The sequence below is a fragment of the Magnolia sinica genome, chromosome 5 (genome assembly GCF_029962835.1).
Source record: "Magnolia sinica isolate HGM2019 chromosome 5, MsV1, whole genome shotgun sequence".
Taxonomy (NCBI): domain Eukaryota; kingdom Viridiplantae; phylum Streptophyta; class Magnoliopsida; order Magnoliales; family Magnoliaceae; genus Magnolia; species Magnolia sinica.
In genome coordinates, this window is record NC_080577.1 from 44,144,024 (window position 1) to 44,216,112 (window position 72,089).

At 43.7% G+C, this 72,089-nt stretch overlaps 1 protein-coding gene across 1 annotated transcript; it reads left to right on the forward strand.

Moving 5' to 3' along the window:
• Positions 1-16,674: 16,674 nt before the first annotated feature.
• LOC131245989 (putative serine/threonine-protein kinase) lies at positions 16,675-26,162 on the forward strand. Its single transcript, XM_058245827.1, has 6 exons — positions 16,675-17,100; positions 20,664-20,779; positions 23,465-23,675; positions 24,024-24,261; positions 24,614-24,761; positions 25,572-26,162. The coding sequence occupies exons 1-6, from the start codon at positions 17,028-17,030 to the stop codon at positions 25,884-25,886; spliced, it is 1,101 nt and encodes a 366-aa protein (XP_058101810.1). The 5' UTR covers positions 16,675-17,027; the 3' UTR covers positions 25,887-26,162.
• Positions 26,163-72,089: the final 45,927 nt, after the last annotated feature.

Below are 72,089 nucleotides of genomic sequence, written 5' to 3' on the forward strand. Positions count from 1 at the left end.
TTGCCATCGTCTCCTAGGCATGGTTAGGTGACGTAATCACTTCCAAATCTTCACCAATCTTATCTGTTGATGATTAGATCCATGAGAGGTTCAGAGATCTGACAAATCTCTTCTTACCAACTGATTAGATAAGACTCGGATTCCAATTGTGTCCCTGAATCAATACAAGGTAACTTCCCAATTGCTACAAGTGGATCCTTGGCACCCTAGTTTCCTTCCTTTGAATTCTCTAAGTTTTAGATAAATATTTCATCATTATTCCCTCAATTATATTTGATTTAGATTTCATCTTAGCATAGTTCTAGTTCTATTTAGTTTCAAATTACGTACAGGTTCCAGTCCCTTGGGATTCGACCTTGGTCTCAACGAGTTTATTACTACATCACAACCCTATACTTGGGGTGTGAACAAGTTTTTGGCGCTGTTGCCGGGGACTAACGGGTACGTATTTTTGAAATTAATTTGTTTTAGAATTAGATTAAGATTAGGATTGTATTAACTTTAGTTTTAGATTTTTTTTCTATTTGATTTGTAGAACTTTCTTGTTTTGTAAGGTTGTTGATAGATCTTCTAAATTGGTAACTTCGTCCTAATTTCTTTACTTTCTCTATTTTTTATATTAAGTCCTACTTTCTAGAAACTAACTTCTTTTGTTTTCTTTTGCATGATCTTAACATAGGAACTTCTAATTTGGTAACATCTTTCTAACTTCTCTTCTCACTTTCTGTATTGTTGTGGGACTTTGCTTTTATTTTCTTTTAGGATTAGAATCAGAATTAGGGTTTATCCATGGAAGCTTGTGTACGTGTTTATGCTGAGATGGATAAGCAGTTTTGGGGAATGCATGAGGGTTTAGGAATTCAACGTATACCTCAAGATTTTTCTCCATCGAGAACCGACATTGAGAACCGACTAGAACATTATGCTCCATCGGTTAATAAGTCTGTACGCGATCATAATTATGGGAATGAGGATTATTATCAACCATCATATTCTCCCACATATGATCAGTATGACTATAACTAGTGGAAATATAAAAAATAGGAAGATGAACCAACAACATATTATAATGATTATTTTCTTGGATACCCTACCTTTGAGATCCAACCAGAAACGATCCAAGAGGATTCATTTTAGCATAACAGCGAGTGTCTTGCAGAAATTAGAAAAGAAATGGAAGCACTTAATTTATGCCACGATAAGATAGAGGAAGCTCGTTCATCCCAACCACAACCCAATCCAGAAATACAATGCAAGGAAAGTGATCCTCACTCGCTTTTGAAAAACTGTAGAATTTAAAATGAAGAGTTGAATTACGTTAATGAGTATATGGTTCAATTTCTCGAAGAGTCAATCTCGATGACAGTCTAAAGGAATGATTAAGAGACGTGGGTGTCTTTCAAATATAATGATGATGACACACTTCACTCATATGACACACTCGAGTTCAATGATGAGGAAGAGGTTAGTGTATGTGAACCTTAACCCAATCTGAGAATAGAATGTGAGGAAAACGATCCCATCTCAAGTGTGCACTGCACTGAACTAGACTATGATGAGTATTGGGATGACGATCATGAATGTGTAGCCCGAGTCCCCCTGGAATTTATCTCAAGTTTAGTCCAGGTCAATGATCAGGAAGTACACGAAGTGAGCGGTCATAATGAGCTACTCCACTCACCTGACATGTCTGATTTCAAAGTAGATGAGCTCCTTACAACTGACCTTTTTATTTTTTATGAGACATGTTTGGACCACTCCCTTAAATTGAATGATGATATGATTCGGGAGATGGACGAGTTGCTCAATATGACTCTGGAATTTGAAACCACCCAGTTGAGGCCACCATCTGAATTTAACGATTTAATGCCTCTTCTGAGTAGTATCAATGAACAGAGTCCTTACATCAATACTTCGTCCACTGACCTTCAATCTGTCTGTACAAGGCTGGAGTAAGAGAGCGTACATTCGTTTATTTTTAAAGACGATGGATTCCTTGGGCAACACATCACAAACTTTAATGTGAAGAATGAGTCACTCTTAGCTGAATTCCTCAACCCTTTAGATGATTGCTTAACACACTTCGCAGATTCAAACGATCCCATGATAAGAGACATAGTGAATGCTTTGCAAGACAACATCTCGGTAGTTGTCACGGACCGAGAGAACCCTTATTCTGAAACCCCTTCTTCCCCTGATCCTAAATGTCTACCATTAAAGGAGGAGCTGACAATGGAACCGAAGTCTGACACTTCAGAATGTGTTGAGACTGCATTACTTCTTGAGAAGTTTTCTGAATTTTATCTACTTGTAGTCTTGGATTCACCATAGGATACTAACATTGAAACTTCTTTTGTTACAGGTGAATCATATATACTTTGGATACCTCAAGCGATTCAACAAATTTTTTTTGATGAGGTACATAAATTTCTCTAGAATTTCATGCTCCAGGGCATCTAAGCCTATTGTAAAAAAGGCTTTTGGATGATCTTATTGAGAAACCTACTAAGAAATTTATTAAGATACTGGCCGGAAGAGGAACCTTGCAGTATGACTCAGTAGTTTTTCCCTGCTTTCATAGGATTAGGGTAGTGTGCTTTATGCTGTTCTATGATAGGCGGTTTTATACTATTAGGTTAGTTTGCTTCCTATATTGTTTTAAGATAGTTTGATTTTGTTAGTTTCACTCTTATGCTAAGCCGCTCTCATGCTAAGATCTCTATGGAAAAGTCTCTCTGGATTCGTTATCTAGGTACTATCTTCCCATCACTTCTCATTTGCTTTTGATATCCCATGTGCATTGCATGCTCATATCTTTTATATTGAGGACAATGTAGATTTTAGGTTGGGGGTGGGAGATTAAGTTACCTAATCAGTGTTTTCTTGGTCTTGAACAAAAATTGTGAAAAATTTTCTAAAATTTTCAAGAATTTCTTGTGAATTCGAAGTGATTTTGACAGTCATCTTTGATTTAGAATTACAAGATACGTGATGTTGGTAATTTATGACTAATGGATTCAGTTGTTTGTTGGATTTTACAGTTAAGTTTGAATTGTTAATCCATGATTAGAAGTTTTAAACATTGATTGAGTCATGATTTCACAAGACACATCTCGCTTGCACATTAAGGTTTCAGTTCGATATTGAATTGTAACTTAGTGATCATTAAGCATGGAAGGACTAACCTGGGGAATTTGTCCATCATGTTCAATAAGAAGAATATAGAAAAAGAAAAAGAAGTCTTTGAAAAAAGAAAAAAAAGAGAGAAAAAAGAAAGAACGAATGAAAAATAAATAGTTGTCATCAGAAAATGGTTGGGTGTACTCCCTATAGGTGCGGATTCGATTCCCCTCCCCCTCGATGGAAAAATCAAAAGCTGCAAGAATGAAAAAGAAAAAAGAGAAAAAAGAAGAAAGAAGAACTGTAAGGCAAGTTCTGGTTTAGGTTTTGATTGTCCTGAATGCTCTTTTGATCATCAATGTTATCAGGGAACTTGACGATTGAATCTCTTAATGATGATAAGTCGAGACTACACTATACACTCGTGGAACTCAATGTTTAGAATTTTTTCTAATTGATGGATTAATATTTTGAACTTGACTATGGAATTTACCGTGTGCTCGAGTTCAGGAGATAGTAATGCCCAATATTCATGAATCTTAGAATTCTATGATCTGGATTGTTTTTCATAAATCACTCGAGTTTATGGAAATCATCCTGTAAGTCTCAACTTATTTTTCGCATACTTTGCTCAGGACTAATAAGATGCTAGTTGGGGGTTGTGTTGAGAGTTAAATATTGCATATTGGACCTCAATTATTGCTTGAATTTACGAACATGGTACTGTTTAACGGCCCGATTTAATCGTGTTTGTGATGCATGATGTATTTACGAGCTTGGATTGAAATAGGATGCTTAAAACATAGATTTAATGCTCATTAGTTGCCAAAGTATGGGACGGACCCTAGGAGACCAAGATCGATGGATTTACATGCCAGAGATCCGAGAAAATCGAGAAACTAAAGCTCAAGTGGCCTGAAAGTCGGCCAAAATGAAAGATCATAGGGTTTCCACCATCTGTTCAGTTCAAAAATTCATACATGGCTTGAGGACTATAAATGAACCGTACATGTCAAATTTGAACCATCGGATCCCTGTAGAAGTGGCTCAATGGACAGATCAGCCCCTTAAATCCTTAAGTGGGGTACACTTGATCTCTGGATACGCTTCAATTTTGGAATCAACGCCTTAAATGAGGTGAAAAAATGGATGGACGACACAGATTTCTCACAAGCATCACAACGGACCCTGAATGAATAGTGCATGTACATGGTTTACACGCACCGGCTGTGCACCGGACGGTCAGCTCGGTCAAAGACGGGCTGACCCGTCTCTCCGGCATAAAACGTCCAGCGGATGAACTGACGTCCACCAGTTTTGAGTAATGGGGCCCACCCATCACTCCTATGCTAGATCTGAACCGTTAATTCACTCAAGAGGGTGTCCATAACCTCACCTAGGTGAACTTTTGACACTATACAAGTGATCGCATGATCCTATCCGTTAAATGCAGGATGAACGGAGAAATAAAAGATCGTGTGGGCCACACCGATTTCACTCCAAAAACATCCCTTCCAGAATTTTATTTTGAGTAAATTCCAATTTACGGAATGGATTTTCTTCTTGACATCAATCAGTGGGCCACCATCCATCACAGCGCTGACGTGGAAGCTCTGTTCGCAAACAGAGTTTGCGGTTGATCTCTGTGGGGCTCCATAGGACAGCAAAGTCTGATCTGGACTGTCCATCAGAAGCCCACGCTCCCTCTCACCCAAGCCTAGGTGACAGAATGGCAGAAGTTAATGAAGATCGGTTTTAAACCGTCCAAATAAGACAACCGACGATGAAGTAAAATCTCTATGGGCCACACCGAATGCAAGCCATTCCACATTATTTCTGACTGGTTTTTTGTTCTGCATCTAATGGACGGCTTGGATTCTTCCGTTGAAATCAATAATGGGCCCCTCTAAAAAATCAGCGTAAATCCCACCTGTACATACGCAGAAACGCATAATCCGCCTCTGTGACAGCAACTCCCAGCCACGCCTTAAGGTGTCTATATAAGAGAGAGAGAGAGAGAGAGAGAGAGAGAGAGAGAGAGAGAGAGAGAGGAGACGTGGAGGAATCATCCTGGATCCTGAGCAGCTGTGGAGGCAAGGACGTGGAGCGGGCTGGCAACGAGTTCTCCATCTTCCTTTTTTGGTTTTTCTTTTCCTTAGTTTATTTTATGCTTTTATTTAAGAGATTTTAGCATGTCTATGACAGGCTAAACCTCTTGGTTTTGATTCTTATTTTGTTGAACTCTTCTGGATTCTAGTTTAATTATAAGGAGTATTTTTAGTTTTTAATGGTTTGTTGTGACTCGAATTACAATGGATCTGTGATAGCTTGAGATATTCTCTTTTCATGTATTGAGATTGTGAACTAGGGAACCCTGTTGTTCACCATCATCTCATGGGCATGGTAGGGTGACGGAATCCTTCTTAACCTTCACAATTCTCTTATGATTAGCTATGAGATTGGTAAATTGCTGTTGTTTGCCATCATCTCCTGGGCATGGTTAGGTGACGGAATCACTTCCAAATCTTCACCAATCTTATCTGTTGATGATTAGATCCATGAGAAGTTCAAAGATCTGACAAATCTCTTCTTACCAGCTGGATAAGATAAGACTCTGATTCCAGTTGCGTCCTTGAATCAATACAAGGTAACTTCCCAATTGCTACAAGTGGATCCTTGGCACCCTAGTTTCCTTCCTCTAAATTCTCTAAGTTTTAAATAAATGTTTCATAATTATTCCTTCAATTACATTTGATTTAGATTTCATCTTAGTCTAGTTTTAGTTCTATTTAGTTTCAGATTACGTACAGGTTCTAGTCCCTTGGGATTCGACCTCAGTCTCATCGAGTTTATTACTACATCACAACCCTATACTTGGGGTGTGAACAATGTTGTCTTTATTACCAATGTATATTATTACATCACAAACATTGTCATTGACAGTAAACTACGTGTGGAATATATTGTGCCGCTGTGGGGTCACCTCCTTCCTTTGAGTGTACAATAATCGCCTCACGACCAAGGATTCGCCATGATCCTTGGACAAGCATTCTTTGTCACCAGCTCCTTCTTCAATGGCTTGTTCATCCTCATCAAATTCAGGGCCTTCTTTTGCTACCTAACCTTCAACACCCCCTTCATTAATGGCTAAATGAGTTGTGGGGTGTTAAGGGCAGGTTGTAAGACCCGTGTCCCAGTCCGTACCGTTCCGTTAGCTTCCCCGGTCCTTCCGGTCGAATTCCGGCAACCTTCGCATCGTATCCGATGATTGCGCGCGATCCTAAACCAGGTCCCGCATACCGAAGTCGGCTCGAACCGAAACTTGTATCATAGCGACCGCGTTGTCACCGCAGTTCCAATGCCATGACTTGCGCACCGAACCGATACCCAGGCTAGGAGATGTGGACCTGCATTCATTCCGAAGAAATGCCGCGCGTTGCGAATCTCAAGAGAATCTCTACGATATGTCCCATCAATCAATGTCAAGTACAAGCCTTACCTCAAGTATATCAACCCATCCCTACTTTTTTCAAAAGTCCACTCTCTTTCCACCTCACCATTCCTCTTTGTCCCATTTTCAACCACAACCATCTCTCTTTTCCACCAATTTCAAACTAAGTCATACCTCTCATCATCATTTTCTTACAACCACCACTCCATCCATCCCTTCATCCATTATTTCTATCTCTCTTTCTCATTCTCTAACAATTTTTCAAAATCTCATGAGAGCCTAATATCCAAGCTCTCTCCCAAATAACAAGTGTGGCCCACCCTCTCATCTTTCATCCACACCATCAATCTTCCATCAACCTCCATCAAAAGGCAAGGTAAGGAGCATTAAAGTCTAAGGGACCAAGAAGAAGGAAGATAAGGTGGGTGATCTACCGTTGCTTTCAATTTTAAGGGCCACTTGTAGGTGGAACCCATTTTGATGTATGTGATTTAATCAAGAGGGCCCATAGTGGCGGGGTCCCTCTATCTCACCGTATATCTCTCTCTCTCTCTCTCTCTCTCTCTCTCTCTCTCTCTTTGTGATGGTGTGGATCCCACCAATATGTGTTATATTTACCCGTCCATCTACATCAGACGGTGTGGCCCACCCTATTGCAAGTGATGATCCACACCATCCACTGTTTGGATGGACCCAATACATCCTCTTTTCTATATATTATATTTCATATAATATATATGTATTGTATATATATAATATAAAATATATATTATATGTATATATATATATATATGTATACATATAGGTGGGCCACGTCCAAGTGGGACCCACCACAATGCTTGTATTGTATGTGGACCGTCCAGCGTCCCTGGACGCTGGACGTGGAGGGGTAAACAGAGAGAAGTGTGAACTAACGCTGGTGCACAAGCCAACTTTCAAAAAAAAATAATAATAATAAAATAATATATTTTTGGGCACTCATGTAGGTCCCACTTGGATGTATGTATAAGATCCAAGCCATCCATCCTCTTCCTCAGATCATTTTAGGCGTTGAACCAAAAAAATGAGGTTGATCTGTTTTCCTGGCAGGCCATAGTATAGGAAACAGTGTTCCTACCTTTGATTTACTCCCTGATGCTCCTGTATATCAAAAACAACCCAATATTGGACTCTATGGGATTGTATCGAGCTACAGGGACCAATGGCTGGGATGGATTTGTCTGAGGTGGGCCCCACCTATCAAAAACCACAGATTTAAGGTTTTCAAAAGAAAAAAAAAGGAAGAAGCATGTAGCAACGCTGCCGCTGTCAGTATGCAACAGGCGTTGCCTGCAGCTGACGAGCGGGCGGACGGGCTGGGGCTCACGGCCCCAGCTGTGGGCCCCACGTGATGTGTTTTAAACATCAACACCGTGCGTTTGGTGGGCCATCCTCCTGGCTACGGTCCACCCAAAAATCAGCCGTAAACGGGACTCAGGCGGGCCATACCATCTAAAATCATGTGAAGCCATGCCTAAAACATATAAAATCATTTAGTGGGGCCTACCTGAGTTTTGAATGTGATTGAAACTTGGTTTGGACCTCTAATTTTGTGGGACACATATAATGGACGGAGTAGATCTGGTTAATGTGGGTCCCACCTAGGATAAAAATAAATAAATAAATATATAAATATACCTTGATGTCCAAAGGAGTCTGGACGTCCAACGTTAAATAGGGAGGGCCCCCTTGGCCCCAGTTGTGGACCCTACCATGATGCATGTTCTACATCCATGCCGTTCATTTAATAGGTCCCCTTTAATGATGCGTTGGTTCCAAAAATCAGCCATAAACAGTTCTCGAACGGCCCACACCATCACCATTCATGCGGTGGTATGCCAAACCACATGGAATCAAATGCTGGGGTCCACATGCAGCTTGGATCCACCTGAAACTCGGCTTGGACCCTTAAATTGGTGGGACACACACAATGAATGGGTTGGATTTGTGAACTACATCACGGTGGACCCCAGGACCACATAACCGTACCAAAAGTTTGGTTGTCAAATAAACATTGCAGTGGCTCTGTCCACGTGACCTTTCAACAGGGTGGATGGAAAATGAATGTTTCAGTGGGCCCTTGCTCACGCGACCCTATCAACAAGTTGGGTGGCAGATAAACATTACGGTGGGCCCCAGGTTGGATAGAAAATAAACACTTTAGTGGGCCCTAGGTCCTTGTGACCTCATCAGCAGGTTGGGTGGAAAATAAACATTATGGTGGGCCCTACTTATGTATTATGTCCACACCTTTCATCAGTGTGGACCTCCACCATGAAGTATGTGAATTATCTATGCCTCCCATCCCTATGGGACCTACCGTGATGCATGAGTTTCATCCAAACTGTCCAACCATTTTGGAGATTATTTTAAGGCCATTTGTTGAGGCCCATCTTAATGTATTTGTAGCCGCCCACTAAGGCCCACTTGAGATATATGAGCCCATGGTTTGAGGCCCATTTGGTGTATTTGGGCCCTTGGGTCGAGGCCCAACAAGATCTATATAAGGCCCATTACAATGTGATTCTACCATGGTTCATGTGTTGACTATTGTAGTGAGCTATGCCTTGGGAACAATGTTGGTTTGACGTCCACATTATAAGGATGATGTTGGTTAGATGTCCGCATTATCACTCCCCCTAAGGCCCATCAATAGGCCCATACCTGTAGCATATAGTCCGTCTAGGCCCATATTCGTTTTGATCAGAGCCCATCACTACATAACATGCTTAGTATAGATTCATGATTCATGATCATACGCATCATATATATGCCTAATGTAAGGATTGATTGATCATTGCACATGCCTTCGGGTAGATGGTTTATGGGCTCCCTGATAGGCGGAGTTGTCCCATATAAGTGCATGGTACACGCAGGACTGTTGCATGACTGGTAGTGTGACTCATGCACTTGCATTTGTGTGATTGTAATTACTGTATGCCCTAGCGACATCAGAGCTATAGCCTCCACAGACACATCGTGGATGGCAGGATTGGATACCGAAAATATTTGGTTCTAGCATACGGGCTCCATAGATGTCCCTGGGTGAAAATTTCTAAACTCGATGGTACCAGAGGATGACTCCAATGTCGAGACCGAGTGGATACACGACCGCGCGAGGGCCGTATACCAATAGGCCGTGTGTCTCACTATGTCATGGTCAGTTGGAAAGGAGTGTGACCTTACCCGCCTGAGTGAGGAGGCAATTTCTAGGTTGAGTTTGACCAGCTTGAGGAATCGGTCCGCTATCGAGGAGCCGGGCCCGATATTGGCAGGCGGATAGTGAGGTCTCTTCCACCCTCCCAGTTGTACGTCCGGATAGGGGCGGCAAGCTGGCGTAGAGTGTACTTGACCCCGGTGATTATCCATACTGAGAACCGCACTGATTTGATGCTCTAGTAAGGAGCTGCATTGATATATGGATGAGGATTGACATGCTTGACTTGCATTCTGCATCGCATGTACGGCTGAATGTATTCATGTACTCATCACCATGATTCTGCATTATTCTGACCTTGTATTTTGAGCACGCCTATATTGCGCACACACTTACACCACCCTCTAAGCTTTCTATAAGCTTATGCATGATTGATGCGTGCAGGTGATCCCAGGACGCAATCGTAGCCTCGTTAGAGTTGGAGCGTGCAGTCGAGCTTTTGGAGTTCCTATTATTATCATTACCTTGTATTTTCCTCTTACTTGCATTGTACTCAAAAGTTTTTTATCATAGTGGATTTTGTGATGGTGTTCTTATGTTTATTGTTTGTGGGTTATGCTTTTGTTATGCTCATTACAATTGAACTGATGGTTTGAAATCCTCGTAGCATCCCAGGATCGGAACCTGGAGTATAGGTGCCGGGAGCCGAGAATGGGGTACTATGGAGACTGTCGGTGCCAGATTCGGCGATCAAAAATTTTGTGAGCCCGGTTTCCGAGTTTGGGGCATAACACAGGTGTTCAATACGTGGTCCGATTGGCTACAACGATAACAATGGTCTGACTTTGGCCAACCATAAGGATTTGGAATCCCGTTCGGACCCACTGTTATGGGAGCTGCACATTGATGCCTAGCTGGACAGCTCCCTGTATCATGGTTTACAGTTGTGGGAGGTTGATGATGCCCTCCTACTGGTTCCTTTCCTTTAACTAGCACCGAATCCTGCGTGGAACCTATCATGAGGGCTGGATTCAAAGGATAAGAACAAATAGGGACCCTTACAAGCTACATTTCTGCCCTACCTGCCAACTAAACTGCTTCGTCCACGATCCCAATTGGGTGCATCTGAACTCGGTCTTTAATTGTAGGTCGTAATCTGCCTATGAATCGTACTACCTTATGTGATTTGGTCTGCGACAAATCATTCCTTGTTGCCAATTGCTGGAATTCTTCAATGTAATCTGTGACAATTTGATTCCTCTGCCGGTAATTTGGGTATTGTTGGAGCAACACTTACTTGTAATCACTGGGGAGGAATCATGATTGAATAATGCGTCTCATCCGTGTCTATGATCAGATGGGCGCCTTGTTCTGTATGGCACATGAGAGCTGTAATTGCTCCCACCATGGGGAAGCATCGGATTTCAATTTAAAAGCAACCAATTTCACTTTCTTTTCTTCCGGCACGTCCATGTAATCAAAATATGGGTCTACTTTAGCTAACCAAATGAGGAAGTCTTTTATACGCAATAAGCCATTAAAACTAGGAAGTTTAGCCTTATCTCGATGGTCTCTTTCAGCACGATCTAGTCGATTGTCTCCATGTACCGACCGTTAAACAACAATGCCATCCCATGTCCTCGTCGCTAGAGCTTGACTCATCTGGGATAACCTTACGATTTTCTCTGGATGTGTTCTACGAAAAACGTGGTTGTACCGTTCAGTGATCATGGGCGACTGAGTGTCGCCTTGGGCTCGGAGTGGAATTAGCATATCCACAATATGGTCGAGGGTTATCTGCAGGCTTTACATGATCTACTGACTCTTTCGGTGGAAATCTTTAATTATTTCCAATAGATAACAAATCCTTGGATCATCATCCATAGGATTTTGGTCCATTCCGTTGTTAGTTATCATTAGCTCAAAAGGAGCCCTCGCTCTGATACCACTTGGCGCAGGGAGGGACGTGATGAGGTCAATCATTGTCTCCCTTAAGGAATAACTACTTCAAATCCACAGAGCTCTCTAGACTCCTTAGAGAGCTTCCTCGAATCCACAATGGATAAAAACAGGAATAATTCCTAATAAATTGAAAATAATTTGATTGATGATAAAAAATGAAATTACAAATCTTTAAATAAGGAACTCAAACTTAGGATGGAGTTTCAGACTTAGATTCCAACTCAAACACCCTTAAAACGTAACTTATTATAAATAGTAAACTTACTATTTATAAACAAGCTCTATTCCTACTAGACTACATAATTTTTGACCAAAAATAATAAGCGTCCAATTTGGCCCAACCATGTTATTCTCATAACTTTTCTAAGCCCTTTTCCTTTTCATGTTGGCCACGGCTTCTGTAACTCAAAGGATCAAAAGTTATACTCGAACTAAAATTTATTATTTATAGTAAAAACAAAAGTAAATAGGACTTTTGTTCGTCAATTTGATAGGATATTGCAAATTTGGTGTGGGGAACCTGTGTGGCAGTGTTGGTTGGGTTAAGTTGGTTCTCGTACCCAAGATCATATGATATATTGAAAAACTCATCCGGACTTACAAAAATACGACTGATTTAAGCTCCTGACAGTCTTTTATTGAATCCGCCTGATCAGAGGCCTTCTCTGGTCCATATTTGCCATGAAAGTCTGCGACCTGCTCTGCATAAAAAAACCGTTTAAACTGTGGGCCGCACCTTGGATGGAGGCTAGGTAAAAACTAGACAACCCGTTGATAATTGGACTCCTTTTTTAATATGATAGTTTTCTAACCTTTTCGGTGATCAGAGAGTATCTATATTGAAAAGGACCCAATCTGATCGGATGCATTACAGCAGACCTCATATGAACAAAGAAAGTCAATGATAGGGCTGGACTCCTTACGCTGGTTTTGCATCATTTGAAAATTGATATAATGGCTTTTCAAATGTATAATTTACATAGTTGTACAGTAATCCAGACCGTCTGAATCAATGACCCTGGTGTCAACGAAGCATAACCAAAAAATTGCACTAATTAAGAAGTTGACCATCCATCTGATTTTTCTCTTGGAATTTGAACCACTAACTGTTTTATCTTTCAACCATCTATTTGATAGCCATTATTTGGACGTTTAGGATTTCCTCATCAGTATTATTTTAGAGATATGGTCTATTCAAAATAGGGCCCGAATTTTGAACGGTCTGGATAGCTGTACATCAGTGCAAATGTGAGGAGATGAGTCATCACTATCTTTTAAATTGTGTAAAATTAACATATATGGCAACATACCATGATCATCTGGTGTCACTTGTACTAAACCAGACTTTATACATGCGATTGGGTAATTTGCATGGATTTTATTGGGCTGTGTGCCACAGTTAGATATAAGGCTGTACACGAGTCGAGCTAGCTCGTCAAACACGCTCGACTCAGCTCGGATTGACTCGGCTTGAATGACCAATTTAGGCCGAGTTAAGCTATTTTTGTGAAGCTCGAGTTGAGCTCAAGCCGAGTTCGAGCATTGGTCATTTCAACTCGACTCAATTCAAAGCTCAAACTCGAGCTTGACTCGACTCGATTAATAAATATAAAATTTTTAATATTATATATATATATATAATATTTAATTAAATATATTCAATATATATACTTAACTTAAGTTTAAGTTTTTTTTATTTTTATTTTTTTAAAAAAAATAAACAAACAAACAAAAAAACCGCCGCCCACCTAGCCAGCATCCACCAGACCTCCAGGGCTTCCTGCACGCTGCCCACATGTCCGCACAGACTTGCCTCCTCCGAACCTCTCTCTCTCACTCTCCCGACTCCCGGTCTCTCCGAACAAACCTGCGTCCAATCAACTAATCCCAATCGAAGGTGGAAGATAGTATACTGAAAATAGAGGTTTTGGCGGGCCATCAAAGTAGGCCAACAACATCGGACAATTTCGATCAAAGGTGAAAAATAGCATACACTTGTAACACTTCTAGAATAGCCAGGTAGGTCACCATGCATCTTCCTCATTTTTATTTTTCCTTCATTCTTCATTTTTGTTTGTTGGGATGGCCCACTCGAGACATGTTGCTGGCCACTCATATATTAGTGGATTAATACTTCTTGGATCGGTTCATTGATGTATGAGACGATCTGGCCGTCCATCCACTTTGTGGATCACCATTGGATTGGGCCACTTCATGTATGTACTGTATGATTGTATCCTTGATGATATGAACAAGCTTGAGCTCGACTCGACTCGAACCACTAGCTCGACTCAAGAGCTTTAGCAAACAAGCCAAGCTTCGATGTTGAGCTCAAGGCTGAGTTCGAGCTCGAACTCGAGTACAACATGGACGAGTCAAGCCAAGCTTGGCCCACCTTGACTCGACTCGACAGTCGTACTTAGATATGAGAACTAGCCCAGTGGTTGGTGGTCGGTGCTATGTGAGCTCCACCATGATGTATGTGTTTCATCCATTCCGTTCATCCATTTTTATAGATCATTTTATGGCTTGATACCAAAAATAAGAGGAATATAAATCTCAGGTGGACCACACCACAGGAAAACAATAGTGATTGAATATCCACCATTAAAATCCTCGTAAGGCCCAATGTACTATTTATTTGACATCCAATCTGTTGATTAGGTCATACAGACCTAGATGAAGGGGAAAAAACAAAGATTATAGCTTGAACCAAAAACTTTACTTGCCCTCAAAAAGTCTTTAACGGTCAATGTTCATTCAACACTATTTCCTGTAATATGGTCCACTTGAGATTGTGATATACCTCATTTTTGGTCTTATACCATAAAATGATCTAGAAAATTAGATGGACAGCATGAATGAAGCACATATATCATGGCAGGGCCTACAGAACACCAAGCACCAGCCCTAGTGGCGGGGGAGTAGCCAATCCGTTTCCGTTAGAGATGTCCCCAATCTCTATCAACTTTCAAACAAATCTGATTGAATTAGACCCTTATATGTATAAAAGTTACAGGATTTAATTAGATGACAAACCGCTTGTTAGAAATGAAGAATACGTGAAAACATGTTTGAAAGTTGAGACTAAGCATTCAAAAGCTTGTTTGAAAGTTGTTTAGTCTTATTAGATCTCATGTCGTGTAGTACTCAATATCCCTTTCAAAACTGATTTGCATAGCTTTAGACAACTTAACAACTTTCTGTCCCTTTAAAAAATGATTTGCATGGCTTTAGACAACCTAGCAACTTTCCAACATGCTTTGTAATGCTCCATTTTCAACAAATGCACGCACGTAGTCATCTCAAATCCTACCACCCCCCTCATTAGCAATGAATCCGTGCAACGCTTGGGATCTTTTCGTGAACGAGGCATGCCCCACAAACAGCTTCAAGGTGGCACATCACGAACATGCCCCAGCCCAAAATTCAGGCTGGTCCACTGATTAGGTGGGCCACGTCGGTTAGAGAAAAGACAATTAACAGTCTCAGCTGAATGTACACGTGACCTTCTCGGTTTTCCTGCCATCACACCTTTCAGTCGGGATCCTCTGTTATCCGGTCAACAGAGAATTCCTGTTACCCTAAGCTGTTTTATATTATTTTTACTTTTTTAGTGAGTGGTGACGTGGACCAATGAGAATTAGGGTATCAGGAATTCTCTGTTCACATGATAACAGAGGATCCGGACTCCACACCTTTATAATGGGAGCCGATTAGCTGTTACTCGGGTAACAGTTTAGTTAGTGTTACCCGTACCTTGTGAGGCCCACTTTGATGAATCTGTTTCATATCCAAGCCGCCCATTTATTTTTTCAGCTCATTTAAGTACGTCATTCCAAAAATTAAGTAGATTAATATATGTGGACCACACTACTGAAAAAAATAGTGAATGACTATTAAAATCTTTTTATAAGTTATAAAATTTTTGTATCAAGCTAATATTTATGTTTTCTATTCATCCAATTCTATTTAACCTTATCACCAGCAGGGATGACAAATAAACCTTAGATCTGCTTACAGTGTTCCTTGTAAAGTTTTTAATGATGATCGTTCAATCATTACTATATATTGTGGTGTGGTCCACACGAGATTTGGATATGCTTGATGTTTGGCACCCTGTCTTAAAATGATCCGAAAAAAAAATAGAGGGACGGAGTGGATATACAACATATCATGAAGGTGGGCCCTATGGTGAGGGTAACATCCACTGGGCTGTTACCCAGGTAACACCTAATCCGCGCCCTTTATAATGGGTGGCTACCTGATGATTGGCCCGGATCCCACGCGCCCACATTATCTCCACGAGCAATTTCCCAAGCGTTCCTCTCTCTCTCTCTCTCTCTCTCTCTCCGAATAACGACACGGAAAAGTAGTCAAATCAAAAAGTCAAATTTCTACAGTCGGCCGCCCCCCCCTGAACGCAGCCGTGGAGTACAAGGTCAACAAAGTTTCCGGAGATCTAAACCGTTCAACCAACATAACATTTATTAGGTTTTATATATTATAAAAAGAAAAAGAGTCTCAAGTCCAACAGATTGTACCATAAGTTATAGACCACCCAGCTAATAACTACCAGTCTTTTATGTGTGTATAACATCCAACCCATCTAACCAGTTGGCCCCACATCAAGAATCACCTTATGGAAAAATCAGCTGCATCCATTCAGTGAGTGGACCACACTAGTATTATGTTATTTATCATAGCTACACATTGCTATGCATTGTCTGTTATGGTGTGGCCCACCTAATGAATACGTGGGTCTGGATTTTATCAAAAGACAATAATTCAAGCGGTGGGGCCAACCTATTGTAAGGGTTGGATGTAGGACACACTTAATAGGTTAGAAGTTATCCACTTAATAAGTTGGACCTAGAGCTAGTGGTCCAACCGGTTGGACCGGAGACCTTGTCATTATAAAAAAATAAAAAATAAAAATAGCTATCAAAGGCCGGTTTTAATAACTGCATGAGACATAATCTATGTCTCTTCCTTGTAAGTTTGCTAGTGACCTGCCGATATTTTAATTTCATAATTGTAGAGACTTTGAAAGCAAGCTATCTGGGTAGGATGCTTTATGGCAGCAGGGCGGAGAGGTAGGGAATCGGTGAATTTCAGCTTCTGTCTTACGGGCGTGGATGGATGTAAAGGTAGGCCGTGGTAAGGTTTCATAAGAAGATACTGAAGGGTCGAGGATTGAGTAGTTAGTAAAAAGAAGAGAAGGAAACAAGATACTGCAAATATAAACTTGCTAGATTCGATCATTAGACATCCTTTACACTGGGAATAGGAACAGCTATGAAGTTCTCTTCCATATATTTTCGATGTTTCTCTTCTACATCCAAAGCAGCTGCAGTTGAGCCTAGAGAAGGTAAAAGGTTTTATTATATATATATATATATATATATATATATTAGAAAATGCTAAATATGGGTGGGGCCCATGGTTCAATGATCCGAAACTTTGGATGATGGGGGCTAGTGTGGATGGCCCATGCACCAAAATCTCTTGCATTGGAAAATCCTAGCGGTGTATTGCGCAACCTTTTATTGTTGAATGAAAACTACTGCTTTACTTATTTATTTATTTATTTTCTCATTTTTAACTGTTTTAAGGTTTATGATTATTCCATCTGGGAGGTTTCTGGGTGCATGGAGTTTTCACTATAGGGACCATAATATCAACAGCCTGGATCAATGGATAATATCTCAATTTGTACAACTACTCAGCCCAATCACGAACGAATTGTTATATCTGTATTGCAGAATTAATGGATTGTCTATGCATCAATATGAGATTCAATACAATAAACTAAAAGGCATACTTGATTGGAAAGACATCCTAATACCTCGATCTTGCCGACAGGTATCTTGATCTTTCGCATCTTACACCTTTATGAGAATCTCTTAATAAGACTAGGGTTTTCTCAGTTGTGTTAGTGAGGGGACCAAAACATCTATTTATAGGAAAGATGGCTAAAAACTTACTCATCACACTTCTCTCTTTAGGGTCTCCACACCGTAAGTTTCCATATTTCGCTTAATAACCGAGTATAGGAACCGCGGTTCAAGACGTCCCGCCCTAAACCTATATAAAATGATCACAAATGTAGTGGGGCTCACTGAATCGCTTAATCTGAATAATCCAACGGTCATATCTGAACCGATGATCATGTGTGGCCCACCTTATAGGAGTCTTACACGAATAACCCTTTTTAATTTCATCCTTTTTTTTATAGGAAAAACTGAATCATGTTTCTCTTTCTTCTTACCTAATTAATTGATCTCTTCCTCAAATAAAATACAATTATGCAATGGCCTCAAACAAATTATATTTGTGGATTTGTAATTATATTCAATTGGCCCATTAAATATAGACCATTGATCCATTCTCTATTTTCATTGGATGGCTAAGATCACATGGCTGTCAGATGTGACAGTGCCAGATTGGCTAGTGTCAGATCATGTAAACACGCTAATGTAGAAGATATTGGGGCATGGCCCATTCCATTGTGGGGCTACCCGATCAACAGTGTGGATTACAAAATGAGGACCACTGACACTTCTGCTGGGTCAAGCGAACGGTACGAAGAGAAACTTAAATACTCTCGACAGTGTGCGATGATGATACTCTGGGAATTAGAAATTAAATAGACATTGCGTACTTTTTGGAATATGAGTAATTTAAATTAAACTATCCAAGTTACGGGTCCAAGTTTAGACTGTATTATGACCCAAAAGTAAATAAATAATGGAAACCCGGTTTTTCAGTTTTTTTCTGCGTGCCTGACAAAGAGTCAATTCCCCAAACCGTGTGTGCACTCAGATGGCAATCAAAGAATTTTTGAACAGCATTTTTCTCTCATGTTATCTGACGGCCAGTTTGAATGGGTTTAGGGGGAGAAAAATTCATTAACTCTTAGTCTTTTGTTCCACGTGTAGTCCAATACCTAATTTGTTTGGTAAATACAGTATTGATTGAATTTGATACCAAACTATTTAAATATTTATAGAAATTCCTATGATATACTTATTCAATTGTGATACATAAAAAAAATATTTATTTATTTTCTTCGATTCATTGAAAAATGAATCTTTTTTTTTTCCTTTCCCAATTAATGAAATCAGATGAATGAAAATTGAATCGTCAAAAAATGATATATATATATATATATATATATATATGGGAAAAGGTACTATGCGCTCGACCTCACGATAAGCTCCCGTGAGGTCGAGCTGTGTGGGCTCCACCATGATGCGTGTCGACCATCAACACCGTGCATTTGATGGGTCCCCTCTAAATTATGGGATATCCCAAAAATCAGCCATATATGGAACTCAGGTGGGCTATACCATCTAAAATCATGTGAATACATGCCAAAAACATATAAAAGCACTTGGTGGGGCCCACCTGAGTTTTGAATGCTGCTGAAACATAGTCCGAACCCTCATCCAAGTGGGACACACATAATGGATGGGCTGGATTTACAAACCACATCTCGGTGGGCCCAAAAAATGATTATGAATGTTTTAATGGTGCACAGCCCCTCCCCACTTCTGTATGTGGTGTGGCCCACACAAGTCATGGATTGACTTGATTTTTGAGACCTAGGCCCACAATGGAATGGTGCATCTGACTGATGGGGTAGATGTGCAAAACGCATCACGGTGGGGCCCACACAGCTCGACCTCATGGGACGGTCTTGTGAGGTCGAGCACATAATACCTTTTCCCTATATATATATATTAAGTGACAATTCTTTGTTCTACACCTCAACTGAGAACATAACCATCTAGTCTGATGTAAAGCAGGTTGCGTATAATTTCATGGCCAAGATGGACCAACAAAGGCCCAATTGGAGGTGAAAGTGATCCGGACCGTTAGAACCTTAAAACGAGTGTATCTCGCAAACTGGAATGAGTTATCCAATTTGTCATATATGATTTTGGGATAGGACGAGCTAATTTAGCCACCTGGTTGCCCACACCGAATTTGTAAGATTCCATCAGATCAATGGTTGAATTCTCATTTTTACTATTTATAGTAAGTTTCAGTTTGATTATAACTCTTCATCCATTGGGCTTTAGCAATTGCGTCCAACATAAAAAGTGCTTAAAATAATTAGGAGAATAGGATGGTTGAGCCAAATAGGCCACTTACTTTTTTTGGCTGAAAACCGTGATATTTAGTACGAATCACTACCATCTATAAATAGTAAGTTTACTATTTATAGTAAGTCACAATTTCTGGGAGTTTTAGTTGTAATTTGATTCCGAAACTTTTCCCTAGGGATTATGTTATTATTTAAGAGGTCGTAAGCTCATTTTTCATAATCAATCAATTTATTATGAATTTATCAAAATTATTTTATTTTCTTTATTTTCCTCGTAGATTCAAGGTATTTATGTGAGGAGTTTAGAAAAGTTTCATGGATTCGGAATAGTTATCCTTATCACCTCAGGAAGACATTGCTACCTCATTAGGTCATCCCCTACGCCATAGTCCCACTGTTCCAAAAGAACTTATAATATGTGAAAGCCTGCTCAAGCCATTATAGGATGGTGTATCAATGTATATCTAAAACCTATAATATGTGAAAGCCTCCTTGAGCTATTATAGGATGGTGTATCAATATATCTTGAACATATTGGGTAACGGTGGATGGTTGAATTCCACATATTGAGCATATTGAGCAAGGGTAGACAAACACTCACACCATAAACAGCCCGCCTGCTGTGAGAGAAGACATCAGAGAAGCATATTTGCTAAGATTGAAACACAGGACCTTCCTCCATAATAACAGGTCTAAAACCTGGAGCCTTTAAAAAAGAAAAAAAGAAAAAAAAGTGGTTGTTTGACACACTATGTTGCATGTTGATGTGAATGCATTAAAATCACGTGTTAACGTAAAACATGTTCTTGTTAATGATCCAGGTGGACAAAGCTTTCAAAATGTACAGCAGTTCTCTCTCAAGGAGTTGAAAACCAGTACTCACGGATTCAGATCATCCAACAAGATTGGTGATGGGGGTTTTGGCTCTGTCTACAAGGTACAGTCTCACTGCATTTTCTTTTTAATCATGTATATGGGCCAATGCCGCAAATCAATCATATAACCAGTGGGGCCAACAAGGATGGCTGATTGTTGAACTAGACTAGTGTGTTTATTTTGGTTGGACCATGAATGCTGATTTGACGACCCTGATTATCCAAGTGGTGACCATGGTAGAAGAACTAATATAGTCAATGGTCCACCGAAGGAAAAAAAAAAAGACCATTTATCAGATGCTGTCGTCTGATCAGAGTGCTTCTTTGGATCATGACCATCAATATTAGGGCCCACAAATTAGACGGTTTGGCTTTTCAATTGGCGGATTCTTTAAGATTGTAGCAGGCCCCACCACTTACTAAACTGGTGCCATGTTAATGCCGAAGGCCCGTTTCCCACCGTATAGAGACCTTCCATGGAAAAGAGAAAGGAAGTCGTACACGTTATAGAATCAATTCAAATTGAACCGTTCAAAGTTGTGGAGCCCTGATTTAGATGGATCACTGAATGTTGTACATTTAATAGGCATTTAATCATCTGCTCAGGCAATCAATCAGATTTGGATGATGAATTATCTACAGTGGGTCCCACAATTTGGGTGGTATAAGAGTTGAGCTGAACTATGCTAGGCGTACTTCTTTTGAATGCCTCTGTATTAAGCATCAGTTAACTCCACTTTCTTAATAAACTCATGATGATCTATTCAGCAGGTGGGCCACACGTATATGAAAGAAGGTGAATGATACATATATGTTTTCCAATAGCAATACTATATATTCAAGCTCTGCAGGCCTACTCCGTATGTGTACGTAGAATCCAAACCATGCATTTGGTGCCTCTCCCCATATTCACTTTCCATGTCAAGAATCATCTTCCTGTTTCTTTTTTTCTTTTTTTTCTTTTTTTTCCTTTTCAAATCATAATAAGATTTACAAAGAAAGACAACCAGGGATTATCTGTACGATGTTTGGACACACCACAGCAGGCAATGTAGAATCACACCTAAAACATATATTCATTCTCTGTGGTCCGATTGAATGGCCTAAATTTCAGTGTCCCTTCATCCGGGACCCGATTACTATGTTGGATGACATCAAGTTCCACATTCCATCTTGAAGTTTCTTTGGTGGGCATCCCTTGGCCAATGTCCCCTATTGTTCCCTTTGGTGCGACCAATCTGAGTTGTAGATTAGATAGGATTCTTTGATCTGGGCCTAAAATGGGAGAGGCACATCTAATGGACGGGTTGGATGACATTCACACATCATATGGACTCCACACAAACGTATGGAAAATATAACGTGTTCAAATGTATATGGTCATAAAGAATGGATAGCCAAAAGAGAATAGTATTATTCTCCATGTTTGGATGCGAGATTCTGATGGAAAAGATACTGAATTCCTTTAGTTGGACTATAGTTATTGTTTATATAGGTGGAAAATAATAAACTGTGCAGGCAATCATTAACTTTATTCAAAGTCAGATGAATCTGGTATTGACACTTTATATCTAATAAATAAATAATAATAATAAAAACCCCTCTTTTATTTTTTTATTATTTTTATTTTTGGCTTTGGCATGGGTGCCAGGTTGGGGATGTTCTTGAGCCCGATTTAAAAATGGGCCGGGTGTGGGTATACCCCGACACACACCCAAACACAAAACCCTATTATAAATTTTATATGTGTGCACATAAAGTAATTGGGGGTTTTAAATTAAGGTGTTTCAAATCCCCTCAAAGAGGGGGTTTGAAATCCAAAGTGAAAGTTTGGATTACATCTAAAATCCTTTCAAGAGTTGCATGTGTAACATTTGTGTCACTAGGCACATGGGTCATTGATGATATTCCGAAACTATCAAATTATCAATTGCATCACTATAATTACTTTAATACGGTGATAAGTGTCGTCCAAACATTGTTCATGTAAATCAATTATTAAAAATCGTTGGTTGTCACTTGGATGTAATCTTGTGCTGGCAGTCCATCCGAGACTTGAAATTTCATCATTTTCAAGTAAAGTATATATTTTATTTCAACAGGCTCATTACAACCATTGTACCAAGCATTGCATACGTACAATAATTAAAGATATTAAAGTTGATTTAGTAATTAAATTTAAACCTGTGTATAGCTACTTTTGGATGATTGGGGACTCTGAATCCAGGGTGACAAATACAAAAGGAGGATTTCAAATTGAGGGGGTTCCAAATTAGGGGTTCTAATTCCACGCTCTCAAACAGGCTCGTGTTTTTTGAAAGGGAAAATTTTAGTTATTTATTTATTTAAATCTACTATAAAATTTAAGTTTTTGAATTAATGCGGGGTGTGTGTGTAAATCTCAAAATCATAAAAAGATGCCTGATTCCATAATGGGTACAGCCACACCCTGTAGGGTACATGTATCGGTGCCCAGTTCATGTGGGTATGATTGTATTAGGAATTAGATTAGTTGGCTGGGTATAGATATTCTTGTACCTTCTCCATTGACACTTTTAATACTACATTTTTGTAAAAAGTCATCATTATAACCATCCCTCGAATTCAAAAAGATAAGTGAACGAGTTAGAGATGTTCCACCTTATTCACACAATGTCATATGTGTTCATTGCCCCACATGAGCTGTGGGTCCTTTCTCTCTTTCCATGCATGTATGTCTAATGAAATTGTGGGCTTGGAATGTGTAGGGAAAGCTGAGAGACGGAAGTGCAGTGGCCGTGAAAGTACTATCGGTGGAATCAACACAAGGAGAGAGGGAGTTCTTGGCTGAGATAGCTGCAATGTCCAATGTCAGACACAAGAATCTTGTTAAACTGAGAGGCTGCTGCTCCCAAGGTCTCAATCGAATTTTGGTCTATGACTACATGCCCAACAACAGCCTTTCCCAAGCCTTGCTCGGTATTTTTCTACTCCCATTTTACTTCCTCTTTTTGGATGGGCCCACTTCACCCTCAGAATTTATAGTGTACACTTGCCACGTCAACGACAATGATCAGGTGGGCCTTATTATGGATGGTCTTCCTACCTAAGGTTATATCGATCAACCCACCACATGATTGCTATCATCCATTGAGTGGTCAAAGGATACAGACAAAATAGTCTGGCCCACTAAAGATTTAAGTAATTTCCTCCTCTTTTTTTTTTTTTTTCAAGTGTATTAGATTAATCCCTATCAATTTTGATTAATGCAATAACAGCTTACAAATACAACTGACACAGCACATTTTCCCTTCCCTCCCATATTAGGCAAAGAGCGCAATGGAGCTAAATTCAGTTGGAAAGTGCGGAGTAGAATCGCATTCGGAGTGGCCCACGGCCTAGCCTATCTTCATGACGAGATCAAACCGCACGTCGTTCATCGAGATATTAAAGCTAGCAATATACTTCTTGATGAAGATCTTACCGCAAAAATTTCAGACTTTGGCCTTGCAAAGCTCTTCCCTGATAACATCACTCACATTAGCACACGTGTGGCTGGAACCATGTAAGTTGGAAGCTCATCCCTTTCTGATCCAGCAATAGCACACGTTAGCACACGATGGATCGTTCTCATTTTTGATATTATGAATGGCCCTGATCAGCCGTATGGCCCATTGGGCTTGGTTCAACACAAACCAAGGTTGGGCTCAAAGTTACTCCTCTTGGGTCTGAACTGGGCCTATTAAGGCCTATTTTGGGTCATGATCTGTGTTCGGGCCTGAATTCAAGGGCCCAATCTAGCCCATTGGCTCCTATCAGTGTTGCTGATGTTTGATCAAATCATCTGATTCTGTTGTCCACATGATCTAATCTTCTTCTTCTTTTCCTGAAATTTCATGAAATGCTAAAAACTGAAGAGGGTACCTAGCTCCGGAATATGCCGTGCGAGGGCAGCTGACTCGAAAATCCGACGTCTACAGCTTCGGGGTGCTCCTACTAGAAATAATCAGTGGCCGATCTGTTACAGACTTCGCAGTGGAGCTTGAACAGTACCTTGTAACACAGGTGAGATAAATTGCTATTATCTAGTGATCTTGGGTCCTCTTAGACACCATGGCCCATTTCGGTGGGCCCATGAGAATAAGATTTGGATGGAAACAGATAATGGGTCCATGGTCGTCCAATTCTTATTCTTGATAGTGGACCCTTTTAACTGTCCATTCTCCGTGCAAATGTGGCCCACCTCAGAACCATACCGGCCTGATTTTTGGGCCCATCAGATGATTTTTGGGCACTATAATGTTCAATGTCATTTCGGCCGTCCCATGCATAATCTGGACAGTTTGCCCTTATAAATGTCTAACCCGAGAAACATCGAGCCTGATCTTGGGGCCCACCATTTGAATGGCCTTGATTACATGCTAATATCTGGTGATCTTGGATATGCTTGAATGCTCACGGCTGTTTCAGCAGGGACCATGCATCCCATGTGCAGAAAAAGTTTCAGTGATAACGGATAACCGGCCCATTATCATTGAATTCTTATGTTGGAAGGTGGATCCTTTTAACTGTCCCTTTTTTAATTCTGCTGTGGCCCACCTGAGAATCAGACTGGCGTGATTATATGCTCCCATCAGATGAACGGACGTGACACATGCTAATCTCTCATGATCTCAGATGAGCTTGAATGCTCATGGCCTGTTTTGGAGGGCACGAGAACGAGATTTTGATGATGACGGGTAACAGGCCCATTATCATTGTGGGTAGATCGGACCCTTTTAGCTCTACATAGTGTGGTCAACCTGAGAACCAGATCAGCCTAATAGTTGGGCCCACCAGATGAACAGCCACGATGACATGAATTTTGCGGTGTAGGCATGGGAGCTGTACAATGCCAATGAACTTCTGCAACTGGTGGACCCCATGCTAAAAGGAGAATTCCCTGGCGACGAAGCTGTCCGATTCCTGAAGGTGGCTCTTCTATGTGTGCAAGAGATGCCAGGCCGCAGACCGCAGATGCCGAATGTTGTAAAGATGTTATTGGACGAGATTGACGTTAGGGATGTCCCAATCTCACGGCCGGGAGTGATCTCGGATTTCATGGACATGAAAATAGGCCACAAACATACGTCCGAGAGCTCCAAAACTTCCACCAGTAATACGTCGACCTCATCGTTCAGCATGATTTGAGAAAGATGTGGGCCATTTCGAATTCTGTCCGTCGACTTCTCGAATGTACAAAGTCATGATCAATTGGATCTTTCTTCGATTGTTTCCAGTGCAGCTGGACTGTTGTTAGCTGAAGAGAGTGTTGTTTATGTATTGTGGTATTGACGGATTGTATATGCATCAATAATGGAGAATCTGATTTGGAAGACATTTATGATGCCTCGTTGTTGCCTAAGGATGTTAGGTTTTTTCACTTATGTTGGTGAGGTTATCATGACATCTATTTATAGGAAAAATGGCTAGATGAGTTTATCCATTACACTTCTCTACTTTAGGATTTCCACAAAGAAGGTTTTCATATTTGGCTTAATAATTGTGTATAGGGACCACAGCTCAAGCGTCCCACCCCGAAACTATTTGCAATGATCATGATTATAGTAGGGCCCATTGAATTACTTAATCTGAATAATCCAACGGTCAAAACTAAACCGATGATCATGTGTGGCCCACCTGAGAAGAGTCTTACATAGAGTGGATGGATTACTTTGATCACGTGGTTGGTTTTGTTTAAATCTAGGAAGAATCTAAATCATTGATTGAAAGATGATGGAATCTCTTTCGTGGGCACTAATTGTATGAGAAATGCTATTATGATTTCACTTCATGGACTGCACAGTGCACAAGTTATACCATCCTAATCATCAGATGGTCCTAATCATTAGTGGTTCGGCGGTCATGGGCATGATGGCCCACAAGTGCGAGGGTCCTGATCAGCATATGCATGTGCCACACGTATAGTGGAATCGTTTGATGGCCCTGATGGTACTCCATGAAAAGCCTGCACCATAGAGGATAAAAAACGATAACAATAATTAAATGGGTTGGGCTGGTGGCGAACTGTCACGCCCCAAACCCAGAAACCGGGCTCACAAAATTCTCGATCACTGAATTCGGTGCCTACAGCCTCCGTAGTACTCTATTTTCGGCTCCCAGCGCTTATACGCCAAATTCCGATCCTGGGATCCTATAAGGAGGATTTTCAGTGATTTTTTATTATTTATTTGTAAAGAAGCATAACCACAAGTATATCCAAATCACAAGAACAACATTATCACCACATATCCACTAATATAAATATTAGAATACAGTGCTGAAAGGGAAACACATGAATTACAAAATCTTCAAAACGGTTTTCCACAAGCTCCTGCCTCAATGCTGCTACGCCCTAATATCACCTGCACGCAACGATCGTTCATAAGCTTACTAAAAAGCTTAGAGGCTGGTGCGTGTGTGCGCAATGCATGTGTCAAGCACATAAATATCAGAGTAAGCGGAAATACTGGCAAGTCCATGAATACTGTCAACCATAACAAGGCTATGTGATGCAAGACATAGTATGCTAAATGTCATATGCGAGGATGCACTGCAATGTGCAAATCCTGACAAGTCCACGAATACCACCAGCCTTATCTAGGCCATGTAATGCAGAAACATAGTAAACCAAGTGTCATATACAGAGGATGCAATATAAAAGAAATGACAAAGCTGGAGTGTGTAGTCAGGATGATAATACGTGGTATCGCAAGCTGTGAGGTTCATCACAAGAGACTTCTATTTAGACCAGTCCCATACCTAAATTTGGATAACTAGACTCAATGTGGTAAACTTCTGATCTCAGGTTGGTCGCGCGCCCAACCAAAATCCTGGCCATTGCGAAGGTTCACATAATGATTTGGTTGCGCACCACCAGCCCAAGTGGATAGTGAATGAATGAATGATTGAGTCAAGTGCTTAGTACGCAACTCCTGCTCAGTAAGTCCATATATGACCGCCACAACGCTTCCGATGTGGGACAAGGTTTCGCCTCACTGTATGCACAGTAGCCTGCCAACTACTAGTAGCTTGCCCAGGCCCCACCCATATCAGCGTCTGCCCATGTGTGTAACATTGACGGGGCGTCACAATATCAATACCATACATCTCTGCGATATCACCGAGGTCTAGTACAGTTCACATTGGCTGTCGCCTCCCGAGCCGCACAACCCAGCGAGTGGAAAAGACCTCACTACCCACCTGGCCAGTAGCTGTCAATACCTACCCGACTCGTCGATAGCGAACCCATTTACGAGCTGGTCAAACTTAGCCTAGCTTACAGCCCCCTCACTCGGGCAGATAAGGCCACACCCCCTTCATAACCGACCATGACATAGTAGGAGACGCCGCCTACTGGTATTCAGCACTTCGGCTCTCATGTATCCACTCGGTCTAGACGTTGGAGCATCCTCAGTACCAAGGGGTTTATGGACTTTCAAACAAGGACATCGAACGTGCCCAAGTGCTAGAACCAAACATTTCCAGTATCCCATCTGGTCAACCACGATATGCCTGTGGAGGTCACAATCCTGATGTAGCTAGGGCGCAAAGTGATCATGTAACACAAAATGCGAGATGCATGAGTGATACTATCCAGTCATGTGGGGAAAGTCCATCTCGCAAGGAGTCCCCTAAATAACTCAGCCCAACGGCAATGCTATGATCAAACAGTCCTTACAACAGGCATATAAATGATGTGTATGAACATGTATCATGATGTAGTACTAAGCATATTCTCAGTGTGTCCTACTAGACTAAGTACACTAGTGATGTAGAGCGGGTCGCGGACAGTTTCATGGCCAAGATGAATTAGAAAAGGCCCAGTCGATGACAGAAGTGATCCAGACCGTCAGACCTTAGATCGGGTGTATCTCACAATCCGAAATGAGTTATCAGGCGTAAAATATATGATTTTGGGGTAGAACGAGCTACTTTAGCCAGCCGGGTTACGCAAGCCAGATTTGCGAAATATCCCTGGATCGACGGTCGTTTCCTTGTTTTAATTTCGTTTTTACTATAAATAGTAAGTTTTAGTTTGATTATAACTTTTCATCCATCGGGCTTTAGGAGTTGTGTCCAACGTGAAAAGAGCTTAGAATAATTAGGAGAACGGTTTGGTGAAGCCAAATAGGACACTTACTATTTTTGGCTGAAAACCTTGCGCACTAGTAGACATCACGACCGTCTATAAATAGTAAGTTTACTATTTATAGTAAGTCGCGGATTCTAGGAATTTTAGTTGTAGTTTGATTCTGATTTCTTTCTCATTGCTTGGTACCCCTATTTAAAGGGTTTTAAACTCATTTTTATTCATCAATTAATCAATTTCAAATTTATTAGAATTTATTTCTATTTCCTGCTTTCTTTCCTTATGGATTCGAGAAGTCTCTGTGAGGAGTCCAGAGAAGCTCTGTGGATTCGGAGTAGTTATCCTCATCACGTTCATCCCTGCATCAACTAGCATGATTATCAGATATAGCAGGCGATGATCGGCCTTAACCGGTATGTCACTTACAAGAATAGGGGCTGAACAATACGCCCCACTAGACATATAGAAGTCTATATGGAATGGTTTATGTTAGACTATCATAACCTACTCAAGGTACTAGCATAACATATATCCTAAGGCGGGGTCCACTAAAAGGATGGTGGATCTACCTCATGTATCAAGGTACTAGCATAACATATATCCTAAGGTGGGGTCCACTAAAAGGACGGTGGATTTACCCCATGTATCAAGGTAGTCTCTACACAGTGAATATACCAAATATGATACCACATATTCTTCCATCTACGACAAAGGATGATGATGTACTCTCCTCCAGATAGCGGATGGCCTAGATAACACACTAATGTCAAGGGTGGACCTCACACTCGTCTTAATAAGGAGATGGATGATGTGGATGATATGTATATGTTACGAGGTCATAACAAATGGGGTACAAAGGTAGAATACATTTCTCATGGTGAGTCAAATGGGTATAAAATGAGATGAGTTCACAGGGTGAGCTAAAAGGATGAACAATTGGGCTTCCTCAATCTCTTATCATGAATATATTGGGCTTCCTTATGGGGCCCAATGCATATACAAAGTGGTCTTGGTGGAGTTCATACATTTAGGACGATGTGTCCTTTTAAGCGGATTGGGTAGCTCACTCAACATCTAAGTGTGCCTTAGGTATGGTCACTAAACTTGGGTAGAACATGTATCTAGGTGGGACGCATTGCTATGGAAGGCCCGATATGAACATAATGTGGGCTCCAAGGTTTGGATAATCTTACAGGGCATGGTGGGAAGCACCATTATCAATGCGGGCCCAACAGTTTGGGTTAGCCCAATGGGTATTATTAACATCGGTGGGGACCTAACGGTTTGGGTTATCCTAATAAGGTAAGGGTGGAAATGGGCTTGACAATGGGCCCTTGGGAAGTTTACAATGGTGGACATTTAACTACTATTGTTTCCTAAAGTGCGATCCATTTAGGATTGGAATCGGAATCACAACGGGGCCCTTGGCCTTCCAAATATCTAGAAAGACAGATGGTCTGCGTGTGTATCACATACATCAAGATGGGCCTGCATGAGGTGGCCTGTATAAATGAATGGGTAGTGTGCATACAACACACATCATGGTGGGTCTCATAGATCACGATGGGCCTCATACAATCACAAGGGCCCTCACACAATCACAATGGGCCTCACACATATAATGGGCCTCATTCTAATGTAGATGGGCCCCATATATACAACAAGTGAGCCGCATGCATCACAATGGGCCTGACGAAGCAATGGGACCCCCAGGCCCTAGCCAAACAGATGAATAGTGTGTATATAATACGTACTTCATGGTGGCCTCACACATCACAATTGGGCCTTACACATACATTGGGCCTCACATGTAGGCCTCATACATCACAATGGGCCTTACACATCACCATGGGCCTCACACATGAGCCTCTTACATCAAAATGGGCCTCATCACATGGGCCTCATACATCACAATAGGCCTCATCAGATGGGCCTCATATACATCACAATAGGCCTCATCACATGAACCTCATATACATCACAATAGACCTCATCACATGGGCCTCATATACATCACAATGGACCTCATTCCATCGTAATGGGCCTCACACATAGGCCTCATACATGGCCACAATGGGCCTCACATACATCAAGTGGGCCTTGCACATATAGCAGGTGGTCCTATACATCAGCAAGTGGGCCTCACGGTGGGCCTACAAGATGGATAGTTAGATATAATACATACATTACGAGGGCCAGCCATGCATCCAACTGATGGATGGTTTGGATATAATAAACATCACGGTGGGTCCCACACGTCCAGTGGGTGGGCCCTGTACCTATAGCAGGTGGGCCCTGCATGTACAACAGGTGGGTCCCACCGTCCTCAGCTGGACGGTGTGGATAGAATACATACATCAAGGTGGATCCCATCGTCCTATGGACGGTGCTGATACAACACATGCATCACGTCAGGGCCCCACTGTCTTGGACGGTCCCACGTCCAGATTGGACGACGTGGATAAAACACTTACATCAGTGGGTCCCACCGTCCATGACTGGATAATGGATGGTGTGGATATGAAACACATACAGCATGTGGGCTCCGCCGTCCCTTGCTAGACAGTGGGCAGCATGGATGAACGCATGCATTAGGTGGGGTCCACGTACACGTGGCCCATTAATTTGAATCAAGTTGATATTTGTGTCTACCCTACCATCCAGACGGTCAGCTGTCTGGACGGTGCTACTGCTACTGGTGCAGCCCTCAAACACCAGATCTGCACCATTGCAGATGGATGGTATGGGTGCAATACATCCATCTAGTTGGGGTCCACGTTAGTGTGGCCCACCAGCCTTTTGAATCAAGGCTGATATTTGTGTCTTTGCCTTCAACAATAGAGCCTGCTGCTGGACAGCAGACTGTCTAGCAGAAGGTGGCCCGCCTGCCCCAAAATGATCTGGAAAAACTGGATGATGGCGTGGATACAATACATCATGGTGGGGCCCACAAATGGGGGTCCACATGGTTGAAAATCTTGAAATTACGGTAAAGACCACTTTAGTAGAAGTAGAAATAGGCCAAAGTGTCCTAGAGGGGGGTGAATAGGACTTTATAAAATTTTATGACAGTTTAAAATCTTATCATCATTATCTTGATCTAATATAACAATTTATCAAGATATCTTTATCTTAACTCTAATGGCTTTCAAGCCAGATAGAGGTTCCAATCACAAGACTATTCAATATCTAAGTAATTCATAAATTTAGTCTATGATGGATGGACAGAGTGACTGTGTGTGGGAAGTGATACTTATTGTAAGACCCGTGTCCTAGTCCGTACTGTTCCGTTGGCTTCCGCGGTCCTTCCGGTCAAATTTCAACAACCTTCGCACCGTATCCGGCATTTGCGCACGATCCTAAGCCAAGTCCCGCACACCGATGTCGGCTCGATCCGAAACTTATGTCTTAGCGATCGCGTCGTTGCTGCGGTTCCAACGCCGTGACTTGCGCACCGAACCGATACCCAGGCAAGAAGATGCCGGTCTGCGTTTATTCCGAAGAAACACCGCGCGTTGCGGATTTCGAGGGAATCTCTACTATAAGTCCCATCAATCAATCATAAATGCAAGCCTTACCTCAAGTACATCAACCCATTCCCTCCTTTTTCAAAAGTCCACCCTCTTTCCACCTCACCACTCCTCTTTTTCTCATTTTCAACAACAACCATACCCCTTTTCAAAAATTTCAACCCAACCCATCACCCATCACTCCATCACCTTACCTCACCCATCCATATCTTCTTTCTCTCCCTCATTTCTCAAAATCTCCAAGCAACCCCAAGCCTCAAACGTCCAAGCTTCCTCTCCCTCTCAAGTGTGGCCCACCTTCCATCTTCCATCTACAACCTCTCATCTCACATCCCCACCATCAAAAGTCCATCAACCTCCATCAAAGTTGAAGCTAAGGAGCATTGGAGTCCAAGGGACCAAGAAGAAGGAAGATAAGGTGGGTGATTTGTCATTATTTTAAATTTTAGGGCCCACTTGTTGGTGGGACCCATTTGGATGTATGTGATTTAATCAAGAGGGCCCATAGTGGCGGGGTTCCTCTATCTCACCGTATATCTCTCTTTATCTCTCTCTTTCTCTCTTTCTTTGTAATGGTGTGGATCCCACCAATATGTGCTACATCTACCCCATCCATCTACATCAGACGGTGTGGCCCACTCTATTGCAGGTGATGATCCACACCATCCATTGTTTGGATGGACCCAATGTATTTTTATATATATAAATATATGTATATATGTTATATTTTATATAATATATATAATATAATATGTATTATATATATAATATAATATATATATTATATGCATATATGTTGGTGGGCCACATCTACGTGGGACCCACCACAGCAATGTGTTTATGCATGCCGTCCAGCGTCCCTGGACGCTGGACGTTGGCGAACCTATACTAACGAGCTAGCCTAGAGGAGGGAGTGGTGGGCTACTCATGCAGGCCCCACCTTGATGTATATGTAAAATCCAAGCCATCCATTTTGTTCCCCATCTCATTTTAGGCGTTGAGCCGAAAAATGAAGTTGATCCCCTTCCTTAGCGGGCCATACCATAGGAAACAAGTTTCCTACCTTTGATTTACTCCCTGATGCTCCTGTATATTTGAAACAGCTCAATATTGGACTCTATGGGTTTGTATCAAGCCACAGGGACTAATGACTGGTGTGGATCTTACTGAAGCGGGCCCCGCCTGGGAAAAACCGTAGAAAAACCAATTTTCAAAAAAAGAAAAGAAAAAGAAGCCAGCAGCAGCAGCCACTGCCACTGACAACAAACGCAGGCAGCGCCTGCGCTGCCGCTGACGGACGGATGGGCAGGCTGGGGGTCACGGCCCCAGCATTTTGGGTCCCCATGGACCGCCGTCCACTCCAAAATCAATCGTGGGCCACACCATCAAAAAATCATAAAAAGACATGTCTAAACATATAAAAACACTTGGTGGGGCCTACCTGAAATTTGGATGCGGTTGAAACTTGGTCTGTACCCTTAGCCAAGTGGGGCACACATAATGAGCGGGCTGGATTTGTGGACCACATCACGGTGGGCCCCCTGTCCATGTGATATATATATATATATATATATATATATTTATACATATGTAAATAAATTAAATAAAATAAAATAAAATAAAATAAAATAAAACCAGCACGGTGGGCTCCCTCCCAAGGTCCATGTGACCTTATGAATAGATTGGATTGCAAATGAATATTACAGTGGGCCCTACCTTGGTTCAGGTAGCTTTATGAACAGTTGGGTGGAAAATAAACATTATGTTGGGCCTTAAGTTGGGTGGAAAATAAACATTATATTGGGCCTTAGGCTGGGTGGAAAATGAGCATTTTGGTGGGCCCCACTTATGTAAGTATTGTAAACCACACCCTCTATTAGTGTGGGCTCCATCATAATGTATGTGTTTCATCCCACTGTCCAACTGTTTTGGAGATAATTTAAGGCCCATTATGGAGGCCCATCTTCATGCATTAGTGGTCCTTGTTGAGGCCCACCTTGATTTGTATTAGGCCCATATTATGAGGCCCATTGAGGCCCACCTTGATATAGATATGGGGCTCATGTTATATAGCCCATTTGATGTATTTGGGTCCTTGGGTCAGGGCCCAATTAGATGTACAAAAGGCCCATTACAATGTGTGATTCATGGAAGGTCATTCCTTGGGAGCAATGTTGGTTTGATGTCCACATTAAATGGATAATGTTGGTTAAATGTCCGCATTATAACTCTCCCTAAGGCCCACTGATAGGCCCATAATTATGGTAAGTAGGCCGTCTAGGACCATCTCCATTATACCTAGAGCCCATCTCTTTATACATGCATATACAAAGTGGTCTTGGTGGAGTTCATACATCTAGGACGATATGTCCTTTTAAGCGGATTGGGTAGCTCGCTTAACATCTAAGTGGGCCTTAGGTATGGTCACTAAACTTGGGCAAAACATGTATCTAGGTGGGACGCATTGCTATGGAAGGCTCGATATAAACATAATGTGGGCTCTAAGGTTTGGATAATCCTACAGGACATGGTGGGAAGCACCATTATCAATGGAGGCCCAACGGTTTGGGTTAGCCCAATGGGTATTATTAACATCGGTGGGGACCTAACGGTTTGGGTTATCCTAATAAGGTAAGGGTGGAAATGAGCTTGACAATGGGCCCTAGGGAAGTTTACAATGGTGGACATTTAACTACTATTGTTTCTTAAAGTGCGATCTATTTGGGATTGGAATCGGAATCACAATGGGGCCCTTAGCCTTCCAAATATCTAGAAAGAGGGATGGTCTGTGTGTGTATCACATACATCATGGTGGGCCTACATGAGGTGGCCTGTATAAATGAATGGGTAGTGTGCATACAATACACATCATGGTGGGCCTCATACATCACAATGGGCCTCATACAATCACAAGGGCCCTCATACAATCACAATGGGCCTCAGACATATAATGGGCCTCATTCCAATTTAGATGGGCCCCATATATACAACAAGTGAGCTGCATGCATCACAGTGGGCCTGACGAAGTAATGGGACCCCAAGGCCCTGGCCAAATAGATGAATAGTGTGTATATAATAAGTACTTCATGGTGGCCTCACACATCACAATTGGGCCTTACATATACATTGGGCCTCACATGCAGGCCTCATACATCACAATAGGCCTTACGCATCACCATGGGCCTCACACACGAGCCTCTTACATCAAAATGGGCCTCATCACATGGGCCTCATACATCACAATAGGCCTCATCACATGGGCCTCATATACATCACAATAGGCCTCATCACATGAGCCTCATATATATCACAATAGGCCTCATCACATGGGCCTCATATACATCACAATGGACCTCATTCCATCGTAATAGGCCTCATATATATAATGGGCCTCACACATAGGCCTCATACATGGCTACAATGGGCCTCACATACATCAAGAGGGCCTTGCACATACAGCAGGTGGTCCTATACATCGGCAAGTGGGCCTCACGGTGGGCCTACAAGATGGACAGTTAGATATAATACATACATTACGAGGGCAAGCCATGCATCCAACTGATGGACGGTCTGGATATAATAAACATCACAGTGGGTCCCACACGTCCAGCGGGTGGGCCCTGCATGTACAGCAGGTGGGTCCCACCGTCCTCAGCTGGACGGTGTGGATAGAATACATACATCAAGGTGGATCCCACCGTCCTATGAACGGTGCTGATATAATACATGCATCACGTCAGGGCCCCACCGTCTTGGACGGTCTGGATGAAACACAAGCATCAAGGTGGGGTCCCACGTCCAGATTGGACGATGTGGATAAAACACTTACATCAGTGGGTCCCACTATCCATGATTGGACGATGGACGGTGTGGATATGAAACACATACAGCATGTGGGCTCCACCGTCCCTTGCTGGACGGTGGGCAGCATGGATGAACGCATGCATCAGGTGTGGTCCACGTACACGTGGCCCACTTGATTTGAATCAAGCTGATATTTGTGTCTGCCCTACCATCTAGATGGTCAGCTGTCTGGACGGTGCTGCTGCTATTGGTGCAGCCCTCAAACACCAAACCTACACCATTGCAGATGGACGGTGTGGGTGTAATACATCCATCTAGGTGGGGTCCACGTTAGTGTGGCCCACTAGCCTTTTGAATTAAGGCTGATATTTGTGTCTTTGCCTTCAACAGTATGGCTTGCTGCTGGACAGCAGACTATCCAACAGAAGGTGGCCCACCTGCCCCAAAATGATCTGGAAAATTTGGATGGACGGCGAGGATACAATACATCATGGTGGGGCCCACAAATGGGGGTCCACATGGCTGAAAATTCTGAAATTACGGTAAAGACCACTTTAGTAGAAGTAGGAATAGGCCAAAGTGTCTTAAAGGGGGGTGAATAGGACTTTATAAAATTTTATGACATTTTAAAATTCTATCATCATTATCTTGAACTAATATAATAATTTATCAAGATATCTTTATCTTAACTGTAATGGCTTCCAAGCCAGATAGAGGTTCCAATCACAAGACTATTCAATATCTAAGCAATACATAAATTTAGTCTATGATGGATGGACAGAGTGACTGTGTGTGGGAAGTGATACTTATCAGTTCTAAATAATCATGCATCATGTGATCATTCAAAGTATACACAATAAAAGAATATGCAAATAACAATCTCAAACATGGTCGTTCTATAGTGGTTCGGCTATATGCCCACTCCACTTCTGGTGGACGCACTCAACCCTTGAGTGTACCGGATCTCACTAACAGAGGTTTTAAATCAGGTTCACCTCTAACCTTCACAACCTACACAAGGTCGACTCTAGGACCTACACAAGGAACCTAGACGTGTCTCCATAAGATACAAGTTTATGCCCCACATAAGAGCAAGGGTCAACACACAACACCCGGGTTTTAGGCCACACAGGCCAAGGATCCACACAAGGAACCTAAAGTTTATGCCCTTTACAAGAGCAAAGGTCAGCACACAGCTCCTAGGGCTTTAGGCCGCACAAGCCAAGGACCTACATTAAGGACTTAAGTTTATGCTCACCAAGAGCAAGGGTTAACACACAACACCCAGGGTTTTAGGCCACATAGGCCAAGGACCTATACTAAGGACCTAAGTTTATACTCACCAAGAGCAAGGGTCAACATACAGCACCCACACGCATTCTCTCGTCGAAGGCCTTGTATGAGGACTTGAAAGGGGTGAGAATCACCTGTGACCTAATCCTATACAAAGGAATGATCAGCAGGGTCTTTGGACTCTAATGACTTACAGATAAGTAGATTAGCCCCATTAAGCACGTTGATGAAGATCTCCTCCTTTGTTGATAAAGAATCTTCAACTCCCTTGATCTGCAACATGTATGATGCTCCAATGTAAGGCGACGGGTTGGGTCAAGGTTATGTTGGTAATTACTCTATTAAATGATTAATCATTGGAGTGGCAGAGTAATACCACAATCTATGCATTCAAGGAATCTCAGCTCAATAATTTGCCATTATGGTGATAGCTGAAGGATCCTTGAATGCAGAAGTTCATTCACCAATCCACTCTATTGAATATCAATGATGAGGGTGGATTGAGGAATGAACTCCCTTGAGAGAAAAGGGCTTAGGGAAGGTGATCTGAATTAAATACTCAAAAGCTCTATCTTTTTTCTCTTTCAAACAACCTAAGGCAAGCTCTCATTAAATAGGCAAAAAGTTCCAATGGAAATAAAACAGTCATATTTTTTGACAGAGTACGAGTAAGCTTCGATATCATCGAGTGTATACTCTCGATAACGTCGAATGGCCGCTCGATAACACAAACTCAATCTGTCAAATGCTTTTCAACCTTTTTGCCAACTGATCGATGATATTGAACATGCTTCGATGTCATCGGATTTCGAACTCCGACTTCATCGACCCATGGTTCGATTCCTCGATATTTAAAAACATGAGAGCAGACTTGCCTTAGGAACTGAACAGACATCGATATGATTAAGCATTCCTTGATGTCATCTGGTTTTGAATATCGATGATATCAATACCAGTTTCGATTCATCGATCTTTTCAAGAAATTTTCCTATAAACTTGCTGGACAGTTTTGTGTCCCAATTCGATGACATCGACCTAGTCTCAATATGATCGATCTTTGAATATCGATATCATCAAGTGATTCTCGATACCTCAAACATTTAAAAGAATTTACCTGAAAGCTTACTGGACAGATTTGTGTCCCAATCCGATATCATCGAAGGTCCATCGATATCATCAAGATTTGAAATTCGAAGATATCGAGGCTCTCTTTGAGTGATCGAAAATCACATGATTTTTCTTAACTGCTTAATGGACACAAACTGATCAGATGTTGATTTTATCAAGCTGTTTCGATGAACTCGAGATTCGAAAGTCAATGATATTGATCCTGTCATCGATTCATCGAGAATTCAACCCAAGATTTATTTTGGTTGTTGGATATCTGAAGTCCTCATTTTGATAACATCGAGCGAGTTTCGAGGACGTCGATAATAGAGTTCGATGTCATCGAAGCGCTATCGATAAATCGACAAAGGATGAAAACTTAGATATTTTTTTGATTTTGCAAAACAGTTTTCACACCTTAAACCCTATGTTGTTCTAATCATTTTTAAGGGTTTTACATACCTGGTGTTTTGGAAAATGGGATGTGAGGCTATGTTTACCTTTGTAGAGATCTGAAGCCACATCCAGTTGAGGCAGATGCTTGAATGATCTTCCTATGGGTCTCACTTGTCTTACAGATTCAACACATGCTAATTGACAAACCAAGACACTTTCAAATCCGGCTGTTATACGTGTTATCCCCACCATCCAAGATTGCCCAAAAACGGCAGCAAGGTGGCCCTGGACGGTGGCAGCAAGGTGGGCCCCGATTTGGACAGCGTAGATAACACTCATGCATCATGATGGTGGGCCATCAACATAAAATAAAAGGACAGAGAGAGAGAGAGAGAGAGAGAGAGAGAGAGAGAGAATCGAGTGGTGAAGGGAGCTCCACCACTATGAGCTCCCTTTGCATGATACAGTGTATACAACAATTGGGTCCCATCGAATGTGGGCCCTCAAACCATCAAATCCATGGTGAAAATTCCTCTCCCACCAACAAATACAAAGTCTAGATGACCTTCTTGAAATGGAAATCAAAATAAACATCATGATGGGGTCCATGGAGAATGGCCCCATCATGGAATTCATATATGTATCATGGTGGGCCATTGGCCACACCTAGGGCCCAAAGTGGGATCCCTACCATCAACTAGTAGGCCCCACTTGTCCCATGAACAAAAGTCATAAGATCACCCACCTATTTCACTTCTTCTTGGCTCCTTGAAATCTCTAGCTCCTAAGCTTCTACTTTGATGGAGGTTGATGAAGATTGAAGGGTTGGGATGAGCAATTAGGGGTAGGAAGTGGGCCACACACTTGGGTTCTCCTCTCCTTAGAATGCTTGGACGTTCTCTCTCTTGGGTTGCTTGGGGAATGGGTAGAGAATGAGAGAGAGAGAGAGAGGGTGGTTGTAAGGGAGATGGGATGGAGTGATGGGTGGAGCGATGGGTGGAATGACATGAGAATTGACTTAGGGGGTAGGTTACTTGTCTTGGGGAGAAAGAAAGCATGACTAGTGATGGGTTGTGAAATGATAGTGTACTTGACTAATGATGTGAAAGGTGGGTAGAGATTCTCTGGAATCTCTCAGAATTCGCAATGCACGGCGTTTCCTCAAGATATACACGGGCCCACAACTCTTAGCCTGGGTATCGCATGGGTGCGCAAGACGAGACGTTGGAATTGCGGCGACGGCACGGTCGTTAGGGTACAAGTTTTGAGTCGAGCCGACATTGATCTACGGGATGCGACTTAAGGTCGCGTGCAAATGCTGTCTACAGGTCGTGGGTTACCAAAATTCGACGGGGAGGATCATGAGAGTCTAAGGAACGGTACGGACTAGGATACGGGCCTTACACGAACGATTATCAAAGTGGCCCTTGGCCCAGCCAGCTTAATAACCTGAACCAGACAGCTCTGTCTGATCTTTATGCAGATCCAAACCAAAAGCCATCCAGACTATTTCTTTGGATGGAAAACACATGCCCAACTAAGCCGGTTGTTGCTTCCACTCAGCCGAAATTGAGGAAAGCAAGCTGGTCGTGGGGCTGACCCATGGCATCTTGGCCTACACTATACCCTGGGTACATCTGATCATGCTGCTTGGTCAGTTGAATTGAGCCCAATCTCTGAAATTTTTTGACCATCTACAACAGTGGGGCCCATCGAAACTGTGGCCTGGATCGTTGACTTAGACAAAACTAGGACAAGCCAGATCTAGATAGGCTGTCTAAGCTTTTAACTTTTGCTGCGATCAAACAGGCCTAAATTGTATGATGTAGAGCAAGTCGCGGACACTTTCATCTCCAAGATGGACCAGAAAAGGTCCGATCATAGGTAGAAGTGATCAGGACTGTCAGAACCCTAAAATAGGCATATCTCGCAAACCGGAATGAGTTATTTGATGTACTATATATGATTTTGGAGTAGGAGAAGCTACTTTAGCCAACTAACTCTTTTACAAGTTGCCCGAATTTGCAAGATTCTATCAGATTGACATTTGAAAATCCATTTTATTTCCATTTTTAGTATTTATATTAAGTTTTAACTCGATTATAACTTTTGATCCATTGAGTTTTAGGAGTCTGCCCAATATGAAAAGATTTTTAACTTTTGCTACCACCAAACAGGCCTAAATTGAATGACTTACCAACTCGGGTTGATTTGTTTAGCTCTGAGTCAAATGAGTTAAGTCTAGGGTGGCAATATGCTAGGTTAGGCCCTGCTCAACCGAGATTAAGACCCAAGTCCTGAGCGTGGCCCAAGCCAACATGGCCTAACATAGTATATATAAAATCGGGTTGCACTCAGATGGGCGGGGCTAAAATGACCTGAACCAAAGCTCGATCAGAAAATTGATCTGGCCATGCACATGACGCCCGAACCCAACCAATGGGTCAAGCTAGTAGGTCCAAGCCTGCTCAAAAGCGGGCTACATGGCCCATTGTCACACTTAGTTGAGTCCTGACTTCACTGAGTTTGGCTAAGTACTGTTAGGGATTTGTGTTGCGGAATCACACAAATCTAGATCTAGGATAGCAATCTAAGAGCACCAAGCAAACACAAGAGAACACAAATTTAACATGAAAAACCCTTATGGGAAAAAACCACAGCACAAAGAGACAGATCTCCACTATGAAAATAGAAATTACAAAGAGAGAGGACTTACCCGATTCGAACAACCTCGAATGTCACCCTTGCCACACCCTTTAGAAACCCTAAAACCCATTTAAGAACCCTTAGAAAACCTTTAGAAAGCCTTAGAATCCTTTAGAATAGCCCTAGGGACCCCTATTTATAGTTTAGGAAACTTCACTTACGCACCTCCTTTGGAAAAGTCCGAAAACTGCCTCAAATTTACGCAGTCCGCACCTCGGCTGTGTAACCCTCGACTAGTCGAGCTAGGCCTGGACTGTTCGAAGGGCACCCTCGACCGGTCGAGCATAACCCTTGACTGGTTGAGCATCCCGGACACCCAAAACATGTGCTTGCTGGACTTTGAGTCGAGCAGGCCTCGACCGGTCGAGTGGACCCTCAACTGGTCGAGCATACCAAAAACTAGATTTAAGACATCAATCACAACAATCTCCACCATGTCTTCAATCTTCAACCATGTAGCTTCTTGACCTCTTCTCTTATCTCTGTATCACATCATAGCTTCTTGTGCACACTCCGTCCTTCTTTTCCGCCATTGCCAAGCCCAGAGAAGTTGCACAGAACTTGAACTTCTCCGTATGAATGTTCTAGGTGAGCATGTCTGCCGGATCAGAATCCATGTCCCCAACCTCCTTTGCTCCTCTCTTCTCAATAGGAAAGACGTAGTCTTCTTACCATCTCATCGCTACCCAATATTGCTTGTCGCGGTATTTGTTCACAACACTTATAGCCTGCAAAATAACCGGTCTAATCCAGACCATGGCATACACTGCCAACCACATTGGAATAAGGCTCATGAGATATCCTGCTTTTCCTCATCTGTTTTGGGACATGTCCTGAGGAAAACTTTGAGTAGAGACGCGTAGAGAACGCTCTCTGGCTTTACATGGTCCATAACCTCCTTGATCATTACTTACCCAAGGTATTCTACCTGAGATAACCAAAGTCTACTCCTCTTCCAGTCTCAAGACCGAGAACCATCTTTGCAACCCCTCGATCCTTCATCCTGAATGTCCCACTTAACCGAGTCTTCAGTACATTGATTTCAGACATATTATAATTGGTAATCTACATGTCATCAACATACAATACCTGACCCACCATGAAAGAATCAAACCATTGCCTAAGCGACAGGTCGTACCACGACTCTGCAAAGTCTTTTCTCAGCCTCTAACTTTGAACCGCTTTGGTTGCTTCATGCAGATTTACTCTTCCAATTTCTCGTACAGAAGTGTAGACTCCACATCCATCCTTCCAGCTCAAGATCACATTGGCTAACTAGTGCCAATCACAGATCTAATAGATACATACTACACCATCAGTACGAATATCTTTAAGAAGCCGATCCCTTCTCTCTGAGCATAACCCTTCACTACCAACCTCGTTTTATATCTATGTTGTATCCTTCAGAAGATCCACTTACATACAACCGCTTTCCGGCCGACTGGAAACTCCACCAGCTCCCATATATCGGTCTGGTACAATGAGTCCATCACATCACTCATAGTCACTGTCCACTTCTTAGCACCAAGCTCATCTAGAGCCATCTGAACAGAAGATGAATCCCCTGCGATATTGGAGTCGTCTAAGTACCTCACCGATATCCTGCGATTATATCGTGTGATTCTTCTCACAGGTGGTTGCTCCACATGCTCTGTATCCTTGTCCGTGCATCTCAACCTTCCTGCCCTGCCCGCTCATGTGGCCATGTCCAACATACCACACACGTGCAGAAGTGGAATCCACTACAGCCACTACAGCTCCACCTTTTGAAGTGCTCACAATCAACCTATACATGTTTCTAAGTCGTTGCGCTTTCATGATTACCCGTACCCCCTTAGATACCTTAAGAGCACCCTCAATACTTATGAACTTGTAGCCCATTGCCTCAAATACACCAAGAGAAATCAGATTCTTCTTCATGTCAGGTACGTGCCTCACATCAGTTAGGGTACGCTCCGCCCCATCAAACATCTTAATACGCACCGTAGCAATACCCACAACATTACAAGCAATGTCATTGCCCATAAATACCTGTCCACCATCACACTCCCTATAGTTGGTGAACTAACTCTGATGAGGAGTCATGTGAAAAAATGCCCCTGTGTCTAGCATCCACTCGCCCTTATGATCATTGTATAGCCACCTGATAGTAGACACAAATAAAATATTATCACCACATCCACTCGATCCATCTGACGTGGCAGCATTGGCCTCCCTGTACGAAGCCTCAAAATCTTCTCTCTTAGATTTAGGATTTTTATAATCCTTCTTCACATGTCCTTCCATCCCATAATTCTAACACTTTACCTTTCCTTTACTCCTGCCCTTAGATTTGGACCTAGAATCTGAAGAACCTGTACCTTGTTTAGAATTCCTACCCCTTGTAAGTAGTGCCTCAGAAGATATCCCCATGTCGACGTTAAGCTTTCTCATAGCCTTCCCTTGAAGGACTGAGATAACGGTGTCGACACTCAGGGTTTTATTCGTGGAGCATATTGTGTCCTTGAATGACTTATAAGACGTTAGAAGAGAATTCAGCAATATACATGCTTGTTCTTCATCTTTCATCACTTCCTCTATATCCAGTAATTTGCAAACTAATTTATTAAAGTTGCTGATGTGAGCCTCCAAATCTCCACCCTTTGCCATCTTGAAGTTATACCACTGCTGCTTCAAGTGCAGGTAAGTTTCAAAGGATTTTTTTCACATAGACATCCTAACTTTGCCCATAACTTAGCCACAGTTTTCTTCCTCATGATGTTGTAGAGAACCTCATCCGTGAGACGTGAACGGATCGATGATAAAGCCTTCTTATCAAGAGTATTCCATTCATCATAGTCATAGTAGACTTTCGCTCCTCAAAAGTACCATCATCGCCTTGTTTGATTAAGGAACTGATCATCTTGACCTTCCATAACTCAAGATTATTTTTCTTTGAATACTTCTCAATCTCATACCTAGTGCTTCCCAATATTACTAACCCTCAGATTCAGATTTATGCCCCAATGATTGCTCTGATACCACTTGTTGGGATTTGTGCTGCAAAATCACACAGATCTAGATCTGGGATAGTAATCCAAGAGCACTAAGCAAACATAAGATAACATAGATTTAACGTGGAAAACCCTTGCGGGAAAAATCATGGCACAAAGCGACAAATCTCCACTATGAAAATAAAAATTACAAAGAAAGAGGACTTACCCAATTCGAACAACCTCGAATCTCACCCTTGCGACACCCTTTAGAAACCCTAGAACCCTTTTAGGTGTAAGACCCGTATCCTAGCCAGTACCATTTCGTAGGCCTCAGTAGTTCTCCCGGTCAAATTTCGACGAGACATGATTTGTTATCGGTGTTTGCTCATGATCCTGAGTCATATCCCGTGTTCTAGAGTCGACTCGACCTGAGACTTGTACCTTTGCGACCGCGCCGTCGTCACGGTTCCGATGCCACGTCTCGCGTGCCGAGGCGATACCCGGACCAGGAGATGTGGGCCCGTGTTCAGTTCGAGGAAAAACGCCATGCAAGAGAATCTCTACCAAATGTCAAATCAATCCCATCAATCAATCAAAGTACAACCCATCACTCCATCACATCCCCAAGTACACAAGCCATTCCCTAAGTCAACTCTCTCTTACACAACCCATACCACCCATCACCCATCATCCATCACTCCATCCATCACCCATCTCTCTCCCTTACATCACTCCTCTTTCTCTCTCTCTTCATTCCATTTTCTCAAGCAACCCCATGAAAACAATCGTCCAAGCTCCATGGATAGAGTTTGTGTGGCCCACTTTTTATCTCCTATCTCCACCATCCAAGTTTCATCTCAACCATTGAAGTTGTTCCTTTGGAGCTCTATCATACTTTGGAGGAAGAAGGAAGAAGAGATCAAAGATGGGTGTTCTTCTAAGGTTGATTTATGTGATTTTGATGATTTGAGGGCCCACTTGCAGTGGGACCCATCTTGATGTATGTTTTGTATAAGGAGGGCCCATAGTGGCGGGGTCCCTCCCCTTCTCACGTCTCTCTATCTCTCTCTCTCTCTCTCTTCTTTTTTATTATTTTCCTTATGTGATGGTCCACCTTGGTGGACGGTACTGTGGACCCCATCTATGATGTATGTATTCTGAATCCACACCATCCCTCTGTTGATCTGTTGGATGGAAGGAAAACACAAATAGCACCTTGATCTAAAGCAGGTGGGTCACACTGACGTGGACCCCACCTGGACGCTGGAGTGCACAAATACCAGCTTGATTTAAAAATTTTGCACGTGTGTACCCACACCTTCCATCCGTTCTTCCAATCAATGAGGTAGATTCAAATCTCAGGTGGAGAACACCGTCCACCATCCAAATATGATGGACGTGGACGCTCACCATGATGTAAGTGTTTTCATCCCCACCGTCCAGATAATCTGGACGTGGGACCACCTTGATGTACCATCCATCAGTGGGGCCATGACGTTTGCAGATTCTGTGGGTCCCACTGTGAGGATGTGTTCATCTAGGCCATCCATTCATGTGGGGCCTGCAATATTAGGTGGGCCCCTTTCATCCTGGCCATCCAGCGTCCCTGGACGCTAGACGCTGCCACTACACGGCTACACGCACGTGTATATATGTGTTTATATAATACATATAATATAATATATTATATATTATATAAATGTTGTGCTGGGCCACTGATACATGGGACCCACCTTTATCTTAACATCCTCACCGTCCAGATGGATCTGGACGGTGGATATGGACAGCCTCCTGCCACCATATACATATATATAATATATGATATTATATTATATAATATATAATATAAATTGATAACAATATGGGTGGGCCACTCCTACGTGGGACCCACCTTTAACCCATGTGGATCTGCACCGTCCAGATGGATCTGGACAATGGATCTGGGCAGTCACTCCCCCTTATATATATAATATGTTATATTATATTTAAGTATATAATATATTATATTATATAATATGACATATTATGGTGGGCTTCATGTGGGACCCACTAGATGTATATTTAATATACGTATATATGTATTTTACGGTGGGGCCACATCCACATGGGAGCCCACCTTGCTGCAAATATTCAAACCGTCCATCCCTTTTACTTGTTGGGCCATGTATATGGACCCCACACTAATGTATGTGTTACATCTGGTCTGTCCATCCATTTGGCAAGCTTATTTCAAGGCTTGAGACTAAAAAAATAAGACGAGTCCAGTTATCAGGTGGACCACACCATAGAAAATAGTGGGTTTGAACGTTTACCATTGAAACCCCTTTTTTAGGATTACAGGAGTCATGAATCAATATGATATTTGTTTTTCCTCTAAGATCAGTTCTCTGTGACCTTATGAATAGACTGGATGGGAAATAAATGCTCTGGTGGGCCTGCTAAAAATTTAATTGTGGAAATTATTATCACCACTGCCAATTGTGGTATGGTCCAGATGATCTCTGGATATGATTCAATCTTTTTTAATAATACTCTAAAAAGATTTCTATCAATAGATGAATGGTTTAGTGGTACGGCCCAATTGACTCGGCCCATTTGATTTGGCCCAATTGATTTGGCCCATTTGTACTAGCCCATTTGATCGGCCCAATTGATTTAGCCCATTGGTACCAGCCCAATTGATTTGGCCCAATTGATTTGGCCCCTTTGTACCGGCTCATTTGATCGGCCCAATTAATTTGGCCCATTGGTACCAACCCATTTGATTCAGCCCATTTAATTCACCCAATTGATTCGACCTATTTGTACCGACCCATTTGATTGGCCCAATTAATTCGGCCGATTTGTACCGTCCCATTTGACTCGGCCCATTTGATTGGTCCAATTGATTCGGCCCATTGTACCGGCCCATTTGACTCTGCCCATTTGATTCGGCCCATTTGTACCGGCCCATTTGACTCAGCGCATTTGATTCAGCCCATTTGTACCGGCCCATTTGACTCGGCCCATTTGATCGGCCCAATTGATTCAACCCATTTGACTTAGCCTATTTGATCGGCCCAATTGATTCGGCCCATTGTACTGGCCCATTTGACTCGGCACATTTGATCAGCCCAATTAATTCGGCCCATTGGTACCAGCCCATTTGATCGGCCCTGTAAGACCCGTATCCTAGACCGTACTGTTTCATCGACTCCTACAATCCTTCTCGTCGAATCCCGGCAACCCTCGACTTGTATCCGACGTTTGCTAGTGACCCTAAGTCGTATCTTGTAGATTTTAGTCGGCTTAATCCGAGACTTGTACCATTGCGACCGCACCGTCGACGCGGTTTCGACGCCACAACTCGCGCATCTATCCGATACCCTGGCCGAGAGATGTGGGCCCACATTCAGTTTAAGGAAAACACCGCGCATTACAAATCCTAAGAGAATCTCTGTCCCATCAATCAATCAATCAATCAATCAATTAATCACCTCATATCAAGTACACAACCCATACTTTCTTTCTCTATGAGTCAAGCAATATACCCCAAAAGTCAACAAATCTCTCACCTCACCCATCACTCACCTCACATCCATCACCCATCACTCTCTCTCCTTACAACCATTCTCTCTCTCTTTCTCAACACATTTTCCAAGCCATTCCAAGAGAAAAAAAATGGACGTCCAAGCATCCCAAGTGAGAGAAAAGTGAGTGTTGTGTGGCCCAATTCCCACCCCAAAATCCTTCATCCTAACCCTTCATTTCTCATCATCTTCCATCAAAGAGAGGTATAAGGAAAGCGGCGTTCCATCAGACCAAGAAGATTGAACGGTGGGTGCTTTATAGGCTAGATTTTTATATTTTTATGATGGGCCAAGTGGGGCTTACCGATTGATGGTATGGATCTCATTTTGGACCCTAAGTGTGGCCGATGGCCCACCTTGATTCTCATGATCATTCCATGATGGGGCCATTCTCCATGGACCCCATCATAATGTTTATTTTTCCTTACATGAATAGAGGTCATCTAGACCTTCCATTTTGGTGGAGAAGGATTCTCCACCGTTGATCTTTGATTTGGTGGGCCCACATGTATTGGGACCCACTTGATGTATGATTGAATGCAAGGGAGGGCTCATAGTGGCGGAGCCCTCCATTACAGTGTCCCTCTCTCTTTCTCTCTCTCTTCCCCTCTCCTTTTCATATCTTTTTTTGTGTGTGATGATGTGGCCGTGTGGCCCACTTGGATGGACCCCACCTTGGTGTATGTCTTATCCACCCCATCTATGTATTTGGTGGCCCACCTGAGCAAGGCCCACCTTGTACATATGTCATGCCCAAACCGTCCAACGTCTAGGGACACTGGACATGAAAAGAAAATAAAAATATTAGCTTGATTCAATAAGCTTTTGGGTGGACCACTCATACAGGCCTCACCTTGATGTATTAATCCAATCCACACCATTCATTCCATTCCCCAACTCATTTTAGACGTTGAGCTGAAAAATGAACCCAATCCGATTTTTTGGTGGGCCACAAAATAGAAAATATTGATTTTTACCGTTAAAATCGAATAGGACCCACCTTGAGCCAAAACATATTGAATATTGGGCTTGTTTGGTCGGTCTTGAGCCATGAAATGCAATGGCTGTAGTGGATTCACCTGATGTGGGCCCCACGTATGAAAAACCACACAAAAACTATTTTTAAAAAAATAATAAAAATAAAAATAGGCAGCACCTGTTGCCGCTGACGTCCAGAGCAGCAGGCGCTACTGCGCTGTGGACGGGCGTGTAGGGACCACGGGTCCCAACCGTGGGCCCCACCGTGATGTGTGGGAACATCAACACCGTACGTTTTGATGGGGCCCCTTAGGGCAGTGGGCCCCTCCAAAAATCAGTCGTATACAACACTCAGGTGGCCCACGTCATAGGAAACAGCGAGATTGAACATTTGCCATTGCAACCTTTTTGGGTGTCCCAAAAGTTTTGGATCATCATGAAATTTGTTTTCCCTCTTCATCTGGGTCTACGTGACCTTATCAATAGATTGGATGGCATATAAACATTATGGTGGGCCCCACGTGGGACCCACTATGGTGTATGTGTTTTACCCACACCGTCCACACCATTGGACGGTGGGACCTACTATGACATATGTGTTTTATCTATGCCGTCCAGCCATTTTGGCTGGGCTGCTGGACGGCATGGGACCCCACCTACTTCATCCATGTCGTCCCTCTATGGGACCCACCATGATGCATGTGTTACATCCAAGCCGTCCAACCATTTTGAAAGATAATTTTATGGCATGAGACTAAAAATGAGACAGATCTAGGATCAGGTGGACCACATTATAGAAAACAGTGGAATTGAGCGTCCACCATTAAAACCCTTGGCTACAGGGTTTAGACCATTATGATATTTGTTTTCCCTCTTAATCCAGGTCTTTATGACCTTATGATTAGATTGGTTGGAAAATAAACTTTATAGTGGGCCCTGTGAATTATTTAACTATGAAAATTATTATCTCTATTGCTATTTGTTGTATGGTCCATATGATTCTTTTTGGGGATGTTTGAGGCCCACTTTGGTATATATATAAGGCCCATGTGATTAGGCCCATCTTGATGTAGTTATGGGCCATCCGTTGAGGCCCACCTGGATATATAAGAGACCCATGTTATGAGGCCCATTTGATTTATTGGAGGCCCATGGGTCGAGGCCCAATGGGATGTACATAAGGCCCATTGTAATGTGATTCCACCATGGTTTATGTGTTGACCTTTATAGCAGGCTATGCCTTGGGAGCAATGATGGTTTGACGCCCACATTATAAGTACAATGTTGGTTAAATATTTACATTGTAACTCTCCTTAGGGCGCATTGATAGACCCATACTTGTTGTGTGTAAGCTGTCTAGGCCCATCTGCATTGTAAGGATAGTTCATTACTTTATAACATGCTTAGTATAATTCCATGACTCATGTCATATGCATCATATGTATGCTTAATATGAGGAGTGACTAATCATAGCATATGCCATTGAGCAGATTATTTATGGGACTCACTGATAAGAGTTACCTATATGAGAGCATGGTACGCACAGGATTGCTGCATGACTGGATGGTATGACTCATGCATCTCGCATATGTGTGACGTGATCATTGTACGCCCTAGCGACATCAGGGTTGTGGCTCCACAGGCACATCGTGGATGGCCGTATCGGATACCGAAAATACTTGGTTCTAGCACTGTGGGCACTTAGGATGTCCTTGGGTGAAAGTCCCAGAACCTTTTTGGTACCAGGAGATGCTCCAATGCCTAGACCGAGTGGATACACGAGCGCTCAAGTGTCGAACACCAGTAGGCCGCGTCTCCTACTATGTCATGGTCAGTTGGAAGGGGGTGTAGCCTTATCCGCCCAAGTGAGGGAGCTATAAGCTAGGCCGAGTTTGACCAGCTCATAAATGAGTCCGCTATCGACGAGCTGGGTAGGTATTGGCAAACTACTGGTTAGGCGGATAGTGTGGTCTCTTCCACTTGCTGGGCTGTGCGGCTCGGGAGGCGGCAGTTAGTGTGAAGTGTATTAGACCCCGGTGATATCCAAAAGAGAAACTGTACTTATATGTGTACTTGATGAGGACTAATATGCTTGTTTTACATCTCGCATATGACATTTAGCTACATAGACCTCGCATAACATGGCCTTGGTATGGTTGATAACATTCATGGACTTACCTGCATATTTCCGCATTACTCTGATGTTGTATACTTGACATTCGCCTTGCGCACACACTTACACCACCCTCTAAGCTTTTGTAAGCTTATGCACGACCGTTGCATGCAGGTGTCGTTGGATCACAGCAAGAACTGAGGCAGGAGCACGTATTAAATCATTTTGGAGCTTTTTGATCATCTTATATTTCCCTTCCCACATTGTACTTAAAGTTTTTGATATAGTGGATATGTGGTGATATTGTTCTATGACTTGGTTATGCTTGTGGTTATGTTCCATTACAAAAAAATTAATACTGAAAATCCTCCTTATAGGATCCCAGGATCGGAATCTGGCATGTGAGTGCCGGGATTCGAGAATGAGGCATTACAGAGGCTGTCGGCGCCGGATTCGGTGATCGAGAATTTTGTGAGCCCGTTTTCTGAGTTTGGGGCGTGACAGACCCACTTAAGGTATATGAGGCCCAATGAGACGTATGTAAGGCCTTTCTGTGGGCCGAATGTAATGTATATGAGGCCCGTCACAATGTGACATTCCACCACGATGTATGTAATGATATTTTTGGCGGCCGTGCATTGGGAGCAATGATGGTTTGATGTCCACATTGGTGAGCGATGATGGTTAAATGTCCACATTGTGACTTCCCTTAGGCCTTATTAGGCCCATTCTCACTGATTGTTGAGGCTGATTCTGTTTATCGAGGTCGATTCTGTGTGTTGAGACCGATTCCGTTTATCGAGGCTGATTCCGATTATTGAGGCCGATTCCATTTATCGAGACTGATTTTGATTGTCAAGGCCGATTGTTGAGGCCGATTCCGATTGTCGAGGCCGATTCCGTTTATCGAGGCTGATTCCGATTGTTGAGGCCGATCCGGTTGTCGAAGCCGATTGTATATGCCGATTATCGAGGCCAATTCTGATTATTGAGGCCGATTATCGAGGGTGATTCTGATTATAGAGACCGAATATCGAGGCCGATTGTCAAGGCCTAATGTGATGTATATGTAGCCTGTATTTGAGGCCCATTATGATGTTTATTCGGCCCGTGTTTAAGGCCCAATGTAATGTATATGAGGCCTATGTGATGAGGCCCATTGTGGTGCATTTGAGGGCCAGGTGATGGAGCTCATTGTGATATATATTAGGCCCATGTGAGAGGCCCATCGTGATGTGTATTAAGCTCTTGAGTGAGGCCCATTGTGTTATATATTAGGCCCTTGTGTGAGGCTATGGGTCCACTATTGATAGGCTCTATGTGGACCATTCCTTGGGGGCAATGTTGGTTAAATGTCCACATTGTCGAGGCTGATTATTGATACCGATTATGAGTATGTGACAGTATAGCATCATGATACATGCCCATATGCATTATCTGCATGTTTATTATGAGATGTAGTTGATAATTGCATATGTCATTGGGCAGGTTGTTATGAGACTCCCAGATGGGCGGAGATTGTCTCACATGAGCGCACGGTATACGTAGGATTGATGCATGAATGGACTACATGAATCATGCATCTTACATTGTGTGATAGTGATTACTGTACGCCCTAGCGACATCAGGGCTGTGACCTCTACAGGCATGTCGTGGATGGTTAGATGGGACACCGAAAATATTTGGTTCAAGCATCTGGGCACTTCGGATGTCCGTGGGTGAAATCCCTAAACCTCCGAGGCTAAAAGACGCCCCAACGTCTAGACCGAGTGGATACATGAGCGCCCAAGTGCCGAATACTAGTAGGCCGCGTCTCCCACTGTGTCGTGGTCGGTTGGGAGGGGGTGTGGCCTTATCCACCCGAGTGAGGGTATTGTAAGTTAGGCTGAGTTTCACCAGCTCCCAAATCGGTCCGTTATTGATGAGCTAGGTAGGCATTGGTATACTACTGGCAGGCGGGTAGTGAGGTCTTTTCCACTCACTGGGCTACGTAGCCGGCTGGGACGATAGCCAGCTTGGAGTGTACTAGACCCCGGTGATGATCCCAGAGATGTACAGTACTGATACGTGGACTTATTGAGCAGGAGTTGCTTACTCATTCATTCATCCATTCATTATCCACTCGAGCTGGTGATGCACAATTATTTGTTACGTGTACCTTCACAATATGCAGGATTTCGGTTGGGGCGTGTGACTAACCTGAGATTAAGAGTTTACCACATTGAGCTTGACTATCCAAATTTAGGTATGAGACTGGTTTAGATAGAAGTCCCTTGTGATGAACCCCATAGCCTGCGATATTACATACTATCATCCTGACTTCACACTTCAGCTTGATCATTTCATTCGCATCGCATATTGCATTGCATCCTCAACACATAGTATTTGGCTTACTGTCTCTGCATTACATAGCTAATCTACATTGCTTCATCAGTATATGATATTGGTTTATTATATTTTTGCATCGCATATTTTTAATAAGGCTGATGGTATTTATAGGCCTATCAGCATGTTTTCGCATTACTCTAGTATCGTATGATTTATGAACTTATCAGTATTTCTGATATTATATGATTTATGGGCTTATCAGTATTTTCACTTACTTTGATTACTCTTATATTGTTTACTTGACACTTACCTTATGCACACACTTTCACCACCCATTAAGCTTTATATAAGCTTATGCATGATAGATGCGTACAGGTGGCGTTAGGTTGCAGCAGCGTTAAGCTTGGAGCGTACAGCTGTCTTCTAGAGCTTTGATTTTATTTAACATATGTATTTCCCTTTCAACATTATATTCAAAGTTTATATTAGTGGATATGTGTTGATGATATTGCCTTTGTGATTTGGGTAAACTTATGGTTATGCTTCTAATGAGACAAATGTACGTTGAAAAATCCTCTTTGTAAGATCCCAGAATCGGAATCTAGCGTATGCACGCTGGGAATCCGGAATGGGGTACTATGGAGGCTGTCGGCACCAGATTCGGCGATCGGTGATTTTCTGAGCCCGATTTTCGGGTTTGGGGTGTGACAGAAGTTGGTATCAGAGCATAACTTGGGACTACCTGAAGAAAACATCATATACCTACTGATAGTTACCCTACACTCTATGATTATTGAGAACTTAGAATGATTAGGTCCCCGAGTTTGAATAACTTAGAGATTTTCTGATATAACTCCATACCGTTGAGATTGTGAGGCTGCTTAGTGTTCCAGTCTCGATCGTTTCTAACCGGGATCTGAGATTCAGTAGGATCACCATAGTGTTGATGATGCGTCTTGGGAGGACGAGGTTGAGATTAGTGAGCGCTATCTTCATCCTTTTATAGATTGATTGAGCCTTGACATATATACTTAAGGATGTTTTGTAAATTTTGAGGACAAAATTTTTATTAGGTGGGGAGAGCTGTAGGACCCGTATCCTAGCCTGTACCTTTCCATAGGCCTTCGTGGTTCTCCTGGTAGAATTTCGGCGAGCCACGATCTATTATCGACATTTGCTCACGATCCTGAGTCATATCCCGTGTTCTAGAGTCGGCTCGACCTGAGACTTGTACCCTTGTGACTGCGTCGTTGTCGTGGTTCCGACGCCGCATCTCGCATGCCGAGGCAATATTTGGATCAGGAGATGTGGCCCATGTTTAGTTCGAGGAAAAATGTCACGCAAGAGAATCTCTACTAAATGTTAAATCAATCCCATCAATCAATCAAAGTACAACCCATCACTCCATCACATCCCCAAGTACACAAGCCATTGCCCAAGTCAACTCTCTCTTACACAACCCATACCACTCATCACCCATCACCCATCACTCCATCCATCACCCATCTCTCTTCCTTACATCACTCCTCTTTCTCTCTCTCTTCACTCCATTTTCTCAAGCAACCCCATGAGAGCAATCGTCCAAGCTCCATGGATAGAGTTTGTGTGGCCCACTTTCTATCTCCTATCTCCACCATCCAAGTTTCATCTCAACCATTAAAGTTGTTCCTTTGGAGCTCTAGCATACTTTGGCGGAAGAAGGAAGAAGAGATCAAAGGTGGGTGTTCTTCTAAGGTTGATTTGTGTGATTTTGATGATTTGAGGGCCCACTTGTGGTGGGACCCATCTTGATGTATGTATTGTATAGGGAAGACCCATAGTGGCGGGGTCCCTCCCCTTCTCACATCTCTCTATCTCACTCTCTCTTCTTTTTTATTATTTTCCTTGTGTGATGGTCCACCTTGGTGGATGGTACTGTGGACCCTATCTATGATGTATGTATTTTGAATCCACACTGTCCCTCTGCTGATCTGTTGGATGGAAGGAAAACACAAATATCACCTTGATCTAAAGTAGGTGGGTCAAACTGATGTGGACCTCACCTGGATGCTGGAGTGCACAAATACCATCTTGATTTAAAAATTTTGCATGTGTGTACCCACACCTTCCATCCGTTCTTCCAATCAATGAGATAGATTCAAATCTCAGGTGGAGAACACCGTCCACCGTCCAAATATGCAAGACGTGGACGCTCATCATGATGTAAGTGTTTTCATCCCCATCATCCAGATAATCTGGACATGGGACCACCTTGATGTACCGTCTATGTGAGGCCCGTATCCTAGCTCATACTGTTCCGTAGGATTCCACGGTCCTCCTGGTTGAATTCCGGCGACCCGCGACACATAGACTTTATTTGCGTGCAACCTTGAGTCGCCTCCCGTATTCTAGAGTCCGCTCGACCCGAGACTTGTACCCTAGTGACCGCGCTGTCGCCGCGGTTCCGATGCCATGTCTTGCACACAGATTCGATACCCTGGCCAGGAGATGTGGGCCTGTATTTAGTTTGAGGAAAACACCGCGCATTGCAAAACCCAAGAGAATCTTTACAACATGTCTTATCAATCAATTAATAAATCAATCACCTCATGTCAAGTACAAGAGCAACCCCAAAGTCAACTCTCTCTCTCTCTCTCTCTCTCTCTCTCTCTCTCTCTCTTACACACCCATACATGTCAAGTACACCTATCAACTCACCTTCATCACTCACACCCATCACCTCCCTTACAACCACCCCTTCTCTCTCTCTTTCTCTTCATATTTTCCAAGCAACCAAAGGAGTGCATGTCTAAGCACTCCAAGGAGATAAAAGATGTTGTGTGTGGCCCACTTCTCATCCCAAGATCCACCATCTTAGCCCTTCATTTCTCATCATCTTCCATTAAAGTGAGACACAACAAGATCGGCGTTCCATCGGACCAAGAAGATCGAATGGTGGGTGTTTCTATAGGCCTAGACTTCATTTTTTATGATGAGACAAGTGAGGCCTACCGATTGATGGTATGGATCTCACTTTGGACCCTAGGTGTAGCCGATGGCCCACCTTGATTCTCATGATCATTCCATGATGGGACCATTCTCCATGGACCCCATCATGATGTTTATTTTCCTTATATGGATAGGGTCATCTAGACCTTGCATTTCGGTGGAGAAAGGATCTCCACCGTGATTTTGATCGGTGGGCCCATATGTGATGGGACCCACTTAATGTATGTTGTAAATCATGGAAGGGAGGGCCCATAGTGCTGGGGTCCCTCCATCACTCGATCTTTCTCTCTTTCTCTCTCTCTCTTTTCCCTTGTTGTTAGCCCCATGATGTATGCAATTTATCCAAGATGTCCACCTTCATGGGACCCACTTGATGGACGTGTTAGATCTACACCGTCTAAATCATGTGGGCCCTACCTTATGGCAATGGGAAAACACAAATATTAGATTGATACAAATCAAGTGGGCCACGTCCATGTGGGACCCACCTGGATGAGTTATATTCACATCGTCCAACGTCCCTGGACACTAGACGTGTAGTGAAGTGTGAACAAACAGTGGATTGTACTAACACAAAAAAATATCACCTTGATTCTAAACTTTTTGGGTGGGCCGCTCATACAGGCCCCACCTTGATGCATGGATCTAATCCACGTCGTCCATCCCATTCCCCTACTCATTTTAGGTGTTGAACTGAAAATTGAGGCCGATCCGATTATCTGGCGGGCCATTTCATAGAAAACAGTTATTTTTACTGTTAAAATCTCCTTTGATGTTTCTATACGCCAAAACACATCGAATATTGGGCTTGATGGGTCCGTCTTGAGCCATAGAATCCAGTGGATGAGATGAATTCTCCTGATGTGGGCCCCACCTGTGAAAAACCACAGAAAAACCATTTTTTAAAAATAATATATAAGCAGCAGGTGCTGCTGCTAATGTCCAGGGACGCGCAGCAATGTCCTGCGCTGTTGTGGCGTGAACGACTAGGGACCGTGGGTCCCAGCACTGGCCCCACCATGATGTATGTGTTGTATCCACACCGTCCACACCACTTGTCACGCCCCAAACTCAGAAACCAGGCTCACAAAATTTTCGATCGCCGAATCCGGCGCCGACAGCCTCCGTAGAACCCCATTCTCGGCTCCCAACACCCATTCACCAGGTTCCGATCCCGGGTTGCTACGAGGAGGATTTTTAACATCATTTTGATTCGTAATAAGCATAACCAAAGGCATAACCCACAACAACATCCAAAAACTCCATCACATTTTCACTATGATCAAAAACTTTACAAGTACAATAAGCATAAAGGGAAATACAATGAAGATGAACAAAAACTCCAAAATGATCTGCCATGCTCCCAAGCCTCAGCGCTGCTGCGATCCAATGTCACCTGCACGCAACGGTCGTGCATAAGCTTATAAAAAGCTTAGAGGGTGGTGAAAGTGTATGCTCAAGGTGGTAATGCAGTTATGCAGTATTAAAGTAATGCGGAACATGCTGATGAATGCCAAGAATACCATTAGCCGTACCACGGCCATGCGGTGTAAAGAATGATGTCGGCCATACCAAGGCCATGCAATGCGAAATGCAACGCAAGCATACAAATCCTCATCTAAGTCCACATTAATACAGCTCAAAAATATGGAATATCACCGGGGTCTAGTACACTCCAAGACAGATTGCCGCCCCATCGCGCGCAATAGGGTGAGTGGAAAAGACCTCACTATCCGCCTGCCAATATCGGGCTCGGCTCGTCAATAGCGGACCCATTCCTCGAGCTGGTCAGACTCAGCCTAGCTTTGCCCCCTCCTCTCGGGCGGGTAAGGCCGCACCCCCTTCCAACCGACCACGACACAGTGGAAAGCGCAACCGTCTGGTAATCGACACTCGGCCCTCATGTACCCACTCGGTCTAAACGTTGGAGCAACCTCTTGGTACCATAAGGGTTTAGGGACTTTCACCCAGGGATATCTATAGCACCTCATGTAGAACAAGATTTCCGGTATCCAATCCTGCCAACCAAGATACGTCTGTGGAGGCTACGGCCCTGATGTCGCTAGGGCGTACAGTAACCATATCACACAATGCGAATGCATGAATCACACTATCCAGTCATGCAGCAATCCTGCGCGTATCATGCGCTCATGTAGGGCAACACCCCTTATCTGGGAGCCCCTAAACAATCTGTTCGAAGGCATATGCCATGATCAGTCACTTCTTATATCAAGCATACATATGATGCGTATGATCATGAGTTATGGAGCTCTACTACACAAGTTATAAAGTAATGCATTATCCTTACAACGCAGATGGCCTAGACGGCCTACACACAACGAGTATAGACCTATCAATGGGCTCTAGGGAGAGTCGTAATGTGGATGTTTAACTAACATTTAAACGTGCAATGTGGACGTCAAACTAACATTGCTCCCAAGGCACGACTGTCATAAACATCATTACATAAACCATGTTGGGATCACACATTGCAATGGACCTTAGGTACATCCCATTGGGCCTTAAATACATCACATGGGCCAAATCACATGGGCCTTATATTCATCAAGTGGGCCACATCAATGGGCCGCGCCAATGGGCCTTATGTACATTGCAATGAGCTATAACCCGTGGGCCTTAGAATACATCAAATGGGGCCTAATCTTATGGGCCTTATGTGTATCAAATGGGCCACACCAATTGGGCCTTATATGTACATCAAATGGGCCACACCAATTGGGCCTTATATGTACATCAAATGGGCCTCGACCCATAGGCCCCAATACATCTTAATGGGCCTTAAACCATGGGCCCCTAATACATCAAATGGGCCTCGACCCATGGGCCTTACATATATATCAAAGTGGGCCTCAACCATGGGCCACAAGTAAGCTGAGATGGGCCTCCTACCACCAGTATATTAGATATAATATAATATATAATTTATATATATAATACATACAATATTATATATAATATAATATTATATATATATACACACACGTACACACCCACACACGCACGCACAGGGACACACACATCACAGTGGGCTCCACCGTCCGCCTAGACGGTGGGAGTAAAACATATACACCACTGTGGGCTCCACGTGGGGCCCACCATAATGTTTGCTTTCCATCCAACCCGTTGAGAAGGTCACGCAGACCTAGATTGACATGGAAAAACAAATTTCAGATTGATCCTAAACTTCTGTGGACCCAAAAAGGGTTTCAAAGGTAGAGGTTCAATCCCACTGTTTCATACGGTGTGGGCCACCTGAGCTTTAGATCATGCTGATTTTTGGGGTGGGCCCACTTCAGAGAGTGGTCCACCCGATGAACGGGTTAGATGACGGAAAAACATCAAGGTGGGACCCACGGCTGGAGCCGTGGGTGGCTGCCCATCCGTCGTTCGCCCGAGCACTGGTGCACAGGCAGCGCTGCTGCCTTTTTGACAAAGTAGCAGCTGCTGCTGAGATGTTTTTTTTTTTTCTATTTTTTTATGGTTTTCACAGGTGGGGTCCACATTTTGAGGATCCACTCCGTCCAATGGCCCTCCATGGCTCAACACAAGCAAAACAAGCCCAATATTGGGCATATTTCGGTGTATAACAATATCAGGGAAGGTTTCAATGGTGAAAACTACTATTTGCTATGGTATGGCCCGCCCGAAGGTCTGATTGGTCCCATCTTTCGGCTCAATGCCTAAAAGGTGCTTGGGAAGGGAATGGATGGTATGGATTGAAAACATACATCAAGATGGGGCCAAAATAAGTGGGCCTACCCCATTGTCTTGGAACCAAGCCAATATTTGTGTTTCCCAACTAAAACGTCCAGCGTCCCTGGACGCTGGACTGTCTGGCCGTGCAAGGTGGGCCTACTCATGTGGGCCACCATTGATGGATGGTGTGGGTACAATACACGCAAAGTGGGCCCCACTTGTAGGTGATTTGGATGGAATACATACCTTGTGGTGGGGTCCATTCAAGTGGGTCACACAACCTCCTTATCATCACACATAAAGAAAAAAAAAAGAGGGAGAGAGAGATAGAGAGTGGGACACGTGTGATGGAGGGACCCCGGCACTATGGGCTCTCCCTTGCACTAAATCATACATCAAGTGGGTCCCATTACATGTGGGTCCATGAAATCAAAATCCAACGGTGGAGATCCCTTCTCCACTAAAATAGACGGTCTAGATGACCCTAAGTATGCAATAAAAATAAACATCATGATGGGGTCCATGGAGAATGGCCCCATCATGGAATGATCATGATGATCCAAGTGGGCCATCGGCCACATCTTAGGGTCCAAAGTGAGATCCAAACCATTGATCGGTTGGCCTCACTTGGCCCATCTTAAAAATATTAAAAACTACCCTATCAAAGCACCCACCGCTTGATCTTCTTGCTCCCTTGGCTTCCTTAACTCCTTGTACTTCTCTTTGATGGAGGAAGATGAGAAATGGATGGCTAGGATGGGAGATCTAAGGATGGAAAGGTGGGCCACACTTGAAGCTTGGAAGAGTTGGAGAGCTCATACGTATGGAATTTTTTTTTCTTAGGGAGAGTTTGAAAATGAGAGAGAGACTTGTAAAGGGAGAGAGAGAGAGGGAGTGATGGGTGATGGAGTGAATGATGTGGTGGTGATGGGTGTAAGAGGCTCCTTTTTTACTTTTGGGGCTTGCTTGGGAAAGGGTGAAAGGTGATGTGTACTTGACATGATGGGATTGATGGGTTGATTGATTGATGTGACACCTTGTAGAGATTCCCTCAGAATTCGCACGCGCCCCATTTTCCTCGCACCGAACGTTGGCCCACATCTCCCGACCAGGGTATCGCCTTGACTCGCGAGTCGCGGCATCGTCACCGCGGTCGCTAAGGTACAAGTCCTGGGTTGAGTCGACTCGGGTTGACGGCATGAGAATCAGGGTCGTGCGCAAACACTGGTTAAGGGTCGAAGGTTGCCGGAATTCGACCGGGAAGACCGCGGAAGCCTATGGAACGGTATAGTTTAGGATATGGGGCTTACAGCTTTCCCCTCCTAATAAAAATTTTGTCCTCAAAATTTACATAATCATCGCAACTAAGCAGAACTCATAAGGAAGAAGAAACATACTCATCATCATATAACATCAGAGATAACATACAAAATACAACACAATCAATCATCAAAAAGATGGGGATAATGCTCTCGAATCTCAGCCTCGCGCTCCCAAGAAGCCTCTTCAATAGAATGGTGACCCCACTGAACCTTCACCAACGGAATGACCTTGGTCCGGAGGACCTGCTCCTTCCGATCAAGGATACGGACTGGCTGCTCGATGTAAGAAGGGTCCTCACGAACCTCTAATGGCTGCCAATCGATAACAGAAACGATGTCTGACCCACACTTCCTCAACATAGAGACATGAAAAACGTTGTGGACGCCAGACAACTGAGACGGCAAGGCAAGCCGATAGGCCACGGTGCCAACGCGCCCAGTGATCTCAAAAGGCCCTATGAATCTCGGGGCAAGCTTGCCCTTCGCTCCAAATCGAACTACGCCCTTCATGGGCAAGACCTTGAGATACACATGGTCCCGTACATCAAACTCCAAGGGACGACGCTGACGATCAGCAAAACTCTTCTGCCAGCTCTGAGTTGTGCGCATCCTCTGCCTGATGATATCAATAGCCTCTGACATCTCCTGCACAAGCTCGGGACCTAGGAGACGACACTCTCCAACCTCGGTCTAACAACTCGGTGATCTACATGGTCTGCCATATAGTGCCTCGAAAGGAGCCATGCCGATGGTCGCCTGATAGCTGTTATTGTATGCGAACTCAATCAATCGCAGATGCTCATCCTAGCTACCTCTGAAATCAATCGCGCAGGCCCGAAGCATATCCTCAAGGATCTGGTTGACCCTCTCGTTCTGGCCATCGGTCTGCGGATGGTACGCGGTGCTGAGCTGCAAATCAGAACCCATCACTCTCTAGAAGCTCCCCTAAAACTGAGACATGAACCTCGGGTCTCGGTCAGAAACGATTGAGACTGGAACGCCATGCAGTCTCACAATATCCTTGATGAATAATCTCGCAAGCCGGTCCAAAGGCCAAGTCGCACGTATCGCAATAAAATGTGCCGACTTCGTCAGACGATCCACAACAACCCAGATGGCGTCATGACCGCGTTGAGTCCTCGGCAAGCCCATAATGAAATCTGTCGACACGTGCTCCCACTTCCACATCGGGACACTCAACGGCTGCAATAGACCAGGGGGTCTCTGATGATCGACCTTGACACGCTGGCATGTGTCACACTCAGCCACAAAACTGGCGATCTGGCGCTTCATCCCCGCCCAAAAATACTATCGCCTCATGTCGTGGTACATCTTCATCGAGCCAGGATGGATAGAAAACCGCGATCGATGTGCCTCGGTCATAAGATCTCTACGTAACTCAGGAATATCCGGGACACATAATCGGCCTCTGAAGCGAAGTCCACCATCTGAACCAATCTGCTTGACTCTCAGATGCTGCCTCTGCTTGGTAATCCTGTAACGACTCGTCTGCCTGCTGAGCCTCGATCACCCTTGCGACAAGAGAGGGTTGAATCGACAGGCTCGATAACTGCACAATAGAAGACTACAAGCCAAACTCAAAGTCGTACTCTGCTATATCCTCGAGCATCCTCCACTCCTGAATCATCATATGCGCCACTAGGCTCGTGGCTAATGGCTGAGGGCATCTCCTACCACATTCGCCTTGCCCGGGTGGTACTGGAGATCGAAATCATTGTCCTTCAGGAGTTCCATCCAGCGCCTCTGCCTCATGTTCAACTTAGACTGCGAGAAGAGGTACTTCAAGCTCTTGTGGTCAGAAAAGAGCTCGAACCTAACCCCATAGAGATAGTGTCTCCACACTTTCAGTGCGAAGACAACTGCAGCCAACTCTAAATAATGCGTGGGGTAGTTCAGCTCATGGACCTTGAGCTGGCGAGACGAGAAGGCCACTGGTCTCCCATGCTGCATCAGGACAGTACCCAAACCAATATGCGAGGTATCGGTAAATACAATAAAACCATCACTCCCAGAGGGAAGAGTGAGGACAGGAGCGGACGTGAAGCGGTCCTTCAACTCCATAAATGCTCGCTCTCAGGCGTCGCTCCAAATAAACTCTGTGCCCTTCCGAGTCAACCTAGTCAACGGGGCTACAATACGAGAGAAGCCCTCAATGAAACGCCGGTAGTAGCCCGCTAAACCAAGGAAACGTCAGTAATCGTGGGCTGGTGGTCCCACTGACGCACTCCCTCAACCTTCGAGGGGTCCACTGCGACACCCTCCCTCGTCACCACGTGACCGAGGAACTTTACCTCTTCCTGCCAAAACTCGCACTTCTCCAGCTTCGCATACAGCTGGTGTGCGCGGAGGGTCTGCAACGTAACCTCCAGATGTTGCTCGTGCTCCTCACGGGTCCTCGAATAAAACAAAATGAATACCACAACAAATCGATCGAGATACGGACGAAAGACCTCGTTCATCAACCGCAGGCACATTGGTTAGCCCAAAGGACATGACCAAAACTCAAAATGACCATAACGCGTCCCGAATGCTTCTTCAGAATGTCCTCCTCGACCAATCGATGAACCGCAAGTCAATCTTTAAAAAGAACTGGCAACCTAAGTTGATCAAAATCATCGATCCTCGGGAGCGGGTACTTGTTCTTGATCATGACCTTGTTGAGCTCGCGGTATCTACGCAGAGCCTCAACGTGCCATCCTTCTTCTTCACGAAGAGTACCGGCGCTCCCCACGGTGAACTGCTCGGACGGATAAAGCCTAACTCGCGCAACTCGTCCAACTGCTTCTGCAGTTCCCGCAACTCCAATGGTGTCATACGATAAGGAGCCTTGAAATAGGTGCAGTACCGGGCAAGAGATTAATCTGAAACTCAGTGAGTCGACGAGGCGGTAATCCCGAAATCTCTTGAAACACATCAGAAAAATCACAAACCACAGGCAACTGGTCGATGCTCACCGCTATGGGCTCCTCTATGGCACAAGACATTAAACAAGACAACGGCTCTCCTCTGGGCTCAGCATTGAACTGGAACTACGGCAAGCCAGGTATACAAAATGTGACTGTCCTAGCGGAACAATCCAATATGGCATGGTACTCGGTAAGCCAATTCATGCCCAGGATGACGTCGAACTCAGACATCGGCAAAGCAAACAGGTCAGCAGGCAAAAAGATATCCCCAACCAAAATGGGGCAAGACGAGTAAAATCGGCCCAACACTGCAGTCTTTCCCAAGGGAGTTGATACTGTCAACCCCTCACGAGCAGACTCCAATGGCAAACCAGTCGATCGACAAAAACTCTCAGTCACAAAAGAATGCGATGCACCAGAATCAAACAACACACGTACAATGCATGCAGATACTGGAAGTATACCCTCAATGACTCCTCCAGATGACTGAGGATCCTGCTGGGCTGCATAGAATCAAGCCTGAGCCAGATGGGGAGGTGCCTGTTGTCACGCCCCAAACTCGGAAACCGGGCTCACAAAATTCCCGATCGCCGAATCCGGCGCCGACAGCCTCCGTAGAACCCCATTCTCGGCTCCCAGCGCCCATTCGCCATGTTCCGATCCTGGGATGCTACAAGGAGGATTTTCAACATCAGTTTGATTCGTAACAAGCATAACCAAAGGCATAACCCACAAACAACAACCAAAAACTCCATCACATTTCCACTATAATCAAAAACTTTACAAGTACAATGAGCATAAGAGAAATACAATGATGATAGACCAAAAGCTCCAAAAAGATCAGCCACGCGCCCAAGCCTCAGCGCTGCTGCGATCCAACGTCACCTGCACGCAACGGTCGTGCATAAGCTTATAGAAAGCTTAGAGGGTGGTGAAAGTGTATGCTCAAGGTGGTAATGTAGCTATGCAGTATCAGAGTAATGCGGAACATGCTGATGAATGCTAAGAATCCCACTAGCCGTACCAAGGCCATGCGGTGCAAAGAATGATGTCGGCCATACCAAGGCCATGCAATGCGAAATGCAAGTCAAGCATACAAATCCTCATCTAAGTCCACATATCAATACAGCTCAAAATCTGGAATATCACCGGGGTCTAGTACACTCCAAGCCAGATTGCCGCCCCATCGCGCGCAATAAGGTGAGTGGAAAAGACTCACTATCCGCCTGCCAATATCGGGCTCGGCTCGTCAATAGTGGACCCATTCCTCGAGCTGGTCAGACTCAGCCTAGCATTGCCCCCTACTCTCGGGCGGGTAAGGCTGCACCCCCTTCCAACCGACCACGACACGCTGGAAAGCGCAACTGGCCGGCAATCGGCACTCCCGCCATGCACCCACTCGGTCAGACGTTGGAGCAACCTCCCGGTACCATAAGGGTTTAGGGACTTTCACCCAGGGATATCTATTGCACCCCATGTAGAAGCATTTCCTGGATTCCAATCCCGTCAACCACGATGCGGGAGGCTATGGGATGTCGCTAGGGTATAGTAACCATATCACACAATGTGAATGCATGAATCACACTATTCATTCATAGCAATCCTGCGCGTATCGTGCGCTCATGTAGGGCAACACCCCCTGTACGGAAGCCCTTAAACAATCTGCCCAAAGGCATATGCGATGATCAGTCATTCCTCATATCAAGCATACGTATGATGCATATGGTCATGAATCATGGAACTAAACATGCTAAATATGATGGATGATAATCATAACAAAAATGGGCCTAGACGGCCTACACATTAGACGTACGGGCCTAACAATGGGCCTTAGGGAAAGTCATAATGCGGACATTTAACCACACTGTACTTGCAATGTGGACGTCAAACCACCATTGCTCCCAAGGCATAGCCCGATGTAAACATCATTACATAAATCACGTTGGGATTACACATTGCAATGGACCTTAGGTATATCCCATTGGGCCTTAAATACATCAAATGGGCCAAATCACATGGGCCTTATATTCATTAAGTGGGCCACATCCATGGGCCGCACCAATGGGCCTTATGTTCATTGCAATGGGCTATAACCCGTGGGCCTTAGAGTGCATCAAATGGGCCTGCTCACATGGGCCTTATATGTATCAAATGGGCCTCGCCAATTAGGCCCCATACGTGCATCAAATGGGCCTACTCACATGGGCCTATAATGTATCAAATGGGCCTCGCCAATTGGGCCCCATACGTGCATCAAATGGGCCTCGACCCATAGGCCCCAATACATTTTAATGGGCCTCGACCCATGGGCCTTATATATAAATCAAAGTGGGCCTCAACCATGGGCCACAAGTAATGAAATGGGCCTCCCACGCCAATAAAAATATATATAATATAGTATATAATATACATACAGTACATATAATATTATATATCATATAATATTATATATATGTGTATATATATATATATAATATAAATATACACACGCACGCACCACACACGCACGCACCCAAACATCATAGCTGGCCCCACCGTCTGCCTGGACGGTGGCCAAAACACATGCATCACTGTGGGCTCCATGTGGGGCCCACCGTAATGTTGATTTGCCATCCAAGCCGTTGATAAGGCCACGTGTAAGACCCGTGTCCTAATCCGTACTGTTCCGTTAGCGACCGTATTCGGATTTGCGCCACGATCGCCAGTCCCGCCCGACGCGGGCTTCTCGAAAGTTATATCATGCCGCGCTGCGGTTCCAACGCCGTGACTTGCGCACCGAACCGATACCCAGGCAAGAAGATGCCGATCAGCGTTTATTCCGAAGAAACACCGCGCGTTGCGGATTTCGAGGGAATCTCTACAATTAGTCCCATCAATCAACCATTAAAGCATCCCATACCTCAAGTACATCAACCCATCCCCACCTTTTTCAAAAGTCCACCATTCTTTCCACCTCACCACTCCTCTTTTCCAAATTTCAACAACAACCATACCTCTTTTTACCATTTTCAACCCAAACCATCCCCCATCACTCCATCACCCATCTCTTTCTCTCTCTCTCCCTCCCTTTACAACTATCTCTCTTATTCTTTTTTTTCAAAAAAAAACAAAATCCAAATCCAAGAGAGAGCACCATGAGTTCCCCATGGTGAGAAAACTTCATTTGTGAGGTCCACCTTTCCCACCCCTTCATCTCTCATCTCAACCATCCATTTTTCATCTTCCTCCATCAAAGAGGAGCTCAAGGAGCTAAGGAAGCCAAGGGAGCAAGAAGATCAAGTGGTGGGTGCCTGGATAGGGTAGATTTTCATATTTATAAGATGGGCCAAGTGAGGCCAACCGATCAATGGTTTGGATCTCACATTGGACCCTAAGATGTGGCCGATGGCCCACTTGGATCATCATGATCATTCCATGATGGGGCCATTCTCCATGGACCCCATCATGATGTTTATTTTCTTGTATGTTTAGGGTCATCTAGACCGTTTAATTTGGTGGAGAAGGGATCTCCACCGTTGGATTTAATTTTTAATGGGCCACATAAAATGGGACCCACTTGATGTATGATTTAGTGCAAGGGAGGGCCCATAGTGCCGGGGTCCCTCCATCACACGGTCTCACTCTCTATCTCTCTTCCCTTTATTTTATCTATTTATTTATTTTCTTTTTGTGATAATGAGGATGTGTGGCCCACTTGAATGGACCCCACTATGAAGTAGGTGTTTCTATCCAAAATATCTAGAAGTGGGACCCACCTTTTAGGTGTTGTACACACACCACTCACCATGAGGTGGCCCACTTGAGCAAGGCTTCCATGCGTGTGCAACGTCCAGGGATGCTGGACGCCCCTGGATGAAATATATATATATATGTGTTACCTTGTTTCCAAGTGGGGTGGTCCATTCATGTAGGCCCCACCTTGATGTATGTATTAAATCCACACCATCCATTCCTTCCCTAAGCTCTTTTTAGGCGTTGACCTAAAAGATGGGATCCATCGGACTTTCAGGCGGGCCATACCGTAGCAAATGGATTTCACCATTGAAACCTTTCCTAACCCTTTCATACGACAAGCCCAATATTGGGCTTGTTTTTCTTGTCATGGGGAGCTATTTGACGGAGCAGATCTGCAAGAGGTGGACCCCACCTGAAAATCCATGGAAAGATGAAAATTAAAAAAATAATAAAAACGGTTTCCCTTTCTTTGGCGCGGCCCATGCTGGCCCGGGCGAGAGGAGCGACCCCCCCGGCTGCGGTGGCCCCCCTCGATGATTATATGCATCTAAACCGTTCATATGGTGGGCCCCCTCCCGACGTGGGCCCACCCCAAAATCAGATTGAAGACTCAAGTGGCCCACACCGTATGAAACCGTGGGATTGAACATTTACCTTTAAAACCCTTTTTGGCCCACAGAAATCTTGGATCAAGGTGAAACTTTTTATCACCCTCATCTAGGTCTGCTGGACCTTATTAACGGTGGGATGGGATATAAACACTATGGTGGGCCCCACATGGAGCCCACATTGATGTATGTGTTTCATTCCCACCGTTCGCCTGGACGGTGGACGTGGAGCCACTTTGATGTGTGTGCACTGTGATGAGTGTGTGGGCCCACTGTGATGTGTGTGTGTGTGTATATATATAGATATATATATATATATAATATTATATTTCATATAATATTATATACATGTATTATGTATATATATTATATACTATATACACATTATATACTATATTATATGTCTATTTTTTTTTTTACTAAGGTTGAGGCCCGCGATGGAGGCCCACCTCAGTACTTGTGAGGCCCACTTTGATGTATATAAAAGGCCCATGGGTCGAGGCCCATTCAATGTATTAGGGGCCCATGGGTCGAGGCCCATTTGATGTAATGGGGCCAATGAGTTGAGGCCCATTTGATGTGCACATGGGGCCCAATTGGTGAGGCCCATTTGATACATATAAGGCCCGGGTGAGTAGACCCATTTGATGTACATATGGAGCCCAATTGGCGAGGCCCATTTGACACGTGTAAGGCCCATAAGCTTAGGCCTATTTGATATGTTCTGAAGCCCCCGGGTTATAACCCATTGCAATGTACATAAGGCCCATTGGTGTGGCCCACTTAATGAATATAAAGCCCATATGACTTGGCTAATTTGATGTATTTAAGGGCCCAATGGATGTACCTAAGGTCCATTGCAATGTGTGATCCCAAAATAACTTATGAAATGATATTTGTGGCAGTCGTGCCTTGGGAGCAATGTTGGTTTGACGTCCACATTGTAAGTGTAGTGTGGTTAAATGTCCGCATTATGACTTTTCCTAGGGCCCATTGATAGGCTCGTACACCTGATATATAGGCCGTCTAGGCCCATCCTTGTTATGATTATCATCCATCCCATATAACATATTTAATTCCATGATTCATAATCATATGCATCATACGTATGCTTGATATGAGCAATGCCTGATCATAGTATATGCCTTCGGGCAGATGGTTTATGGGCTCCCGTGCAAGGGGTGTTGCCCTACATGAGCGCACGATACGCGCAGGATTGCTGCATGACTGAATAGTGTGATTCATGCATTCGCATTGTGTGATATGGTTACTCTACGCCCTAGCGACATCATGGGCATCCACAGACGCATCGTGGTTGGCGGGATTGGATACCAGAAAATCTCTCTACATGGGGTGCGATAGATATCCCCGGGTGAAAGTCCCTAAACCCTTATGGTACAGGAGGTTGCTCCAACGCCAGACCGAGTGGGTGCATGAGCGGGAGTGCCGATTACCAGACGGTTGCGCTTTCCACCGTGTCGGGTGGTTGGAAGGGGGTGCGGCCTTACCCGCCCGAGAGTAGGGGGCAATGCTAGGCCGAGTTTGACCACTCGAGGAATGAGTCCGCTATTGACGAGCCGAGCCCGATATTGGCGCGGATAGTGAGGTCTTTTCCACTCACCTTATTGGGCGATGGGGCGGCAATCGGCTTGGAGTGTACTAGACCCGGTGATATTCCGATTTGAGCCGTATTGACATGTGGACTTAGATGAGGATTTGTATGCTTGACTTGTATTTCGCATTGCATGGCCTTGGTATGGCCGACATCATTCTTTGCACCGCATGGCCTCGTACGGCTAATGAGATTCTTAGATACATTAGCATGTTCCGCATTACTCTGATACTGCATGACTACATTATCACCTTAAGCATACACTTTCACCACCCTCTAAGCTTATGCACGACCGTTGCGTGCAGGTGACGTTGGATCGCAGCAGCGCTGAGGCTTGGACGCGTGGCTGATCTTCTTTTGGAGTTTTGGTCTATCTTCATTGTATTTCCCTTATGCTCATTGTACCTGTAAAGTTTTGATTATAGTGGAAATGTGATGGAGTTTTTGGTTGTTGTTTGTGGGTTATGCCTTTGGTTATGCTTATTACGAATCAAACTGATGTTGAAAATCCTCCTTGTAGCATCCCAGGATCGGAACCTGGCGAATGAGCGCTGGGAGCCGAGAATGGGGTTCTACGGAGGCTGTCGGCGCCAGATTCGGCGATCGGGAATTTTGTGAGCCCGGTTTCCGAGTTTGGGGCGTGACACCACGTGGGCCTAGATGAAGGGAGAAGACAAATTTCACCCTGATCCGAAACTCCTGTGGACCCCAAAAAGATTTCAGAGGTAGAGGTCCAATCCCACTGTTTCTTACGGTGTGGGCCACCTGAGTCTTGGATCTGGTTGATTTTTGGGGTGGGCCCACGTCAGATAGTGGCCCACCCGATGAACGGGTTAGATGACACATAAACATCAAGGTGGGGCCCACGGCTAGGGCCGTGCTTGGCTGCTGGTACGTCCGTCCGCCCGGACGCTGGCGTGCGCAGGCAGCTGCTGCTGTTATATATATATATATATTTTTGATTTCCCATGGATTTTGCAGGTGGGGTCCACCTCTTGCAGATCTACTCCGTCAAATAGCTCCCCATGCCTCACGACAGGCAAAACAAGCCCAATATCGGGCATATTTCAGCATACACACAATCAAGGAAGATTCCAATGGTGAAAACCACCATTTACTATGGTATGGCCCACCAGGACCTCGGGTTGGCACCATATCTTGGTCCAACGCCTAACTTGAGGTTTGGAACGGAATGGACGGTGTGGATTTAATACATACATCAAGGTGAGGCCTATATAAATGGGCCACCCAAAGTTGAACCAAGCTACTATTTGTGTTTTCCCATTGAAACGTCCAGCGTCCAGAGACGCTGGACGGTCTGCCATACAAGTGGCCTGCTCAGGTGGGCCACCACTGATGAATGGTGTGGGTACTATACTTATAAGGTGAGCCCCATTCAAATAAAATACATACTACATGGTGGGGTCCATTCAAGTGGGCCACACAATCATATCAAGATAAAGAAAATAAGAAAAGAAGAAAAAAAAAGATAGGGAGAGAGAGATAGAGAGTGAGACCCGCGTAATGGAGGGACCCCGGCACTATGGGCCCTCC

Bases quoted from the DNA above. Each gene is read 5' to 3' on its own strand.
- LOC131245989 (XM_058245827.1), top strand. From the start codon at position 17,028: ATGAAGTTCTCTTCCATATATTTTCGATGTTTCTCTTCTACATCCAAA. The intron at 20,780-23,464 runs GTACAGTCTCAC...TGGAATGTGTAG, and splicing joins GTTTTGGCTCTGTCTACAAG to GGAAAGCTGAGAGACGGAAG. The intron at 24,262-24,613 runs GTAAGTTGGAAG...TAAAAACTGAAG, and splicing joins ACACGTGTGGCTGGAACCAT to AGGGTACCTAGCTCCGGAAT.